Source organism: Leuresthes tenuis, unplaced genomic scaffold (assembly GCF_036924035.1).
Source record: "Leuresthes tenuis unplaced genomic scaffold, fLeuTen1.0.hap1 SCAF_18, whole genome shotgun sequence".
In the NCBI taxonomy this organism is placed as follows: Eukaryota; Metazoa; Chordata; class Actinopteri; order Atheriniformes; family Atherinopsidae; genus Leuresthes; species Leuresthes tenuis.
In genome coordinates this window covers 32,272,212-32,343,224 of record NW_027325372.1, presented here as the reverse complement: position 1 = coordinate 32,343,224, position 71,013 = coordinate 32,272,212, and the positions used below count along the sequence as shown (strand labels likewise).

Here is a 71,013-nt window from a genome sequence, read left to right as displayed (position 1 = left end):
AGGGTGAAGCTCTATACATCAAACACTCCTCGGTTAGCACTGAAAGGTAGCTGTAACAAAGACACCATAGATTGTGCCCCACTCTCAACCTTCCTATCTTTTTCTTTTTATCTTGTTGTACATTTCATATGATGTTGTCTGTGTTGTTACCACTTATACTGTACTTAGGTTAAAACTGAAGCCAAAGAGAAGTCATATTTCCCTCACCAAAGGGTATACTGACCAGGCAGAAAGAACCATTTATAATGCATTGTGACATAAGTAAGAATGGTAGACAATAAATGGAAGGGTTTTCTTTAATATCATAAAAAAAAAAGACAAAAAAAAAAAGACTTGAGTCTTAAGTATTACATCAACGTCAAATTAGTTGGGGTACTTTTTAATAGTTTTCTCATGGGCAGAAGTATTTATCTTACCAGTACCATTGATGTGTGTGAACTAGTACATACATGTTCCTCAGAATTCAGGAATATTAATTTCCTCCAACAGAATAAAGTCAAATGGAGACAAGTAATGGCCATTGTCTTTTAGCGGCTACATTTGTAACAATTTACAATGCGGTAATACCATACAGCTTATAACTTTGTATAGGCTAAGAAAATAAGCCATGTGAAGGATTACTATTTTCATGAAAAAGCAGTGAACATAAGCAAGTCGTTCAACAAATATCTAAATAGGTAAAGGAAGACTGGCCCTCCTAGTGTTTTAAGTGTCCTGTATTGACCTATCAACATGACGGTTCACACTTTTGCCATCCAGAGCAGGGGGGAAGGGAGTCAAGGTTTACTGGGGGAGCGGGATGTGAATACTCCTGATGCTTCCAGCATGGTCTTCCTTCGTGCTGTCTCCTTGGCCACATTGTGGTTGAGTCGCCTCAAACGTTCCTGGGGACAGAACATTTAGTATACGCTGTTGTTTCTTTATTGTTTTAAAGTCTGCATTTTTTGGCAACTTGATCAGATGGTAATTGTGATGATATTACTACAAGCACTAGCAGTAAAGGATGTGAGCATATTGGTAAAAGAGTAGTAATAATTTTTGTAGTAAAAATAATATTGTAATAATAATATTATAGTAGTCATTCAGGGCGGCCGTGGCTCAGTGGTTAGAGTGGGGTCGTCCAATAACCAGAAGGGCGGTTCAATTCCCATCTCACCACTCAAAGATTGGTGAACTGACAGCTGGAGGACTGGCAGTCAACCTGCTTGCCACGGCCGAGGTGCCCTTGAACAAGGCACCGTAACCCCATGCTCCCTGGGTACTGTGAATGGCTGCCCACCGCTGTCTCCATGAGTGTGCGACCCTGTGCATGTGCGTGTTCAACAGGTGCCAACCTGGATGGGTTAAAAGCGGAGGAGTAATTTTGTGTATTTACATGTATCTACATGACAATAAAGTCTAAATCTTAATCTTAAATATATATTACAGTTCTGTACTGCTGCCGGAACCTTAATTTCCCAGAGGGAGCCTCGTCAAGAGATTAATAGTTCTATCTGTCTATCAATAGTGCTGCAGCTGTAGTATAGTTGTAATACATCTAAGACATATTGCATATTGCACTCTAGACTTTTGGACTATATTACATGTTGGTAATGTAGGTGACAACACTGAATGCAGTCATTTGCCATTTGCTGATGAGCAAGCAGCATTTAGCGGGTTTGCTACTGGGGACCAGCTGCTGGGAGTTGCTGGGAGAAAAAACAACAGGGGGACTTATGGGAACTACAGTTTCCTACAGTTTTCAGAACAACTTGGGTATTTTTTACAAATGTTTTGGCTACTGTTCATAAGCAAATGCTAAAAGCAACTTTATAAAAAAACTCCTTCCAGGGTGATGATATTCCCAAATTTTTTTTTGTCTTTTCCATTCAGTGGGCATTAACATTTTGTGACATTTTTCTTGATTTGGCATCAGAAAATGCTATCTTGCCCTCTGATCACAGCAGACATCAGCAATCAGCAGACATCTGTTTCTCATTATGTTAACAGGACTTTATACATGTTTGCATATAGATGCTTGGCCTACTATATTGTGGAACAGAGAGCTATAAGGTTCCATCGTATATGTCTAGATTCTCTTTGATCCTGCTCATAGTAGTCCTCAGTGCTAAAAAAGAAGATAACTGGAATTCTTTCTTTGGTTTTGTAGAGATTTCACCTCTCATTCAAAGGGTGCTTCAGTCCTCACAGACTGAGGGAGTATCAAGCTATAAGCTATTGTTTGGACATGTGAGGGTCATTGACACTATATACTGTATGCGTGACCTGACCCACCAATCCATTTTCTTTTTTAGGTCATTGTCACCTGGAAGATGTTTACCTGTGTGACCAACATATTTCAGTCACAAGATCCAAGGTGCATATGGTTGAGAAACCACTTGGGGAGGGGAGTGAAGGCTGCATTGTTAGTGTTAGGCAGGCAATACCTGAGACCACCTCCTCTGTTGAAAATTGCTTTTTTCCCTGTTTACCTGAAGAAGTCCCTTTCACATATATATTGCATTTCATTAATCTGGTGGTATTTTAATGTGCCAGTGTTGTGATTTACACCCTGATTAACTCCTTTTTTGTAACATTTATTGATCGAAATCTGACTTGGTCGGACCTAGTAACATTTATGATAACTATTGATAGAGCAAAAGTGTGCACTTTTGTATAAACATTATTGGACAGACATGCAGAGCAGCAATAGTTGAACTTTATATAAGATCAGCTGTTTGTAGAAATAAACAAGTCACAATATTAACTAATTACATAACGCTCTTCAAACTTTCCTCTGCCATGACTTTATCTGCAATAATTAGCTATAGCACAGAGCTGTTTGTTTACTCTGTAGGCCTGTCTGAGTCAAATAAATGACATTTTCTGACTGTAGCTGAAGTGCGCTCTATTTGACCATAAAGGCCTATTAATATATTCAGACGTGGTGGCGGTGTCCTCACATGTAAAAAAAAATCATGTTTTCCTGAAGCTGATATCAATTAAGCTAAGCTGGTACTGGAGTGCAATTAAACCATCACATTATAATGTTCAACAAACAGAAAGAAATGTAGATAGAAAAATTGTATTTTCAGCAGAGACAGTGAGACCATAACCAGTGAGTGTTTGGCTTATTCCTGGTCCTCCTAAAATCCACAATCATCCCGTTTTGTGTGTGTTCAAGAAGAGGCGACTGTTCCCACACCATGCCACAAAGTTTTTTTTTTTTATTAAAATGAAAAAGGTCCCACTGAGATTAAAAATCTATTTTTCAAGGGAGTTCCCTATACTCAGCCCCCATCACTAGCACAACAGCTGCAGGGTTGTCTAAGTATTTCTAGAGATGTCAGGACTCTGAGTTATACTGGAAGTTTGAAGTGTAGAGAGTGGAGAGAATCAGTGAGAGTGCAGTCCCCTGTGGTGCTCCTGTGCTGCTGACCACCTTCTCAGACACACAACACTTCAGGGTTCACCATGCTGCCTGCTTTGTCTGCAGATGAGCGTGGGTTTGTTGAAGCAGATAGATGATGGATCTTCAACACGAACCCCAAGATGATAAACTGTAGTATATCCTGAAAGGTGTCCACTTGCCTACCTAGTTGAGATAATAACGATCTCACCAGGACTTTCATAATGTGGGATGTTAGGGCAACTGGTCTGTAGTCATTGACGGCAAATGGATGGGAATTTTTAGGTATTGGAACAAGGCAGTATGTTTTCCACAACACTGGTACTTTATCTTGACTCACTTATCTTGGCCAAGGTTGACGAGATGCTGCAAAATCACACATTAGTGTTCTGCACCGGTCCTCAGGACCCTGCACTGACACCATCTGGACCTGCAGCTTTGTTCTGGTTCAGTCTCTCCAGTTGCTTCTTCACCTTACTGCTGGAGACACATAGAATGGAGGGGAGGCAGATGAGGTCTCATTGTGTCCTGATGTGGGGGCAGATGTTGGTGAGGCTGTGTTTAGATCCATTACTGAGGTGGAGTGTAACAATATGAAGGTGTGACAGAAAGGATGTGGGTACAGGTAGGATGGAAGGTCTGTGTTGCCGGAAGTGGCCGCAGAGGAGAAATGCGGAGGAGAAATGTTGTGTATTTCCCTGTACATGACAATAAGTCTGATCTTAATCATTTTAATCTTAATAATAGGGGAGAAGCATACTGAGTGTTGATCTGAGCTGAACCTATGGTGAATACATGTTCTGGTCATTGGCTCTATCCAGGCTTTTATCAGTTAGACCCTCTTTCAACTTCAAGCCTGTGACCTTTTTCATCCCTGGCCACACATCTCTCACGTTGCTCTGCTGGAGATTGCTTTCCAGCTTTTTTTTGTACCCCCCTTTCTCCCTGGTCTTCCTTTTTTAATCTTTTTTCAACTGTTCTTGAACAGTCCTCAACAACCAAAGGCTTTCTTTGATCCAGAATTTGTTATGTTTAAGGAAGCATCTGACTGACCTTGAGGAAGTAATACTCTCCACAGAGAAATGAATGTAATCTGTCACACACTCAGTCACTGATATCATCTCCATGTTGCTCACAGAGTGCATTTCAATCTGTGAACTCAAAGCATCCCCGCAGTTCATCTTCCATTTTTTCAAAGTTCGTACTGAAGAAAGTTGTGGCTTAACAATGGGTACATAGTTGGAGGTGTTGGTTTTGTGTGCTTTCCCCCCTGTATTTTGAGTTTTCTAGTGTTTTTCATGTTTGAATTATGTATTATTTGGTTCTATGTGCTCAATTGTGTTTCACACTCTCACCCATAGCTTTCCTCAGTTCCCTCCTGTCTAGTTATTAGCATCACTGCTTTCACCTGTGTTCATTATCCTCAGCTGCATCAATTCCCTAATCACTCTGCCCACAGTATATAGTCTCTTGGTAGTCTCAGTGAAACACACAATACTGCATTTGCGATAATCTTTCTGTGTCCTCATGAGCTCTTCAAGCTCCTCCAAATTTTTTTGCTACTGATCTGACATTCTCCACCCCCTATCTCAGTCTTGTTTGGGATTTTTTGGAGGGCTTTAATTGACATTTGGAAAGCTCAATTAGTGCTCTTATTTGTAAACAAGACTTACTACTCAATACAGCTTCCAAAGAGCGCAGACCAATTTTTAACTAGTTTTTGTCTGAGGCTGCATAAACACTGGTTCACCTGCTAATACAAACTGATTAAAACTGAAATGAAGAATCTTCCTCACACGTTGGAGTAAGTCATGGAGTTCCTCAGGGTTCTGTGCTTGGACCAATATTCTTTTAACTTTATACATGCTTCCATTAGGTAACATTATCAGACAGCATGGCATAAATTTCCATTGTTATGCTGATGATACTCAGCTGTACTTATCTATGAAACCAGATGAAACCAATAGGTTGGTCAGACTACAAGTCTGTCTTAAAGACATACAGACCTGGATGACTCAGAACTGTCTGCTTTTAAATTCAGACAAAACTCAAGTTGTTCTCTTTGGACCTGAGCGCTTCAGGGAGAAATTGTCTAGTTATATAGTTACTCTAGATGGTATTTCCTTGGCTTCTAGTTCTACAGTGAGGAACCTTGGAGTTATTTTTGACCAGAATTGATCATTTGATGCACATATAAAACTGGTTTCTAGGACTGCCTTCTTTCACCTTCGTAATATTGCTAAAATCAGGAACATCCTGTCTCAGGGTGATGCAGAGAAACTAGTTCATGCATTTGTTACTTCAAGATTGGACTCCTGTAATTCCTTATTATTGGGCTGTCCCACATATTCTCTGAAAAGCCTCCAGCTGATCCAAAATGCTGCAGCCAGAGTTCTTATGAGAACTAACAGGAGATATCATGTTTCTCCAGTTTTAGCTTCTCTTCATTGGCTCCCTGTTAAATTCAGAATAGAATTTAAGATTCTTCTCCTCACATATAAAGCTCTTAATGACCGAGCTCCATCATATCTTAAAGATCTCATTGTAAGATATTTTCCTAACAGAGCACTTCGCTCCCAAACTGTAGGTTTACTTGTTGTTCCCAGAGTTTCTAAAAGTAGAATGGGAGGCAGAGCCTTCAGTTATCAGGCCCCTCTCTTGTGGAATAAGCTGCCAGTAAATGTCCGGGAAGCAGACACCCTTTCCACTTTTAAGATTAGGCTTAAAACTTTCCTTTTTGATCAAGCTTATAGTTAGGGGTGGCTCAGGTAATCCTGAAACATCCTATAGTTAAGCTGCTATAGGCTTAGACTGCTGGGGGACCTCATCTGTCACACCTTTCCTCACTTTGCTCTCTTTTTCCCCCTGTTTAATTTCACAATTGATTTTATGTACATGTGACATTATTGTGGTTATTAACGTATGTTTCCCTGTTCCAAAAGATATCCTTTGAATGGTGTTATGGTGTCCCCCCCCCTCTTTTCCCTCTTTTCTGTCTTCTCAAACCCCAGCTGGTCGAGGCGGATGGCCACCCTTCCTGAGTCTGGTTCTGCCAGAGGTTTCTTCCTGGTTGTGGTTCTGCCAGAGGTTTCTTCCTGTTAAAAGGGAGTCGTTCCTTTCCACAGTCCCTCAGGCTCAGGACGGGAGATTGGACTGAAGACAAGTTTCGGTGCAATCTGTTGGTTTCCTTAGCTAGGATATTAATTTTTTGAATTGGCTCTATATGAATTAATTGGATTATGATTACAATTAATTGAACTCCAATTGGCTTGAATTGGACTATATTACTTAAGTGCCTTGAGATGACAATTGTTGTAATCTGGCGCTATATAAATAAAATTTAATTAAATTGAATTGAATTGAATTGATAAAATACTTTCCCATTGCCAGTAGTAGTGTGGTTATACTCAGTTAAAAATGGGTCCAACATCACAAGGGACAAGCCTGCAACTACAATAACATGAAAGGATGACATTGCAGGTTGTGATGGAGCAGTTTATAATACATTATAATAGTTTAGTTTTTTCTGACTGAACTATGGCTTCACCCCTGCACAGGAGGACTGAGAGTGAGCTGCCAGCTGTCTTGCAGAAAGGTAAAAAATAAATACCATTTTAAATAATGATAACAAAAAATACATAAATCAGTGTTACATTTACATCACTTAGAGCCAGTATAATGATGTTGAACTTTGTTGACAAAATGTGGAGTTCTGTATGTGATGTGGAGTATTTCCTACACAAGAGATTGGGTTAGTGACTTGATGTCTTTTCCAATGTTGCATGAAATAAAGTAATGCTGTTCACATCCTAGTGAAGAACTTTTTTTATTTGAGGGAGTAGGATATAGGATATAGACGAGAGAGGATGCTGGTGTTTGTTTGTTTGATGCTTCTCCGTCTCAAAACAAAAGCTTTTTTTTTTTTTCCAACAATTTCTAAGCCATACAAGTTTTACTCTTTTTGCAGGGATTATACTGATGGCGGCTGTCAGTCAGAGCTGTCCCAGTGCAATTGACCATTTGGCCAGTCCTCCAGCTCTGTGGATGGATAACAACAAGCATTCTTCACCTGTGCCCGATGCTGAAATATTCCACTTCGCAGCTGCAGAGCTTCTGTAACTCCACCACTCCAGCATGCATCACAACCATCAGACAGCTCGGACTTCAACGCTGACCACGTTATATCCACCAAAGCGCCCAGAAAAAGTTTGTTTACACACAGCATGGATCTGCTACGGTTCCATCCATCTGGTCCCCATCCGACCGCATCGCACCTCTACGACGTCATCAGAACACCTGCACGCTAGGGATTTGTAGACGAAATGGAAAACGTATAGTCCCACCACCAGCTCTGTCTTCTGTTAGTATTTCGAACATTGCCTTTCTATCTAAAGTACTTTGCGTCTCAGCTTCAGGTCAAACTAAACAACTTGTTTGAAAAATTTCAGTCAGGCTTTCTCTCAGCCCATAGCACCAAAACAGCTTTGCTTAGGGTAACAAATGACCTACTGATGGCAGCTGATGCAGGATTACCATCACTTCTTATTCTCCTTGATTTGATAGCCGCATTTGACACTGTGGACCACACCATTTTCTTGGAGCGCCTCTATAACATGATTGGACTGTCAGACAGTGGACAACAGTGGTTCCAGTCTTGCCTCTCAGACAGGACTGAATATATCTCACTGGGAGGATGCAAGTCCAGGTCGCTGCCTGTCACCTGTGGTGTTCCGCAGGGCTCAGTCCTTGGGCCCATCCTTTTCATCATTTACATGCTCCCCATTGGCCGTATCATCAGCAGACATGGGATTTCTTTCCATTTTTATGCTGATGACACATAACTCTACATCAAGACTGCTCTAAACCCCTCTGCAGTCCTGTCATCCCTCACCACCTGTCTCTAGGAGATAAAAACTTGGATGAACAGCAACTTCCTCCAGCTAAATAGCAATAAAACAGAGGCCCTTGTCATTGGTGTCATTGGTATATCAAATTTCCTTTGATGGCCAAATCATCCCTCTCTCCTCCTCAGTCACAAATCTAGGAGTTTGGTTCGATCCCCATCTGACTTTCAATGACCATATCAAGCGCCTATGCAAGACCTCATTCCATCACCTTCACAACAATTCCAGGCTCCGCCCAACTTTAACCTTGCCAGATGCTGAGAATCTTGTCCATTCTTTTATCTCCTCTAGACTAGACTACTGCAACAGACTCTTCACCGGGATTCCTGGCAAGTACATCCAAAAGCTGCAATATATTCAAAACAGCGCAGCCAGGGTCCTGATGAAAGTACAAAAATATAAGCACACAACCCCCATCCTCTACTCACTGCACTGGCTCCCTGTCCCATTCCGGATCAACTATAAAATACTGCTGCTCACCCACAAATGCCTCAATGAACACGCACCTCCTTACTTACAAGAATTCATCACTCCACAATCCTCCACCCGCACCCTCAGATCTGCAGGCAGCCTTCTCCTCCTTCTCCGAGCTCCCAGCACCAAGCTCTCCACCATAGGAGACCGAGGGGCACTTCGCCTATGGAACAGTCTCCCTATCCAACTGAGGGCTGCACAGAGGCCTTTGACTGCTGACATGACTATGATCTGGGTATTTTATTATTTTTTCTTTAGTATGCTTTTAACTTGTTGCTTTTACCTTGTACAGTTGAGGTCAAAATTATTAGCCCCCCCATGAAATTTTAATTTTTTTTTTTCAAAAACTTCTTTAGTGCTGTAAAACAGATCAATGAATTTTTAGCACAGCTTTTCCAAACATCCCAGTTTTGGATGCTTACATTACTTTACTTTGTACACAGAAACTAAATTATTTCACAAAAAACAAAAACTACCAGGGTCAAAATTATTAGCCTCCCTGATGCTAATAGTCAATTGTGTATCCTTTATGCTGGATAACAGCATGCAGTCATTTGTTGTAGTTTGTAACAAGTCTCTGGCACATCTCCTGAGGAATCCCAGCCCATTCTTCTTTGGCAACTTCTTTCAAGCTCCTCCAGATTTGATGGTCTTCTAGCATGGACCCTGGCCTTCAGTGCACCCCACAGATTTTCAATGGGATTCAAGTCAGGACTTTGTGCAGGCTAGTCAATAATGTTCACTTTGGTTTTCTGAAGGTAGCTCTTCACCAGAAGCTATGTATGTTTTGGGTTGTTGTTATGTTGGAAGACAAAGCGACGACCCAGACCCAGCTAGAGATTTTCTTTCAAAATCTTCAGATGTCCTTCTTTCTTCACGATTCCTTCAACCTTGACGAGATTCCCAGGTCCAGACGCACTGAAGCAGCCCCACAGCATGATACTCTCACCACCGTGTTTAACTGTGGGGACGGTGTTTTTTGGGCTGTATGTTTCTCCCTTCTTTCTTCAAACATAAGCAACATCTCTATGGCCAAAGACCTCTAGTTTGGTCTTATCTTACCAAAGAACACACCTCCAGTATGCATAATCTTTATCCAGATTGTCCTTAGCATACTTCAGTCTGGCTTGAAGGCGTCTCTTCTGTAGAAGTGGAGTTTTTCTTGCCCTGCATCCTCGCAGTCCATTTCTGTACAGGGCTCTACTGACTGTCTTGTTTGACACTACAATTCCTAACTTGGATAAGTCGTTGTTCTATGGTGTTTAGACACAACTCTCACTAGATTTCTTTCCGGAGTCTTTCGCTTCCCACCTCTGCCAGACTTGTTCTGTATTGTGTGGATCTCTTTGAATTTCTTGATGATACTTCTCACTCCACTTCTTGACACTTGGAAACGCTGTGATAACTTTGTATATCCTTCTCCTGCTTTGTGAGCACCAATAATTATTTTTCTCAAGTCTGAACTAAATTCTTTTGTTTTTGGCATGATGCTATCTCAAGTGACTGCTCAAACCGTTAATGAGGTTTTTATACTGTGTAAAGTGTAAGACAACCTTCAGTTTTAACTTGATTGATTGATTGATTGATTGGTTACAAGCTGTGAGCATTACAAAGGTAAAGCATATGATTACACTACAGTGGTTTGTGCTTGGCTCACTAAAAAGGTCAGTTCTTAAGGACGCTAATAATTTTGACCCAGGTAGTTTTTGTGAAATAATTTACTTTCTGTGTGCAAAGTAAATAAATGTAAGCATCCAAAATAAAACTAGGATGTTTGGAAAAGCTGCATTAAAAAAAATCATTGAGCTGTTTAACAGCACTTGGAAAACTTTTGAAAACATTTTTAAATTTCATAGGGGGGGCAATAATTTTGACCTCAACTCTGAGATCCCTGATGAAGAGTGCATTATAAATATAATGTAATATTGTCATTATTATTATTACTTTAAATACAATAACTATTTTAACAGACAGCACCCATTGTGGTCATGGAGAAAGTGGAAAGCAGAGCACTAAGCTCCTACAAAGGAACAACTCTATGCCATTGGTGCAGTTATGCAGTAAATTTGAGAAGTAGAGGCCTTCATGGCATAAATCAATGCACTGGAAAATAAAAATTACTATTAGTCTGACTTTTTAAATGCATTATATGGTCAAATAGTCCAAGGCTCTTCACACATGCTCCAAAATTGAATCATTTTATTTTTTTTGTAAAAACAGTAAAGTGTAGCTGTGTATATTAAAATTACACTACTTTTTTTGCTCTTTGGCTCCCCCGACAGTTGCAGGATGGAACATTACTGTCATAAAAACAAATCTCTGTGTGAGCCCAGCACATGGAAAGTCATACACATGAAATTGTTGTTATGTTGAAGAGGCCATAAAGACACCATCAAAAGCCCACAAAAATGTCAAGAGACCATCAAGCAAAACAGTGTGGTACGGAGTTGGAAACCAAACTTATAAACTGCAGTTTCAGGCCTGGGGATGTGCATGACAAAGGTTGGTGATGAATCAGAACCAAGTAAATTCAAGGTTCACAAACTTCTCTAATGCTGCTTTAATACATCTGAATTTCAAATAAAGTTTCACGTTTTACTGTTACTTTTGTTGGACAGCTATCACAGCGTCATTCAACAAAAATCACCATTCACGTGGCTTAAAGAGGCCTGAACAGAGAATTCTGCGATGTTTGCATGTACATCAATTTCCCACAGAGAAAGTTTGAAGCGGCAACGTTTCCTCACACAGTCCACAGCATCATGGGCTTGTACATGCTTCAGTAAATAACCCACTCTTGCAAATATACTGGGACAATGACAATCATCCAGGTAAATGGCCCAGTCAAGCTGTAACCGTAGATCGACTAAACTATGCATGTAACTGCACTCAATGAAGTAGGCAGAGAACCTAAACACACACAGATTTTTGACTTGGACCAACCACTGGATCACAAAATGGCTGTCATCATAATTTTAAACTATTGTTTTAAGAATGTCCCTACTTGGCAGAGGAAAAAGTAACAAAAATACACCAGGGAAGCACTTCAAACCTGTATATACCCAGACTGGGCCTCTTTTAAGTCAACTAAGAAATCTGAAAGAAACTATAGATTTGGAATAAAACCAAGAGGAAAAGAAGAGCAGACACAAAGATAGTGTCATTCTATACATTGGAGGAGTGTCTGAGAAACACTTCTGCCATGTATGGAATGAGAACACAACATCCTGGTGCACTTAAAATAGAGCAACACCCTCAGACAGAAACTGGTTCACCTGAAGGATAAAACAAAAAAACACATGTTGTATATGTAGCTCAGAGCAGCAAGAAGTGCATAAACCTTTACATAGGGGAAGCTTTCTGGTTTGAAAAAATAAAAGAAGCAATCTCTGTTAGCATCTGAGGAAGTGAGTAGCACCTTTCTAACTCCAGGTGGTTTCATAGCTGTTTGCACCTTGAATCCTGTCGCCAAAACATATTGGTCACTTTACAAATAAACAAATAAGTAAATAAATAAATGAATAAATTTACAAGTGACTTAAACAACCCACAGAGCAGGTGGATGGAACAGTGACACTTATGATCCATTAGCTCAACACCAGTCCTGAGTCAGAAGTGAGGAAGCAGTTTAGATGAAAAGTGAAATTACTTTGAGAAGTGAGAAACGATGTTCAATTACATTCTAATGATCATTATTAATCAACTAATTAAAATCAGTATTATTATACTAATCATTTATCTGGGGAAAAGGGTTGGAATAAACTTAGCATAAAACAAATGTATATACCAGTTTTGACCTTGTGCAGAAAATGAGCAAAGTACTGTACGAAAGCATTCTTTAATTATGTGTCCACTACTACTACAACTCCTTTAGTAGTCTGTAGGTAAGGATTAGTGAGTAAGTGTGTGATTTTGGACACAAACTTGTAGGCAAACTGTTTGCCAGCGACTTTAGGAGAAGAGCTGTAATGACACCCCCTACTAATGTGTCCAGGAAAGTTACATGCACACTGTACTATTCAGCAGGTGAGATGAAATAATGCATTAGAGTGAAGCCATTCAAGATCATTACAACAAGAGACACATAATAAGCAAAGTGCACATCACCGGTACCCTGTTTAGTGGGACTGAGTTCCTTTCACTATTAATATGATTTAAAGATCACAGTAAATATTGCTAACTAATGTAAATTTAATGTTTTGGGTAAATAAATAGGTTGATTGATATATTGAATTTTGTATCCTAGCCTATATATAATGTTTGAATACAGGCACCCTCACCCCTTGCACGAAATAGTTTAGTCTGCATTCACCGGGCTTTTTAAACGCGCGCATTTATCTCAGAGCTCATTCTGTTTAAACAGTAGTGCGCAACAAGCAAAATCATGCATGATGCCCAAGAAGCAAAATCAGGTATTCAAAAAAGAAAACAGAGGCAGGAAAGAGAAAAAAAAAGGAAATGACGGAAAGCAACTACTGACCAACTTCTTTCCCAAGAAAAGTGACCCCAAATGTGTAAGCAAATATTTTACATAAATTAACTCCTGTGGTTATAAAATGCTTCAATACCACCACCATATTCAGTGCTAAAAACGGCATAACACAAAATTAGAAAGAACATGATGCCTCATCTGTAATCTGAGATAAAGCTTTTGCATTGCCTACCACATCAATTTTCTAATTGGTATATATTATTTGGCCATAACATAATTATGCTAATAGCCTGACTTAGTAGGCTCAGTGTCACAGGTTCAGAAGGATAGGCTGTCAAACATGGAGCAAAGCTAATTTGTGAAACATCAGTTTGTGTGAAACGTCAGTAATGTGTTTAGCAACACTAACGTCATGCTCTGTGTTTTACTGTAGCCTATGTTTGGCTGTAGCCTAATTAGAATAAGAGACTAAAAGCAATTCCATCCAAAGTTGAGTTCACTTTTTTGACACGTCACAAATGTCTTTTTTTTTTTTTTTTAAAGATGAGTGACATATGGACGAAGACTTTTTTTTATAGACAATGCTCAGTGGATGAGATTCTTTTTCTCTTGAGAATAAGGTTGCTAACAAGGACAGAACTCAGTTTAAAAAAAAAATCTAATGCACATGTGGACTAGGCCTAAGTGTATGTGTTCCACTTCACTGTCAGTGTATAAAATAATAGATTAGCGATTACAGCTTTAGGAACCTTGAAAAGAACCATGAGACTAAATTCCGGCTACTTACCTGGGCATTCTGCAGAATGTTGTTTACTAGCACAACTCTACGCCTTGCATTCAGTAGCTTCTTTACATAAGGGTCCAGGTCTAGCGCCACCTTCTGATGTTCATTTATCCGACATAACTCTATGAAGAATGTAATCACACATGACAGGACAAAGGTCAACAAGCACACTGGTTCTTTTATTTAAAAAGATGACTTTAAAATATTGACAGATTAATAGTAACTGAACAAAATACGTGTTTTAAATGGACAGACACCAATAAATTACCTGTGGCCAGATTGTCTATATGCTCCCTTAATTCCACCTGGCTTTCTCTGCAAAAACATAAAAATGATCACAGATATCTAACAGAGAAGCAGAAAACACTAAAAGAAGAGTGTAGGGTAAATATCAGTAACTGCAGAGTAGTTGTGCAGGTTAATTTAAAAAACAAGGCAGTCTCTAAAAGCCGTAACGTCATGTGACAAGATGATCTGGTTATGTCTTACTTATTTCGCAAGGTGACTGTTAAAAAAAATCTGAAAACAAACCTAAAAATTACCTGACTGAGTGCACATGCAAATCGAGTTGCTGTATTGCTGGTTTGAGAAGGTCAAACAGCCCCTCTGCTACAGCATCTTTGCCCGAGGACGCTTCGACCATAGTCACAGCAGCCATGTTAGTGAACGAACAACAAAACCAGACAGGAAGGTACGTACAAATGACGTAAAACCACAACCATAATGCTGCATTCGACAACAACTTGGAATTGGGTACTTTCAAGTTCTAACGGAGAAAATTCAATAAAAACGTCCCCAGAAGAAGGACCATTGTCGGGAACCCTCGTAAACTCAATTCAATCCCAACTCCCATTTAGTGTGTTATCTCCTATGAAGGCAGCGTACCAAGTAGCCGTAAAATCTTAAATTCGTTATGCTGTCTCAGTACGTTTCCATCAGTTTTAGTTATGTAATTAAGTAATTATTTCTTTTCCAGTGAAAACTTCAACCCAGAGGCAGCAACGTTTATCTTTGTACTTGTACGTCGAATACGGAGGTCAATATAAAGTAATTTAACGTTCGGATTTCCTACTTTTTGAATGCAACATGTGAACCTCTCCATTTTCTTTCCCTGGAATCCGTCTACCCAAGCCGCACCATTTTAGTCATTTAGAAACCGTGTCTCAACGGAGACTGTGTCTTAAAATTTTCAACTACTAGAAGCTATTCAATGTCAATTCCAGACGTCTTCTGTCACATCATTTGAATAGGATTAAGAGTCTCATCTATGAAATAGAAATATTTTCAAGAAGAAGAATATTAAAAGGACACCACAAAGGGACACACCGTGCTGGAGCAAGCTAGCTGCTAGAGCTAACCTTAGCTGACTTTTTCAGCTTCTCTCGGCTAAAGCTACGGCCACTGTAAGTAACTACTGTTCGATATTTGGACTCCTTGTGAACTTTTTGCTAATCAAAACAAACATTCAAACTTTTTTGGACTAATTTCCACGTGAATGTGAGGCATGTTTTTTTTTTTAAACTCTCAGCTAAATTGAATCGCACTCACTTACACCAAATCGTAATTCTATGGTTTTTTCCCCTATAGCAAGAAAATTAATTTCAGTTACATATTTTCGAGTGCAAGTGGTTAGATAGATGCTAAGCGGATCGCCTTACTTACACTAATGTCTTATTGGTTTAAGTTCACATTACAATATCGGCAGTGCTTTCGATCGGTCGTGTTTAAAATGGAAATAAAAATTTGCCTCCACTAAACGTTCAGTAACCACAGAAGCATACACAGTAGTCTACAACTTGATGACATGTGAGGTGTAAATCTCCTATATATTGGATATAAGTTTGTATTAAAGGCCGCTTACTAATGCAATTTTCTGTGTAGTCTATGTTGTGGAGTGCTGACAGACTGTACGTTCTGAGTTAGAATGTGTCATTGGGATTCAAAAGTTCTCTGTACTTTTACCAGGTACCGCACACAGGATGTTAAAGCTTAGAGGGTTTTCCTTCTTAATTCTTCTTTTTTTTGTTTTCTCTCTTGTTTATAGGAGTCTGCAATCAAAGTTTCCCAAAATGAGTGCTGCCTCCTCCCAAAAAGTTGTCCTGAAAAGCACCACCAAAGTGTCCCTAAATGAGCGGTGAGACGCCACGCACCCTGTCAGCAGTTAGTCACCAGAAGCAAAGGCCAACCTTGACTTGTTAAGATTGTAGTACTTTCTGCGGAAGGCCACTTTGGGGGACCTGACCCGACGTGGATGCTGTTCTGACTGTTTTCTGTGTGTGCACCGCTCACTCAACTTTGTTGACCCTGTCAACCTTTGCTGACACACCAGCAGGGTTAGAAGTCATTACAGTATGGGACAGAAGGGCTTTGCTTGGGCCAAATATCTTGTGTAAGCAGTGCACACATGTAGACACAGGGTGATGGCTGTGGTCCTGCTTGGTAAACTTTTTTCAGCCTTCTGGACCAGACTTCTGTCCTAAAAATTCCTAGGCACTCATGCTGCTTGTCAAAAGTATACTTGTGAAGTATACACGTTTTAAAGGGACCAGGAAGAGTTAAACAAAACAGGGAGATGGTATGCCTCCTTATCCTTTCTGCTTCTCTGGTTTTTCTCTCTCAACCCAGTGAAAATGAAGCACATGCTCCTTCATATGCATGTTCTATCACTCTTTCTCTCTGTCAAAATCTATGCAAGACCCAAATTCTCAGCCCTAGCTTGGACGTGACAAGGAATCCACCCCCAAACACCCCCTCTCCCATATTACCTTTCCTGCACCACCACTCAATGGCTTAACTATAAGTCACGGTCCATGCTGTAAGTGGTTGAGGGGCCAAGCGCACCTCATTGTCCAGGGCCTCTGCTGCAGCATGACATCCGAGCCAATCAGCCAGAGGCCTGTAAGTGGCAAAATGTAGCTCTTCTTCTGTAACTTTCTCTCAGCTTTTGTCCTTTAATCTGTTTTTGCACACAATTTTTTTTTCTCTTGATCTTAGTTCACCTTAGTTGTGCTCATTTAAAAAAAAAAAACAACACTGAAGTCAAATATAAGTAATTCTGGATTGTCGTAATATTGAGAGAGAAAATAAGTGCCAACAAGTGGAATGGAAGTCTTGCTTGACTAAACAACCACCACAGTCTTTATAGCCGCACCCATAATATGAGAAATGACTTGATATGGAACCCTGCTTCCTCCTCCTACTCTGTATATCCCATCCCCTTCTTTTACTTCCTCCCTCTTCTTCCCTCCCACTTGTAAAGCTTCACTAACATGCTGAAGAACAAGCAACCCACTGCGGTAAGCATTCGAGCCACGATGCAACAGCAGCATTTGGCTAGTGCCCGTAATCGCCGGCTGGCCCAGCAGATGGAGAACCGGCCTTCAGTACAAGCTGCTCTGAATCACAAGCAGGTGAGGCCAAGATAAGCTAGCTTGTAGTAATTGTCTTATCTTAAACCAGTTATTTGCCATGAAAAAGAAAACCATAAAAAACTTTTGTCACCATGTTTATTTAAAAGAAATGGTTATGGTAAGCCTGCGTAATCCAAAGTGGATGTGATTCATGGAGTGATGTTCATAATTCATAGAACTCCTTTTGTATTGAGCCAGTAAAGGAGATCATGAGGTTGTATTGTCTTTCAGTCCGCTCCTGAAATGCCATTGAACTGTTTTTCATTCAAAATCACCTAATAATTTGATGAGAAATGGGACCTAAAAGAATAGAGTATAACACCCACTACTGACTAAGATGGGACTTGTGAATATTACACATTGGATTTGGTTCTGTTTTAAAACATCCTGATTTTACTACATAGTTTTAATACAAACAAAATTAAAAAGACAAAATGATTCATCACTAGTCAAATGACCTATTCTAGCTTTTAGTAATACTCCCACCTTACTTTGGCATCACTGATTGTAATCCCAATTTGCACACACGGTTCCTTCACTCCTCGACTCAGTCCCTCCTAAAAGCAAGCAGAGGCAAGGGCAGACTCGAGGAGAGATTAGGTGAGGTCAGAGATGTAAACAAAATTAAACCTGCTGGTTTCGGAGTGATATTTCAAATAGATTGTGACTAAATGGGATGTTACATCATCTAATAATTATTTGGCTGTAACTCTTAAATTATTTCTGTAATATGAGCACTAGGGCTGCCACGATTAGTCGACTCGTCACGATTATGTCAACTATTAAAATCGTTGATGACTAATTTAATAGTCGACGCGTTCTTTTTTTGTTCTTTTTCAAACTTTGTTTTTCTCTCAAAGCTGCTGCAGCACCTTCCACTGCTGCATCTGCGTTTCTGTCCTTGACACACATGCGCAGAAGTGGTAACTGGGGGTCAGCCGTGATGTCACAGGAAGTTAAACCAGACGGGCTCTGGTATCATGGCTACCCGGCATCGGAGCTAAAAAGTGTGGGAACATTTTAAGAAAACTAAAGACAAATGTGTGTAATATCTGTAAGGCAGAACTTGGCTTCCACGGCAGCACAACGATGATGAACGAGCACCTGAAAAGGAAGCATGTTGTTGTGCTGATTGTGAAGAGGGACCGTCATCTTGGTAAGCTAACTGGCTAGTTAGCTGCTAAAATTAGCGTAAACAGAGAGTTAACTTGCTACTTACTCATATTGATAGCTGTAAACGTTAACATTAGTGATGACGATTTGATTAATTAGCCTTAGCACACATATTTCATGTGTTTTCTGTAACGTTATAACACTGATGTGTTAGAATAGGAAGGCTAACGTTCCGTTTCAGTGCTAAAAAAGTACGTTCATCTTCAATGGACAGCTTTGTTACAAAGCTAGCTACATGCACACCTCAGCAAGCAAATGTTCTGACTGAGTCCAAACTGAACATGTTGGTGTTATATTTGAGTCAGTGAGACCAAAACTTTTTGTGAATAATTCCTGAGTTTCAGGTGCCTACCTCATTTGATTTAAATGCAGCTATGTTTGATGCCAGAGACAAATGAAGGAAAGAAAAACCTAAAAGAAAGAAAAAACCTTAAGTATTTATTTTTGTGTGTTTGTTACACAGTTAAATAATTGTTTGTTGAAACAAGCTGCAAATTTCATCAAAGGGTTGATGAACTATGATATTAATGGTCTTTTTTGTAGTTAGAATATACCTAAAACACTCCAAGCTGAAAGCTAATGATGGTTATATAAGAGCAGCTGCATCCTGGTGCGATAAGCTGTATGTTTTACATTGAATTTACGTATGATCCGATTAGTCGACTAATCGAAAAAAATAATCGGGGATTAGTCGACTATTAAAATAATTGTTTGTGGCAGCCCTAATGAGCACTGAATTTGTTAGTAACCAAGAAGCAATTTAGTTTTGGTTCATTTTACAGTGTAGGATTAACATGCCGTGCCCACTTCAGACGTTGAGGGTGCCAAAAACTTCTGCTAAGAATACACTGTATCACTTATAGTTCTGTCAACAATTCTTGTCTCCTCAGTTACATTTTACAAGTGGAGACATCTTTTAAATTACTTGCTATGTCTGGCACAATGAGAGAAGAGAGGAGGAGGCTGGAATGAAGAGTGCCTTCCTTGGACAGTTTCTATTAGGAAAAGTTTTTCTAAACTCCTCACCAACTCAATACATATGACATTCTGGCCTAATTGAGTACACTCTCCTTTTTTCTCAAGCTCCTAGCTGATCTGAACACAGTCTTGGGTTATCATTGAACTCCCTTGTGTACCCATTCCAGTTTGACTTTCCTCAGTATTGCCTACAATGTTTAGTTGATTTTAAGTTAGTCATGATTGCATCTGATGAACATCTGTCAGAGCCTGAAGCAGCGCCTGGGGAAAGGCAGCATCCAAGCTAGGTTGGGCCGGCCCATGGGCGCTCTAATGCGTGGAGGAGCTCCAGGAGGCAGAGGAGGAATGCGGGGGATGACCAGGGGAGGCTTCAGAGGAGGAGTCAGAGGAGGATTAATTAGGGGAGCTTTGTCTTCTCTGAGGGGTGTGTATCCACAAACTTGCACATTATCTCAGCTGTGAGTATAACTGATAGTTAGTGTTAGGTTAGTGTTATACTATTGAGGCTTTAAAATGTTTTAATATCATTTCATATTTCTACAAGGCATGCAGTGAACTATGATGTGACATTGTGTTACACAGGGAAGCGAATGTCCACAGGTGGCCCCATGCGAGGGCGAGGCTCTGCTGGTCGAATGGCGATGCGTAGAGGAAGTCGCCAGCGTGGAGGAGGTGCTGGAAGAGGAGGAGCTATGTCCCGAGGAGGAGCTCGAGGTGGAGTAGCCAGAGGTACCATAACTGTCTTAACTTGCTGGTTAGCATGAGATAGATTGAACTTAACATTTGTACCTTTAGAATAAAACGGTGGCCTTGGACACACAGATATTGATATTTGGGACTGGATAGTGTAGTGGTAAGATTGCCACCTTTCATGTGGTGACCTGGGTTCAAATCCCCTGCATGAAAGGTACTACCTCTAGTAGGGGTCCTCAGGCAAGACCCCCTTAGTCTACCTGCCTACCTGTAAGTTGCTTTGGATAAAAGCGTCTCCTAAATGCATAAACATTTGTGGAACAGCAAAAAAAAAATTGGGTTTTAGGGGTTTGACACAAAATCTCGCGAGATTACACACAGTTACAGCATCACCCTTTATTCGTACAGATAGATTTGTACTAATTTGTGCTGTTTCCTTTTAGATGGTTGTACTTTCCAAATAGAGGTTGATCACTGCTCTATTAGTGTGTGCTTATAGTAAGCCAGCTTCTCAGAATAAGATAAGTGACAACAGCACCATTGATCCGGTGTTCAGGCTTTCAAACTGGATGCTGGTGCCCAACAATGCTTCCCTGAGCATTAGGGCTGTGACTCGTGGCACGAGATCTTACGAGATTGCACTCGTCGATATTTCTCGTTGCGTTAAAAATCTGTCTTACAAGATTTGGGAGCTATCCAAACTTCTATTTGTGACCTGTGGGGGCAGTAGTGCGCCTTTGCTACATCTAGCCTGCCAGAACCGAAAGAAGGAGGAGGAAAATAAGAAGAGAAGGAGGGAAAGCAGCAAGCAGCCAGAATGACGTCGGGGAAAATACCGGTATTACCACTGAAGATGCCCCCACCACTTTCAAATCGTTTGTTTGGCAGCATTTTGGGTACCTGGCGGAAATGATAAATGGCAGCAGAGCGACTGATAAAGACACGGACAATATGCAAGCATTGTATGAAGAGGATGCCGTACACCGCCGCAGTTTAGTTTCAATTTGTGGAAGAAGAAGTTTATTAAAAGCATGCTTACATCATGCATGTAAAGAGGTATAATAAAACATTTGAAAATGCATGTGCAACTCGGTTAAATAAGTCTGTTGGTCCAGTCATATAATTTGTCATGGTAGCTTTCTTAAAATCTCGTCTCGTTCTCGTGAGCTGAGTGTATCGTCACACCCCCTGGCGTGTTGACTGCAACTTGAACATTTCCGTGTGGACTGGAAAACTCTTTTGATTTGTTATGTCAGGTAAAGCGCCTCTATTTCCTTGGTGAAATGTCACAAATATATGACGGTTTCCCCTTTGTTTACATGGCAGCAGCAGACTTAGGAATTTTAGCATCAGTGCCAGCTTGGCTAACTAGACTCTTTACATTTTTGCAAAGGAATTTGTAGTGTCAAGCAGATTATATTGAGAAACTGAAATGTCTGAACGGGTCATAGCGTACACTGCTACATAAAACAACATCTCGACTCAGAATCTGATGCCATTGTCGCCAGTTTTGTACCCAGCTGGATGTGGAGTTGGTGGGCCATTTTTCAGAATGAGGTGGTTTTTTACTGAATAACAAGGGATTTTTAGTTGTCCGTGACATCGGTGTGCATTTGAGCTTTTAAAAATTCCCGTGATCGTATGTACTTCAAGCCATTAAGCTGAACTGCCGATTACTGTTCATTAGCATTTCGTCACAATTGCTTTGTGTTGTGTTGAACAGGTCGTGGAGGACTACGTGGAAGGGGTGGTTTCAATGGGCGCGGTGGTCGTGGCCGTGGGCGGGGCAGAGGAGTTGGTCGGCCAGCTGTTACCCGTGAGCAGCTGGACAACCAGTTGGATGCCTATATGTCAAAGACAAAGGGACACTTGGATGCAGAACTGGATGCTTACATGGCCCAAGCAGACCCTGACGGCATGGAGTGATGGACCGATGTACATGTATTCACTGCAGAACTGTATAGCTAAAGTCACACGTACAGTATAGTGTAGCATTGATGTAATGGTCCAGATGAAAGTGGTGACTAAGGAGCAGTGACGCCCAACTACTGTTCATTTCTACATCAACCTGCTTTTGAAGGAACATTTTTTTAAATTGTGGAATGAGTGTGTGAAGAGATATTTGTAAGCATCATCAATCCCAGATGTGTACAGACTTTCATGTCTTTTCTTTTATTCTCTTCTTTTTTTCTTTCTTTTTTTAAAGAGACAAATCTGTGATAAGACTGCTAACCTGTAAGAAAAAACAACAACAACCCTTTATTACATCTAAATTACATTTTACTATTTGTTTGCTAGAGCCTTTTAAGTTATTTAACTGGCTTAGTTTAAAGACTTGCAACACAAACCTTTTTAAAAACATTGAACTTAAAGAGAATACTAAGAGTTTTAAGCCAAGTACATTTTGCATTTAAAAGCTATCATATTTGGGAGACTATAAAGCATCTGTAATCCCCAAGGCATGAACATTTCAATTGAGAAATTTCAAAATTTTTCTTCTTAGTTGTTCATTTTGAGTTTTAAATATGCTGAGTTAGATTTAGCTGATGCTTAGCTTAGCCACTTAGCCAGACTGATGGTTGGCAAAGCCAGCTTGACAGCCTTTCAAGGCAATTTGTGATAAAGTATTTGATTCATCATATGATACCAAAAAGATTATGTCATTATTTATGGTTTCAGGAATATGTTTAATGACACTGCAATAAAAGTGCATACCATTCCAGCTCCTTTAGCTTAACTTGATTAATTTTTCCATGTTTTTCAAGACAATGCAAGATTGACACCATTATATTGTGTTGCTATTTGCCCTGAGGCGTGCTTTTGCATGCACCGGTGTTGGCAGGTGGGAAATGTAGTATTATCGTACCAGAGACATAAAATTATCTTGTTTTGAGGGAAATTATCGTACACCCATCATAACCAAAATAACAAGTTTATTGATGTGCTATAGTCACTCTAGTGTTGAATAGCGTCTAACAGGCACTCAAAGCTTTGCGTCAGTACAGAATGGATTCATCAGCAGCCCCACAGTCGCATTGGGCTAAATGTCCCAGTAAATAATGACTAGTGGGAACTAATGAGCCAAATCATGAGGCCTGAAAGCCACCTACTGTTAGGAACTTCTGAGGCAAACGCACGCACGTCACTCGTAGCTCACATAGAAAAACACGATTGGCTTGAAACTTGTCACATGGAAATGCTTTCAGGGTTCACAAAAAAATCTGACAGTTGCGACAAGCTGATTACAACCACACATTCACAGAATGGTCAAATTATCGTATATTTGGCCTTTTTTGGGATCATTGATCTACATCGTACACAGGGCAAAATTATCGTACAAATACGATAATTATCGTACACTGGCAACATGCACAGATCCTGAATCCTAACCTTAGGATGGTGTGTCTATGCTCAAACTGTAGGATAACCCTCAAAATCATATCTCCATGGGTATCTACTCCTCATAACTAAATGCTAAAGATATCTGTCCACTGCTAATCAAAAAAAGTTTAGGTGACTTATAAAACCCACTGCATTTGACAATAAAATCAACACACTGCGTCTAATTAGTTTACTTCATGAGATTTCAGCACGTTACCATGTAGTGAAGCTGAATTTTCTCCTTATAAGATTGAGCTCCTGTCCCACCATGCAGCATAGTGGGATGTGCCCTAAATTCTTTAAAGACAATACAGAGTTAAAGTCGTGCATGGGTTTGTTAGAATGCCAAATCTTAGTGTTGCATGATCTGAGGCTATCTTCTGTATGTACAGACCCAGAATTCTAACTTCAGGATAGTGTTTCTACACTCAAACTGTGGGATCAAAAATCAGATCTTAGTCCATTTCTAATCTTTACAACCAAATGTTTGACATTGTATGTCTGCTTCAAATAAAAAAAAAAAAAAAAATCACATTTTAATGAGACTTAATGTTTAAACATCTTTGTCAAGATACAGATTTAATGGATTTTGGCACTAAACTGGCTATGTTTAGCTGACATAGCACTCCTGGGGCCTCATGTACAAAGGGTGTGTACGCACAAAAAAGTGGCCTACACACTGTTTCACGTCAACGATCAGATGTATCAAGAGCAAAATGACCGTGGAAATGTTCTGTTCCTCACGCCAACTTCAGAGCTGTTGAACGCACTTTTCTTCAGCTGTTGATTCTTTGGCGACGCTTATAGGTGGTGTTGGGAAACTGTTATAATAAATAAATGTGAACACAATTTGTCCTCAGACTGACTGATGTGCACATCTGAGACACATGAAAAATGAACACTGATAAACAGCACATGTCTGCAATTACACAAGTGGATATAAAAGCATAGTTGTTGGTTAAAGTTAGTAACTTGCTGTTTTTTGCTGGTTAAATAACAGCTTGTCTCTGTGTACAAACGTTAATAACCCCGTGCGTAAAGTGTGAAATGTCATAATTAGCTTCACCTTTTCCTCGGCGCACTTCTGCACTGATTACTGTATGAACACATTTGTTGTGAGTTACACAAATACAGGTATTTACCTTTAATCAGAGTCACCCACACTCCCACACCCACCACCCCTGAGAGAGCAGTGTCACCCATAAACAGGCAAGGGGGACTCTCACCCCTCCGCCTGTTTTGGCCACACTTCGGCGGTGGGCAGCCAGTCTCCGCTCCACATCCACCTTAATAACAGACCACTTCTTCTTCACCTCTGCTTGTGTTCGCTTCTCTGACCCCACAGCATCAAAGGCCTCACTCACGCTCTCCCACCCACTCCTCTTACATTTGCTGCTTGTATTGTAGGACAGCGTGCCAAAGAGTACATTTTTGCGGGCTTCCACTTCAGAAAGTAGCACCTCCAGCTCACTTTCCATTGAGTTATTCTTTTTTCCGTCTTACTCATTCTTTTTTCTTTATTTTCTGATCGTGCAGAGAAAGGAATCGCAGGTGAATGGCTCATTTAAATATGATTAGCATATTTAAGTAGGGGCGTGGACAGGGAGGAGTCGGGTACTCCGACATGTGCGCTCAATTCCACGTTGATTGGGACGTACAAAGGAAATGTGCTTGGATTCATGCGTGTGCACACATTGATACATCTGGGTATTTTTGTACGTTGGAGGGCATTTTGGTTTGAGTGTACACCATGTTTCAGTAGGAAATACACGCAAGTCTTTGTACATGAGGCCCCTGGTAAGGTCCATCTTCTGTATCCTTTTTTCTTTCTCCATCTCTTCACCACTAGAGTGGACTGTTTTTAGCCAACAAAATCTAACCAAACAATAATGAGGTCAACAATGAGGTCACTTCAAAGATACAGTTCAATTCAAGCCGATTAAAATTCAATTCAATTCAATTCAATTCAATTCAATTCAATTCAATTCAATTCAATTCAATTCAATTCAATTTTATTTATATAGCGCCAAATTACATCAATTGTCATCTCAAGGCACTTAAATAATATAGTCCAATTCAAGCCAATTGGAATTCAATTCATTGTAATCATAATCCAATTAATTCATATAGAGCCAATTAAAAAAATAATATCCTAGCTAAGGAAACCAACAGATTGCACTGAAACCTGTCTTCAGTCCAATCTCCCGTCCTGAGCCTGAGGGACTGTGGAAAGGAACGACTCCCTTTTAACAGGAAGAAACCTCTGGCAGAACCAGAACCAGGAAGAAACCTCTGATAGAACCAGACTCAGGAAGGGTGGCCATCCGCCTCGACCAGCTGGGGTTTGAGAAGACAGAAAAGAGGGGGGGAAAACACCATAACACCATTCAAAGGATACCTGTTGGAACAGGGAAACACAAGTTAATAACCACAATAATGTCACATGTACATAAAATCAATTGAGAAATTAAACAGGGGGAAAAAGAGAGCAAAGTGAGGAAAGGTGTGACATATGAGGTCCCCCAGCAGTCTAAGCCTATAGCAGCTTAACTATGGGATGTTTCAGGAGTACCTGAGCCATCCCTAACTATAAGCTTTATCAAAAAGGAAAGTTTTAAGCCTAATCTTAAAAGTGGAAAGGGTGTCTGCTTCCTGGATATTTACTGGCAGCTTATTCCACAAGAGAGGGGCCTGATAACTGAAGGCTCTGCCTCCCATTCTACTTTTAGAAACTCTGGGAACAACAAGTAAACCTGCAGTTTGGGAGCAAAGTGCTCTGTTAGGAAAATATCTTACAATGAGATCTTTAAGATATGATGGAGCTCGGTCATTAAGAGCTTTACATGTGAGGAGAAGAATCTTAAATTCTATTCTGAATTTAACAGGGAGCCAATGAAGAGAAGCTAAAACTGGAGAAACATGATCTATCCTGTTAGTTCTCATCAGAACTCTGGCTGCAGCATTTTGGATCAGCTGGAGGCTTTTCAGAGAATATGTGGGACAGCCCAATAATAAGGAATTACAGTAGTCCAATCTTGAAGTAACAAATGCATGAACTAGTTTCACTGCATCACCCTGAGACAGGATGTTCCTGATTTTAGCAATATTACGAAGGTGAAAGAAGGCAGTCCTAGAAACCAGTTTTATATGTGCGTCAAATGATAAATTGCGTATCAAATGCAGCACTGAGATCCAACAGGACAAGCACAGAAACAAGTCCGCTATCAGAAGCTAACAGGAGATCATTGGTAACTTTCACCAGTGCTGTTTCTGTGCTATGATGCACTCTGAATCCTGACTGAAACTCTTCAAACAGATTATTTCTATGTAAATGATCACAAAGTTGAGCTGCAACTATTTTTTCAAGAACTTTAGACAAAAAAGGGAGATTGGATATAGGTCGATAATTAGCCAACACTTCTGAATCAAGAGTAGGTTTTTTAAGTAAAGGTTTAATTTCAGCAACCTTAAAAGTCTGAGGTACATATCCTGTCAACAAAGACCGATTGATCAAATCCAATATGGAAGTGTCAATTAAGGGGAAAACCTCCTTGAACAGTCTGGTTGGGATTGGGTCTAAAATACAAGTTGATGGTTTAGAAGAGACTATTGCTGTTGTTAGCTCAGAGATCAACTGGGCTGAAGCCATCTAAATACAAATCAGGTTCTAAAGATACTTCTAAAGCTGCTCTACTTGATGATACATCAGTGATGATAATGGGAAGGATTCCATTAATCTTCTCTCTGATAGAAACAATTTTATTGATGAAGAATCTCATGAAATCATCACTGCTGAGAGTTAAAGGAATACATGGCTCAACAGAGCTCGGACTCTTTGTCAGCCTGGCAACAGTGCTGAAAAGAAACCTGGATTGTTCTTATTCTCTTCTATCAATAATGAATAATAAGCAGTTCTAGCTTTACGAAGTGCTTTCTTATACGTTATTAAACTATCTTTCCAGACTAATTGAGACTCTTCTAAATTAGAGGAACGCCACTGTCTCTCCAGCTTTCTTGCAGTCTGCTTTAAAGCAGCTGTGAATTATACCAAGGAGCCAACCTCTTCTGACTGATTGCCTTCCTTTTCAGAGGGGCAACATTGTCCAGTGTTGTACGCATTGAAGCTATAGTGCTGTCAACAAGAGTCAAGTTCTACTGGAGTAAAATTTAGGTAGCCGTCCTCTGTCATATCAGCACATGGCAGTGAAGAAAAGGATGATGAAATCAACTCTTTAAATCTGGTTACAGCATTTTCTGATAGACACCTTCTATATGTAAAATTCTTCTCAGAAGCCGTATAGTCAAGTAATGTAAATTCAAAAGTTATCAAAAAATGGTCAGACAAGACGGGGTTATGAGGGAATACTGTTAACTGTTCACTCTCAATGCCATAAGTCAGCACAAGGTCAAGGGTATGATTAAGGCAGTGAGTAGGTCTGTGAACACTTTGAGAAAATCCAAGAGTCTAATATAGAATTAAAGTTAATATTTAGGCTGTCATTTTCAACATCTACATGAATATTAAAGTCACCCACTACAATGACTTTATCTGTACTCAGCACTAACTGGGATAAAAACTCTGAGAATTCAGACAGAAAGTCAGAATAAGGGCCAGGTGGACGATACACAACAACAAACACAAGAGGTTTTTGTGATTTCCACTTTGGGTGGGAAAAACTGAGAATCAGAGATTCAAAAGAGCTAAAACTAATCTTGGGTCTAGGACTGTGTTCCATAAGCTGATTAGTACTTTTCCAAAATAATAATATCTTCCGTATCGTTCCATGTACGATTCAATTCAATTCAATTTATATAGCGCCAATTCAAAAAATTAATATCCTAGCTAAGGAAACCAACAGATTGCACCGAAACTTGTCTTCAGTCCAATCTCCCGTCCTGAGCCTGTGGCGACTGTGGAAAGGAACGACTCCCTTTTAACAGGAAGAAACCTCTGGCAGAACCAGAACCAGGAAGAAACCTCTGGCAGAACCAGACTCAGGAAGGGTGGCCATCCGCCTCGACCAGCTGGGGTTTGAGAAGACAGAAAAGAGGGAAAAGAGGGGGGAAAAACACCATAATGCCATTCAAAGGATATCTGTTGGAACAGGGAAACATAGGTTAATAACCACAATAATGTCACATGTACATAAAATCAATTGTGAAATTAAACAGGGGGAAAAAGAGAGCAAAGTGAGGAAAGGTGTGACAGATGAGGTCCCCCAGCAGTCTAAGCCTATAGCAGCTTAACTATGGGATGTTTCAGGATTACCTGAGCCATCCCTAACTATAAGCTTTATCAAAAAGGAAAGTTTTAAGCCTAATCTTAAAAGTGGAAAGGGTGTCTGCTTCCCGGACATTTACTGGCAGCTTATTACACAAGAGAGGGGCTTGATAACTGAAGGCTCTGCCTCCCATTCTACTTTTATAAACTCTGGGAACAACAAGTAAACCTGCAGTTTGGGAGCGAAGTGCTCTGTTAGGAAAATATCCTACAATGAGATCTTTAAGATATGATGGAGCTCGGTCATAAAGAACTTTATATGTGAGAAGAAGAATCTTAAATTCTATTCTGAATTTAACAGGGAGCCAATGAAGAGAAGCTAAAACTGGAGAAACATGATCTCGAAACACGATCATGAAAAAGGTATTAAAATGCAGCTTGTGATATCACTGAGAACATGAAAGAACTTGTACAACGATATATGCTGCGACTGTGTCAGAAAAAGTCTCTCAAAATTAGGCTCAGAGTCGCTGGATACGATTAACACAAAACATTTATTTCTTGCAAGAAAGAGACAAGTCCACACAACCTGTCAGGAAGACCGCTCAGAGTTGTCTGCCTAACAAAATGGTGCTCTTGCTATTTATATTGTTTATGCTTGCCGACCACACAATGTTATGGGAAAAGGCAGTTCTCGCCACTCATTATTATGGGAAGAGACATTCAATGTTATGAAAAAGGCGCATTTCTCACCATTTAATATTATGGGAAGAGACGTTCAATGTTATGGGAAAAGGCGCCCCTCGCCACTTAACACTATGGGAAAGACTGCTGCATGCAGCCAAAACACTTTGCTTGGTAAATAGTATTATGAGAAGAGAAAAGATGGGGGGAGGAAACCTCCCTCCACCACAGAACACTTATTCTTGCAGCCTTTCTCATAGTATAACTATAATTTTTCCAACAGACTGATTAGTAACCCTGATCTGAAGATAGCTGCCACTCCTCCTCCTCTGCCTGTGGTTGGAGGAACGTGAACATTTAAATAGTCAGAGTGCAGCATCAGGTGGGAAGCCACAGAGAAGTGTGTAAGACTACAACTCTGCATCCTGGTCTCAACCCTGGGTCGTCATGTTTTTGGATGACTAATAAATTCGTCCATGTTTCTAGAAATGAGAGCCGCTCCTTCCAAAGTGGGATGGATGCCGTCTCTCCTCATCAGACCAGGTTTTCTCCAGAAAGATTGCCAATTATCTATGTAGCCCACGTTGTTTGCTGGACACCATCTAGACAACCAGCGATTGAATGAGGACATGCGGCTAAACATGTCATCACTGGTCAGATTTGGCAGGGGTCCAGAGAAAACTACGGAGTCCGACATTGTTTTGGCAAAATTACACACGATGCAACATTAATTTTAGTGACTTCCGACTGGCGTAACCGGGTGTCATTACCGCCGACGTGAATAACTATTTTACCGTATTTACGCTTATCCTTAGCCAGCAGTTTTAAATAGGATTCTATGTCGCCCGCTCTGGCCCCTGGAATGCATTTGACTATGGTCGCTGGTGTCTCTAATGCCACGTTTCTGACTATAGAGCTGCCAATTACCAGGGTTTTGTCCTCAGAGTCGCTGAGTGGGGAAAATCTATTTGAAACGTGGACAGGTTGATGGTGAACCACAGGCTTGACTATGACTCCTCTTCCTGACAGTCACCCAGCCACTCTTAAGTCCCGGCTGCTCGGGATCTGCTCGGGGACGACTAACAGAGTTAGCTACGCTAGGTGGCTCCGCACTGACTAAAGGGGCCTGGCTCACTATCGGGTGGTTTTAAACAGTGCAGAGCCGAGCTTCCAATTCAGATAACCTCGCCTCCAAAACTACAAAAAGATTACATTTGTTACATGTACCATTACCACTAAAGGAGGCAGAGGAGTAACTAAACATCTGACACACGGAGCAGGTGAAAGCAGGAGATGGAGGAAGAGAACTGGTAGCCATGCTAAGCTAGAGAGCACGACACACCAATAAATGTGAAAATAAACACCAAATATCTGTAGGAGTGAGTGTTAGAATAGAACAAGTATACAACAGAGGTAACTATGCATAAATGTGTAACTTATAAGAAGAAATTGAGTGATTTTTAGTAGTCCAAGAGGAGCAAGAAATTCCACAGAACACAATCAAGGTAACAGGAAGTGAAGCAAGACGTCTAACTGCAAAGCGTCAGCTATATCATCCCCTGTGACACACGGCCATCTATGGCAGTATCATCAGAGAACTTCTGAAAGTGACAGCTGTTGGTGTTGTGTCTGAAGTCTGATGTGTATTATGTGAATAGGAAAGGAACTCAAATAACATATTACTTTAAGAAGCAGGAGCGAGAATTTAGACATAGTAGAGTGTTATGGATCTAGTTTTAAAAGAGGCTTACATGGAAGACACATACTGACAGTATAGTTGGGAAGTGTAACCAGTTTTAAAGATTTGATTTCATCATCCTTTTCTTCACTGCCATGTGCAGCTATGACAGAGGACGGCTACCTAAATTTTACTCCAGTAGAACTTGACTCTCTTGTTGACAGCACTACAGTTTCAATGCGTACAACACTGGACAATGTTGCCCCTCTGAAAAGGAAGGTAATCAGTCAAAAGAGGTTGGCTCCTTGGTATAATTCACAGCTGCTTTAAAGCAGACTGCAAGAAAGATGGAGAGACAGTGGCGTTCCTCTAATTTAGAAGAGTCTCAATTAGTCTGGAAAGATAGTTTAATAACGTATAAGAAAGCACTTCGTAAAGCTAGAACTGCTTATTATTCATTATTGATAGAAGAGAATAAGAATAATCCCAGGTTTCTTTTCAGCACTGTTGCCAGGCTGACAAAGAATCCGAGCTCTGTTGAGCCATGTATTCCTTTAACTCTCAGCAGTGATGATTTCATGAGATTCTTCATCAATAAAATTGTTTCTATCAGAGAGAAGATTAATGGAATCCTTCCCACTATTATCACTGATGTATCATCAAGTAGAGCAGCTTTAGAAGTATCTTTAGAACCTGATTTGTATTTAGACGGCTTCTGCCCAGTTGATCTCTCTGAGCTAACAACAGCAATAGTCTCTTCTAAACCATCAACTTGTAGACCCAATCCCAACCAGACTGTTCAAGGAGGTTTTCCCCTTAATTGACACTTCCATATTGGATTTGATCAATCGGTCTTTGTTGACAGGATATGTACCTCAGACTTTTAAGGTTGCTGTAATTAAACCTTTACTTAAAAAAACCTACTCTTGATTCAGAAGTGTTGGCTAATTATCGACCTATATCCAATCTCCCTTTTTTGTCTAAAGTTCTTGAAAAAATAGTTGCAGCTCAACTTTGTGATAATTTATATAGAAAAAATCTGTTTGAAGAGTTTCAGTCAGGATTCAGAGTGCATCATAGTACAGAAACAGTACTGTTGAAAGTTACCAATGATCTCCTGTTAGCCTCTGATAGCGGACTTGTTTCTGTGCTTGTCCTGTTGGATCTCAGTGCTGCATTTGATACGCAATTTATCATTTGACGCACATATAAAACTGGTTTCTAGGACTGCCTTCTTTCACCTTCGTAATATTGCTATCTGTTGGATCTCAGTGCTTCATTTGATACGATCGATCACAGCATTCTGTTACAGAGACTTGAACATGTTATTGGGATTAAAGGAACTGCATTAGATTGGTTTAAGTCATATTTATCTGATAGATTCCAGTTTGTTCTTGTAAATGAAGAATCTTCCTCACACATTGGAGTAAGTCATGGAGTTCCTCAGGGTTCTGTGCTTGGACCAATTCTTTTTACTTTGTACATGCTTCCATTAGGTAACATTATCAGACAGCATGGCATTCATTTCCATTGCTATGCTGATGATACTCAGCTGTACCTATCTATGAAACCAGATGAAACCAATAGGTTGGTCAGACTACAAGCCTGTCTTAAAGACATAAAGACCTGGATGAGTCAGAACTGTCTGCTTCTAAATTCAGACAAAACTGAAGTTGTTCTCTTTGGACCTGAGCGCTTCAGGGAGAAATTGTCTAGTTATATAGTTACTCTAGATGGTATTTCCTTGGCTTCTAGTTCTACAGTGAGGAACCTTGGAGTTATTTTTGACCAGAATTGATCATTTGATGCACATATAAAACTGGTTTCTAGGACTGCCTTCTTTCACCTTTGTAATATTGCTAAAATCAGGAACATCCTGTCTCAGGGTGATGCAGAGAAACTAGTCAATTTATTTGTTACTTCAAGATTGGACTACTGTAATTCTTTATTATTGGGCTGTCCCACATATTCTCTGAAAAGCCTCCTTTTAAGATTAGGCTTAAAACTTTCCTTTTTGATAAAGCTTATAGTTAGGGATGGCTCAGGTAATCCTGAAACATCCCATAGTTAAGCTGCTATAGGCTTAGACTGCTGGGGGACCTCATCTGTCACACCTTTCCTCACTTTGCTCTCTTTTTCCCCCTGTTTAATTTCTCAAATGATATTATGTACATGTGACATTATTGTGGTTATTAACTTGTGTTTCCCTGTTCCAACAGGTATCCTTTGAATGGTGTTATGGTGTTTCCCCCCCCTTATTTCCCTCTTTTCTGTCTTCTCAAACCCCAGCTGGTCGAGGCGGATGGCCACCCTTCCTGAGTCTGGTTCTGCCAGAGGTTTCTTCTTGGTTCTGGTTCTGCCAGAGGTTTCTTCCTGTTAAAAGGGAGTCGTTCCTTTCCACAGTCGCCACAGCCACGCTCAGGACAGGAGATTGGACTGAAGACAAGTTTCGGTGCAATCTGTTGGTTTCCTTAGCTAGGATATTATTTTTTGAATTGTCTCTATATTAATGAATTGGATTATTTTTAATGAAATAATTAGTTAATTGGATTTCATTGGATTATGATTACAATGAATTGAATTCCAATTGGCTTGAATTGGACACTATTAGTTAAGTGCCTTGAGATGACAATTGTTTTAATTTGGCGGTATATAAATAAAACTGAATTGAATTGAATTGAACTGTAAAAAGATTCTCAGAAGTTTGGGAGCAGAGATTTGGAACTAATATTTTTAATGTTTAATATAGAACACAAACACACACACACACATATATATATATCGATAGAAATGACAGAATGAGAAGGACAGCAGAGATGAAAGCAGATATTAATTCAAACAAGTGGTTTAAAAGTTATCAAGTTCAAGCCAGATGGAAGAAGTCAGTGTTAGAGAAATTAGATGTAGTGATACTATGTAAAATAGTTTGCTAAAAAATTATGAATAAACATGCTACAGATGGGTGCAAATGTTGAACATGAGAACATCAAAGTTCACATATTCTCGCAATTTCCCAGATATCAGCAAGAAAGGCAGTCTAGACTCTGATTGAAACAGCAAAGAACAGTAAGCATGACAAAAATACTGCAAAGAAGTTCAGACAATGTAGGTTATAGTTTTTTTTTTCAGATTTTTCAAGAGAAGAATTTAGTGCAGTTTGACAGAAGCTATTCAGACACACTCCAATCTAGAAGGTGGCGGTAATGCTCTGACCGCCATTAAATGGAGGAGGAAGATGAAGAAGTAGAAGAAGAGAAGGGGGCGGGAGAAAGAAGAAGAAGAAGAAAACTACAACGACAGGCAGCACTCGCTGTCTTAAATACAGCGAGGTTTATGGATTAAGGCTTTGCACCAAATACAATTTAAATATCCTAAAAAAGGAAAAGAAAGAAATCTAGCCGCTGTTTATAAAGATAGAAAACTATTTAACTATCGCGGAGGTGTTGCAGGCCAAGAGCTACGAGCCAGAATGGACTCCTGGGTTCGATTTAGCGCCCAGAGTCAAGCCAAGGACAAAGTTTTGAGGTAATATTTCTGATTTTATGAACAATAAAGACGGCGGTTAAAGCCCCACAGTCTATTCTGAAGTTGGATTCACTCTGTCGGTGGGCGCCGTCTTTGCTTGGCTCATAATTCCACTCAGAACAAATTGGTGAACAACTAATCGAACATCGATTTGTTTTGAACTGTCGTCAATTGTCACAAAACTGACGTTGGATTATCTACGGCCATGGTCAGACGTTACTTCCAAACTGTGACTATCTCCTACACTATGCCATATTTCATACTTCTGGACAGAAAACATCCAAAGTACAGAATTAGTTATTTGTAGTACAACAAATGTCTAATTTTCCTGATCAGAATAAAATGGACATAAAGAAATTGATGGATATCATTAAGGGCTTTTTAAAGAAAAAATACAATTTTAATTAAAATAGTTGAAAGTTGAAGTTTGAAAAACTATTTGACTTGAATATGTCAACAACACGTACCAACTTTGGGCTTGGCTCCATCTTATGTTCAGATTCCTGTTGTGAAAATAAATTCTAATTCAAGCATATTTTAATTGTTACTTATTAGTATTTTTAAACATTAGATTTAAATTATATTCTCAATATATTTACATAAAGACCCCAGTCACATCACTGATTAGCTCTGAATTGACTATGTTAACTACTTTAATTTTTGTATTATTTTGGGTGGATTCAAGCCATGTTTTCAACAAATCAAATCCTGTTTCCAGAGGCTCTTTCACGAAATGTCTTTGCTCAGCTGTCAACTGTGCATTCACAGGGCTGCGCAGTATGCCTGCATGGTGTTGGGCTACACTCTGAACAGGAGCAAAATAGCAACTGAACTCCAGAGAACAGTCTGTGACCTGGAAACTCACATGAGCCTGACAAGGAAATGTAAGTGAAACAACCATTTAAGCTTTTTTTTCCCTGTGAAATTATGCACAAGAAAATATTGGACAAATCTGTAAAAAATTGGACTAGGAATTGATCAAAGACTTAATGTGTAGAGAAGAAGAAATAAATGTGGTAAATTATAAAATGAGTATAGTTTAATTAATGTTCTCATTTGATTTTGCTTTTCTCATCTTGAGAAACAGTATCTGCTTCCATTGTGTGTGAAGCTGGCTTTCCATGTACATATAATACAGCTTGCTGAGTCTCCCATCCCCAGATATTCCCCAAAACTGCTAATTACATTAATGTTTGGGACAAAGTCCCATCTTTCCCACCCTCAGTGTAAAGTTCTAAATTAAACGGTTCAGACGTAATGAAAGTTCACATTCCAGACTTTGATTTAAAGTCATTTTCATACATTTCGGTTCCACCATGTAGAAATGACACCTTTTATATACAGTCCCCCTCATTCAACAGCTCCATAATGTTTAGGACTTTGTTACATATCCTTTACTCACAATGACTGCTTGAAGTGGGTGACTGATGACATCACCAAGTGCTGAGTATCTTCTTAGGTGATGCTCTCAAAGCCTCTACTGCAGCCACTTCCAGCTTCTGGGCGTTTTTCCCTTTCAGTTTCTTCTTCAGCATTTAGAAGGCCATGCTCAACTGGATTTAAATCAGTTGACTGGCCTGGCCATGTTTCAGCTCTGAGAAACTCTGGTGCTGCCTCATCAGGATGTTTGTAGGGCTCTATAAAATCGGTTTTATTTTTTCCCAAATTCGGTTGTTTTGTTTTTTTTATACAGTTTACTCTTATTTTACTACCAAAAACAGTGTGTTTTTTATGTAAATGACTAAAATGTACACAAATAAAATAGAAATTAACTTAAATTTATTGAGGTGAAGAAAAAAAAATCCTCAATACATCAAAAGTGCATTAAAAACAAGCAGCAAGTAATGAAACTTTAGTTGACTTGTCAGGAAACAACAACCAAACATTTTAAACTTCAAAACTTCAAATTTAACTTAAAGGGGAACTTCGGTATTTTTAAACCTAGACCTTATTTCTGGCATTAAATACGTTCATCTACTCATCGAGAACAGTTTGGTGAAAGTCGGTGTCCTTCGGAAGAGATTTAGATAACTCGCTATAGATGTATATATAACGGAGTGAACAGGGCAGGGACGATGCAGCCTCTAAATAAGGCATCATCTGTCTTTATTTCACAAATACTTTAAGAAGAATGAATGAATGAACGTGTACTATAGCTCTGTTAGCTCATAGCTGCTGTTATGTGGCTACATGCGGCTATAGGAGAGCTAACGGAGGGATTTCTAGACAGGCACTCTACTGGGACCCCTTCATCCACACGCCCCCCTGCAGCACAGTTTATTTACAAAGATAGAAAACTATTGAACTATCGCGGAGGAGTTGCAGGCCAAGAGCTACGAGTCAAACTGTTCTCGGTGAGTAGATAAACGTATGTCATGCCAGAAATAAGGTCTAGGTTTGTGTTGAGTCTTCATGTTCTTCCTGTGTATGGCAGCCAGGGTTCTCTCCGGTTTCTCCAGCTTCCTCCCACCGTCTAAAAACATGCATGTTAGGTTAATTGGTGTCTCTAAAATTGTCCTGAGGAGTGAGTGTGTGTGTGGTTGTTTGTCTCGTTTGTCTCTGTGTGGCCCTGTGGCGACCTGTCCAGGGTGTACCTCGCCTCTCGCCCGATGACCGCTGGGATAGGCAACCCGACCGACGGATTAAGTAGGTATAGAAAATGGATGGATGGACGGAAGTTACTTAAGCTGTAGGACTAGTTAGTCCTTGTGAGTTAGTACCTTGTCAATAGAGTGCTGGCAAAAGTTGCAGAACAACAGTTCACCTGTCACATGAAAGCTCTGTATTGGAGGGTTGGTGCTGTTTTTTCAACGACAGAGACGTGGGTAGCCGCTTCGCCATGCTTACATTGTTTTGAAGGGGGAGGGGCTCAGTCTGTGGAGGGGGCTTGTTGTACCACCCAGAATTGCTTCCCTCCGTGCAGTTTTCTCTAAACATACGTTCCTTTTCCACATAAAAACCGCATTTCAGTCAAATTATGTCAAATTCTGTGTAAAAAAAAAAAAAAAATAGATTCTGTTTTAATCGACCAATTCCGTGGAAATTACCCAGCCCTATGTTTGGATCATAATCTTGTTGCAGGATGAAGCTCCGTCCAATGAGTTTGGAGGTATTTACTGGAACTGGAGCAGATCAGATGTTTCAGCTCAGAGTTGATTGTGCAGCTGCCATCAGCAGCTCCATCATCAGTGAAGATAAGTGAGCAGAACCTGTGGCAGCAGAACCTGTGGCAGCCAGAACCTATGGCAGCCAGAACCTGTGGCAGCCAGAACCTATGGCAGCCAGAACCTGTGGCAGCAGAACCTGTGGCAGCCAGAACCTGTGGCAGCCAGAACCTGTGGCAGCCAGGACCTGTGGCAGCCAGAACCTGTGGCAGCAGAACCTGTGGCAGCCAGGACCTGTGGCAGCCAGGACCTGTGGCTGCCAGAACCTGTGGCAGCCAGAACCTGTGGCAGCCAGAACCTGTGGCAGCCAGGACCTGTGGCAGCCAGGACCTGTGGCAGCCAGGACCTGTGGCAGCCAGAACCTGTGGCAGCCAGAACCTGTGGCAGCCAGAACCTGTGGCAGCCAGGACCTGTGGCAGCCAGGACCTGTGGCAGCCAGGACCTGTGGCAGCCAGGACCTGTGGCAGCCAGGACCTGTGGCAGCCAGGACCTGTGGCAGCCAGACATGCCCACGCCATCATTCCCCCACCACCGTGTTCAGCAGAGCAGCTGCTATTCTGTGGATCTTGGTTCCTGTTGGTCTCCACACATTCTTCCTGCCATCACTCTGATGCAGGTTCATCTGGGTCCGGTCTGTCTAGAACACCTTTTTCCAGAACTCTGCAGCTCCTTTAAGGACTTTTTGGCAAACTGTGACGTGTCCATCCTGTTTCTGTGGCTAACTAGCGGTTAGCATGTAGCAGTGTAGCCTCTGTGTTTCTGTGCATGAAGTCTTCTGTGGACAGTCGTCTCTGACAGAGACACATCTGCCTCCTGAAGACTGGTTCAGATCTGCTGGACGGGCCTTTGAGGATTTTTCTTTACCACAGTGAGGATTCTTCTGTCTTCCTTGGCCTACCAGTCCCTTTGTGATCACAGAGCTCACCTGTGCATTCTTTCTTCTTAATGATATTCCAGACAGCTGATGTTGATAATCCTAAAGTTTGACCCATGTCTCTGATGGTTTATTCTAGTTTTTCAGCCTCATGACAGCTTCCTTCCTGGGTAACCACACCTGTCCCAAACATTATGGTCCATAAAATGAGGGGGGCTGTGTATAAAAAGTGCTGTAATTTCTACAAGGTGAAACTGAAACGAATGAAAATGACTGTAAATTGAATTCTGAAATGTGACATTAATCCCGTCTGAGTTGTTTGCCCCTCAGAGTAAAATTCTAAATCAGAGGAGGGGCTCAGAAAGATGGGGCTCTGTCCCAAACATCAAGGAGGGTACTGTACAGAAACTCCCAAGCATCGGTATTCCTCCACCACTTTACCGAGAATGGAGGCAGTGTTTGGACTCTGAGTTGTGCTTAAAGTCTGAGGTGTGCAGAGTTTAGAGAAACAGCTAGAGTACAGTTCCCTTTGGTGCTCTTGTGCTGTTGACTACCTTCTAAGACACAAACCCTTCAGTCTCAACAACTGTGGTCTGTTTGTCAGGTAGTCATTAATCCAGGTGGTTGTGGAGGCACCCACCTGTATTTCCCGCAGCTTCTTATTTAACAGTACAGGCTGAATTGTATTTAAAGTACTGGATAAATCAAATTACATGATCCTAAACATATGATTCCAGATGAGCGTAGGCTTGCTGAAGCAGGTAGATGATGGATCTTAAACACTAACCCCAGGATGATAAGCAAACCGTAGCAGTCTCTGCTGTACTTTTATGATTAGGGCAACTGGTCTGTGGTCACTGAGGGCAGATAAATGAGATTGTTTAGGTACAGGAACAAATAAATGGTAAATGGACTGTACTTGTATAGCCCTTTTCAAGTTTAGCTGAACATTCAAAGCGCTTTCACACAACATGCCACATTCATTCACACTCGTACAGCACATCTTAGTCCATATTGGCTACACACTTTCTTCTACTTATTTACCTACATCCATAAACTGATGAGGACACTGGTCGGCAGCGTGGGGTTCAGTGTCTTGCCCAAGGACACTTCCACATGTGGACCGCAGAAGCCAGGAGTCAAACCACTGACATTCCGATTGGCGGGCAACTTCTTTTTATCCTGATCTTCAGGCGCCCAACAAGGCAGGATATCTTCCACAACAGTAGAACTTTCTTCTGACTCAGGCTAAGGTTGAAAAGGGGCTAGAGAATCCCAATTAGCTGTTGTGCACACGTCCTCGGGATCATGGGGCTGACACCATCTGGAGCTGGGGTCTTGTGGTTCAGTCTCTCCAGCTGCTTCTTTACTTGACTGCTGGGGACAGACAGGCTGGAGGGGGTGGCAAAGGAGGTTAGTGTTAAGATCCATGAGTCAGGGAAATGGGGGATGGGGTCTGTGTAGCTGGAGGCAGACGAGGAGCACCTTGAGTGACTTCAGCAGTCTACATTCAAAAACACCTGCAGGGCAAACAAAAGCAACAACAATGTGGTAAAGGAAAAATACAATGAAATAAATTCAAATGTATATATATATAAAAATGTGGCAGAACCTTTCTGCCTTTATTTTTTAAAGTATTGAAATTGTTTTTTTTTTTTTTTTTTCATTTTCAGAATTTCAGAATGTTTTACAAATATATTCCCTTTTGTGTGGCACTCCTGTCATTCCATACTTCCACACTAGCTCCAGAGCTTTGGTGTCGCTGACATGTGTCATCCACAGTGCTACGTCTGGGAAACTCTGTGGAGGCTCTGGAGGCTGCCAAGAGGGCTATCCACCTCTCTGATAGTGTGCTGAGGCTCTGTCTGACCATCAGTCATCTAAACAGAGCCATGTACTTTGCCTGTGACAATGTGGTATGGGCAGGGAAAGCAGGGCTCCTCTTCAAACTGGATCAACAAAAATGGAGTCAGAGATCTTTCAAGTGAGTGAATCAGTGCTGTGTGTACGTGTGTTTTAGTGACAGATTCTTTACAATAGTGCTACAGGTGCATCTTACTCTAATTGTGGGATCAAAATTAAATTGAAGGTGTTTGAAATGTATCTCAGCAATAACATTAGCTATGTTTACTTGCACAGTAATTTTCTGACTATTGATCTGATTCTAAATAAGCCAGCATAGTTTTTATTTTAAACTACTGCATTCCCAGCAACTGTCTACAAAGGAGAGACGGATTCAAATGGAAAATCAACATCATTGTCTATGCTATTCCTACACTCTCCCTACAGCCCCAACATTTCTAGACATTCATCAGAGTTGGAGTTGCACTGCAGACAAAAACTGTAGGCGCCTGGACTAACTGGTGAAATATATATATAGAGGTGACAGAGTAGAGATAGGGTGCAGGCATAGAAGGAAGAGCAGAAAGATAAAGTGCAGAGATAGAGGGGGGAGGGAAGTACAAGGTAAGTGCTGGGATAGGAGATGCTCTCTGAAGAGCTGGTTTTCAGTTTCTTGAAGATAGACAGGGACGCCCCTGTTCTGGTAGCGCTCGGTAGCTCATTCCACCATCGTGGGACGGCACATGAACAGAGTTTGGATTGTCTTAGGCGTGGTGTAGGAGCTGCTAGACGACAATCCTGGGACCAACGGAGGGACCCAGTTGGGACAGAAGCCTTTGCAGGAGCATTCAAGTAGATGGAGCCGTTCCATTAAGCACTTTGTAGGCTAACAAAAGTGACTTGAATTTGATGCGGGTGGCTAAGGGCAGCCAGAGGAGCTCAATGAACAGAGGGGGGGGCGTGTTCTTTTAGGCCAGTGTTTCTCAATTCCGGTCCTCATGACCCACTGCCCTGCATGTTTTCGATGGTTCCCTCCACCACCACACCTGATTCAAATGATCAGCTCGTCATCAAGCGCTGCAGTGGCCTGATAAGGAGGCATTCATTTGAATCAGGTGTGGTGGTGGAGGGAAATATCGAAAACATGCAGGGCAGTGGGTCATGAGGACCGGAATTGAGAAACACTGTTTTAGGCTGATGGAAGACCAGACGCGCTGCCGCGTTCTGGGCCATCTGCAGAGGTTTCATAGTACAGGCTGGGAGACCAGTTAGGAGAGCGTTGCAGTAGTCAAGGCGGGAGATGACCATGGCCTGCACCAGGAGCTGGGGGGCATGTTGGGTTAGGTGTGGTCTGATCTTTCTTATGTTTAGCAATGCAAAGCGACATGAACGAGCAACAGAGGTAACGTGATGTTTGAAGGTTAGTTGGTCATCAATCATGACACCCAAGTTTCTAGCAACCTTTGATGGAGAAAGAGATAGGGATTCAGTTTGATATGTCAGAGAGACAGTCTCAGATTCGTGCGGAGACCGTGTGGTCGTCAGGTTGGAATGACAGATGGAGCTGGGTATCATCCGCATAACATTGGTATGAGAAGCCATGTGATCTGTAGTAGGCAGAAGGATAGACCCTCTCAGTGCTGTGGTGGAGCAACGGATGAGGAGGAAATTATATTCTGTTTTGGAAAATAATAGACATCCTCTCCACAGCATCCTGGCAGGACAGAGGAGCAGCTGCAGTGAGAGGCTGCAGGACTGAGAGGTTCAGGAGGGCCTCTGTCCCCACAGCCATAAGGCTTTTTAACAGGGATTGCTGACATGTTTTTCTCTAATTGATTTATTTATGTATTCATTTTTTATTGTCATTAATGTTGTTATTGTTATAATATACAATCATTGTAAATATATAAAAAAAATAAAAATTGTTGAGCGACCTGACTAATTTTGAATTTCCCCCACTGGGGGATGAATAAAGTATTTTTCTAAGCTATTCTAGAGGGACAGCATGTTAGACAAGATTTTACATCTGATGGGCTGCACTTTGTACAGACTCAAAAGCTTGCTAGTTAGAAGTCAGGAAAATGTTTCCAAACGTCTCTACATAGAGCTAATCATTCTCAGGAGAATTCAGAGGGCAAAGCTTGAATAGTAATGACAGTTGTTACTCCAGGTTTGCTTGCTTATGTGACGCTCTACACTAGTTCAGCAATATTGGGGTCAACACACTGTTAGATATTAACACAAAAACATTCTTCTTTACAGATGAGTAGGGAGCTTCAACTCCTGTGTTCCTGAAACGAAACAATGTACATCCAGCTAACTTTTCATACCACGTCCTACATCCTCTGCACATTATCCAGGTGCCACACCAGAGTTTCTCCACCTGTGAGAATACATCTCATGTGGAGGATCACTTGTTGTAGGGGTATATGTTGATGAGGCTATGTTAAGATCTGTGGGTGTAGGGTGGATGTGAGCATACGGAGGGTTGTTCGGAACCAAACTATTGAAACATGCTCAGCTCATTGGCTCTGTCCATGCTTCCATCAGTCAGAGGATGCAAAAGATCTCTTGTGCATGTGTAAGGGAGCAGCTGTGGACATTATCAGGATCTAATTCTCCTGGCATTCTTCAGTTAATGTATGAAAACGGCTTCATTATACTGCTGAGCTGTTTTTGAGACGGAAAGCTCCTGCTGTTCATGTTCCAGTTGTGAACTGCTTTCAAAGTCTATTCTTTTTTTCCTCTTGCTGTCTTACAAAATCAGATTCAGCTTCAGTTTTTAATGTCTTGTTGCATATGCAGGTCTTTGTCTTAAATTTGTCCTCTGTATACATCTAATCATTCTAAGCTGGTTCTTGTGGTTTAATAGATTCTCACAGGGTTGAAGAAGTGCTTGAAGTCACCCACAGACGTCCTCCACAAGTCATGACTTAAGTGCTATATTTGCACTTTAGATACTGATTTGTCGTTGTGTAATGATGTAGTAAACTTAACTATTACTGTATCTGTGGTTCATACTGACTATGACCCAGTTAAAACCTCTTAATCAGGATTTTTCAACATTTCTTTTAGCTTAGTTTTAAACTATGGAGCCAAAAGTCAGTTAACGCACTGTCGTTTAACTCTACAGGTACTATCTCTTTGCTCTCATCCTCAATCTGACTCGAGATGTATACGAGCTCTGCCTCCAAATGGACTGTGAGGCACGTTACAGAAGAACCAAATCCCCAATCTCACCTTGTCCCAGCACCATCCTCCCAGCTGATCATCTTTCCTCCACCGCTTCACCTGGCACCCAAACTGTAGCATTTCCTATTATGTCATCGTGGGTGTGTAGACTCCTCCGTCAGATGGTAACTGTCCTGTACGGCAATCCACCACTCCTGTTGGACCTGCTAAAGAATAGCTGCGATATTTTCATCCCACTGGACAGGCTGGGGATTTACCCGACGGGGCCAGGCTTTGTTGGAACCTGTGGCCTCATCTCTTCTGTCCTCTCCATCCTCACTATTGTCCACCCTTGGCTCAAACTCAAACCATGAGCCCATTTACACTGAGCTGGGATCCACCTATGATTGCTTTGCCCACAGTGAAGGTTTTGTGATAGCAGAAGGTGCTGCACTGTAATCATACCATCTATTGTGGTACCATCCCACAACATGCAACTTAACTGGACACTTATTTTTAGTCAAACTGTTTTTTTTTCATCCCACTCAGTATTGTACTTTACACTCAGTTTGTATTTTCAAATGTGTTTCTGAATTACATTTATAATGAAGAGACAGTAAATTGATTTAGGAAAAAAGAAAAAGCCATTTCAAGCTGTTGCTTCCATCTTCCTGGGTTTTATGATTATTAAACTGTTTTTTTTTTTAGTTTTTAAAAAAATATATATTTTCATTGAGCCACAACATTGTGGACATCATGACAGAATTTATACCTTGACATATTTGTCTTTTGTGGGTAATATTAATTAATGTACTGAAGATTTTGTCTTTTTTTTTGTGATATTTATCTTGTGGCTTTATGATTGAGGACACCCTCATTTCTCTTTCATTTATGCATACTTTGTGGAATTCATTATCTCTGGTCTGTGTTGTGTAACTCCTGCTGTCTCTTGTCTTGGCAAAGAGACTTTCGATCACAATGATACTTGTTCCTGTTGAAATGATTATAACGATGATTATAAATTTACAGTTGGTGTTGATGCCTGTATCGGTCAATACCATGCAGTTATAATTAGAAGTCCGCAGTTAATTGGCACAATACGCACTGGAGTTCTGACATGCTAGAGATGTTTCGGAGCTGTGACGTAAGCACGCAACTGTCGGCAACATTGACTCCGGACACCACCCTCTTATTTTCTCAGAAATGTACAGGGAAACCTTAAAAGGGATAAACATACTTAGTTACTTTGTAAGTCTGAACAATAATCAACCAAATGTATCTTGAAAGATTGGTGTAATGCGTGTGCAAAAATGGCATTTCAATGGCATTAGTTTATTTATACACATTTATACAAGGCACTTAAATAATATAATCAAATTCATTATAATCCTAATCCAATCACTTAAATTCAAAATGAATCAAATTAATTTATATATAGCCAATTCAAAAACAATATCCAAGCTAAGGAAACCAACAGATTGCACCGAAACTTGTCTTCAGTCCAATCTCCCGTCCTGAGCCTGAGGGACTGTGGAAAGGAACGACTCCCTTTAACAGGAAGAAACCTCTGGCAGAACCAGGACCAGGAAGAAACCTCTGGCAGAACCAGACTCAGAGGAAGAAACCTCTGGCAGAACCAGAACCAGGAAGAGTGGCCATCCGCCTCGACCAGCTGGGGTTTGAGACAGAAAAGAGGGAAAAGAGGGGGGAAAAACACCATAACACCATTCAAAGGATATCTGTTGGAACAGGGAAACATACGTTAATAACCACAATAATGTCACATGGACATAAAATCAATTGAGAAATTAAACAGGGGGAAAAAGAGAGCAAAGTGAGGAAAGGTGTGACAGATGAGGTCCCCCAGCAGTCTAAGCCTATAGCAGCTTAACTATGGGATGTTTCAGGATTACCTGAGCCATCCCTAACTATAAGCTTTATCAAAAAGGAAAGTTTTAAGCCTAATCTCTTGATCTCGTTTAGCCTCTTGGAAAGTGGTGGGACTGAAGCCTTTTTTGCATTCTCCCATTCTTTCCATCTTCTTTTCCACTGTCCCTCGAAGTTGCTCAAGGGCCAGAGTCAGGTCAGTATTCACCGTTTGCCACAGCTCTTTGTCTGTAGCACCCAGCCACCTCCCCTGTGGTTTGTGCCTGGGAAGTCTCCTTTTGACTGCAGGTCTGGGAGATTGGGTGGTTTCCACAAATGATGTCTTTTCTCCTGTTGTTGTTTATGTGCTTGAGCTTACCTTCTCAGTTACAGAGGTGCTGATGTGCTGCAAGCTATGGTTTGTGTCCAGTTGCTGTGCTTAACCCAACTGATTTGATCTCTTTTGCAAAAGGTATTCAATGCGAGGCCTCTATCTCTCCTCACTTTTTCTTTCCCTGGTGAATCATCAGCCCACACTAACCATGTTACTCTCTTCCAACCATAAGCAGTTACCTGCAGTTTTGGCTTGTTTTTACAGTGGTAGCTGTGAAAAATGCTCGATGTTCAGTTATAACGATGAACCTTTCATTTTTGGAAACAAACTTGAATTTTGCTTAAACATTGAATATGGAACAAGCTAGGCTTAATACTATAAACACGTGAAATCAAAGGTCAAATAAAAGACACATCTATGTCATTAATTTCTTAAATAAAATTTTATTTTGAGAGGTTAGAGGGACGTGCTCTCTGAGTTTTGGCAGGGGGGGGTGTTGCTTCTCCCCGCTGCTCACGGCTTCACCCACCTGTGGGCACGTCTTGACTCCCCGGGCATTTGGCCAGGGGCTCTGTACACTTATACACATAACTAAGCAGGGTTATCATGTAGGACCTGTGCCATGTGTGTTGCCTGCTCGCACACACACACACATTCATGAGCCCAGTAGCATACCCTCTAAGCAGTTGATGTGTTATCCTGTGGTTTCAGGTCAGCTATCCACAGTTGTGTTGTATATGATTGCTGCTACTTGTGTTTGTTTTTTCTCTGCTTGTCTGCTTTCAGGTGCTCCTGGTGGCGCTAAGGCTGGATTCCCCTCAGAGGCAATGGATTGTTGTCTGTTTTGTTTTTACAGGTGTAGCAGCTGGTTGTCTGGTTTTTGTTTCTATTTCTGTTCCATTCCTTCTTCTTTGCTCTTCCTCTTTCCCTGTCCGGTTCGGCTCTATTACATCTTATATATTGTAACAAAAATAAATAAATAAGCAGTTGATGGGCATCAAGGGGAGCTTTACATTTATAAAGCTTCCCTTGGCAAAGCAAATCTGTTTGGCATCAAAGGTATTCAGATTACAATTCTGCTGCCATAATGCTGGACAGGACAAAGGAAAGAAAAATTATAAAAAAAATTTAAAAAAGAGAACATCATTCTGTGTGCATGTATGTCCATGTGGGACTTTTGGTTTGGGGAATTGGATCCTTAAAGTGGTGGGGTTTTTTTTTATTCATATTTTATTGGCTGTGTAAAACACTTTGTGTTGCTTTGCATTTTTTGTGTGAAAAGTGCTTTAGAAATACAGATCGACTGATTGATTGAGAAAAACAGTATCTTCGCTCACATCTCATGGAATCAGACACAGAGCACCTGTCCCCTTTTTTCTGGTTTTGCACTGGATCTGATGCGTTGCTTGGAAAAAGCACCACTGTTAGTTTCAGACAAATGCAAGGGTTTCAGAGACACTCAGCTGGCCACACATGTGGGTGCCACTTGGAATTGAAAACGACCCAGACTTCTGACACTTCCTTCATTGTCTTTTGTTCTCTAATGAGACAAGGTAGGCGGTCTGCGTAAGTCTCTGCAGAATGTGACAGCGTCCAAACCATTTTCATTCAGTATTGTGCCCAAACCTTTGCATCACTGCAAGATGGGTATTCTCAATACTGAGATCTAGTCTGATTTTTTTGGAGCAAACCATTGTGTTCCATCGCACCATCGATAAAATAACATCATTTATACATATACCATAAGGGTTCAACTTGTTATTCCCATCAATATGCCACGACTGACATACATACGTCGTCTTAGACAGTTTTGCGCTCCCATATCCACTCCATCAGTCACATCAGCTGAAGCAGTTTCTTTGTCTGCGATTATCCCAGCCATCCAACATTTCTGGTGCATCCACCTGCAGCCAGGCTGTTTGGAGCAGTGAAAGATGCCACTGTGGCGTCATCCGTTTTATTTTGTCTCCGCCAAAGCTGGTTCTTTTGGAGCATTCTCTCCAGGGTCCGAAGGCTTAATCTGATATGGTGTAATTCCTCTGAAACCAGTAAAATTTGTATTTTCACATCTAAAGTAGTCTTTAATGATGATACCACATTTGTATCTGCTAAGCCAACTTTTGTCTCATCTGCTTGGTTTTAATGAGGAAAAGCTATGGAATGAATATCATAATTATGACTTGAAATCTCATTATTTTTGATATCACAGTTATGACTTTTATAACAGTGCTTCCATAAAAATTGTCTTAGATGCAAGGAAATTACTGCTATAATAAAAACAAATGTACAAAACAATCCATATTTTAAAGTAAAATACAGACATGACCTAAAACTATAAGTAGTTGCATGTGAAGTTGAGTGGAGATATGGTAGAGTCCAACTTGGCCATTTGATTACAAGAAATAGAGGGGAATAAAAAAATTATAGATCACGACATGCAACAACAGACAGGTGTGCCTTGAGTGCAAAATGTCTACTTTCATCTTTTACTCAACTACCTTTATTTTAATTTCCACATAGAACACACAAGCTCAACTGAAAAAAAGCTCCTTGCTGTTACCAAGAGGAAGTAGAAAATAAAGAGACAGTAAAAGCCTCACAATAAAGTAAGAAAAACAGAGTAAATTAGATCAGTCCTTTTCAGTGAACATCAGGCTGTCATGTGAGTGCTTCTCCTATGGGTGGCTCATCTGACTACACATCATGACCCAAAGGAATGACGTCATAAGCTTACCAAAATTCACTGCAAACAGGAAGCAGAACAGGCGCTGTGTTAATAACGAAGATGAGAATGCACACTTACTGTGGTGATAGGATCTCAGCAGCACAACAGGCTTTTGCCTTACACAACATTTTGCAAAAAAACTCCTTAAAAGAAATCTGCTGTGTACTCAACTACCTCATTTAACACGAGGTAGTTAAATTAGGTACAGGACTCGCCTCCCCTTTGCTCCCATTTGTGAGGAATAAATGTCAAGAGAGCAAAAAAAAAAAAAACGAAAACAAAACAAAGACTTTACAGTCTTTCAACTCTTTATAAGAAATAAAAAAAAAAAAAAAGATTTTATAGTTATGGAGTTTACAAAGCTGATAAAATGACACCCCCCCCCCCACCACTCTTCTTCACTCTTGAGTCTCCATGCTCTCATCTTCTCCATCTCCTCCCTCCTCTAAAGCCTCATCTTCCTCATCCTTCCTCTCTGGAGGTTTTTCATAGGCCTTCTCTGATGGAGTGACAATCACACCTTCCCATGTTGACATCTCTGTTGCCAGATCTGCAAAAACAGATTACTTGTTCAATTTATTGCTTCACGGTAAAAGATCAAAATGACTCTTGGGTAAAGAAAAATAAATGAGGAAAAGCAACGACTGAATGTTGGTTCCATTTCTGTACATTTTATCTGAACCTTGATTTAAAAGGAACATCAATCAACATACAAAAATAAATGCATTAATGTAAGCAACACTAAACGTTCTGATTCTATTGTAAACGATCATATTGAAAAGGATCACCGCAAGTATGGAGTCACAGAAGGACAAGGCCAGTGTTGACTGTAATAACTGCTGCGGCTAATGTTACAACATTCTATTCCAGAGGCTTTAACCTGTTATTGGGCTAGTTTCCACTTTGTTCATGTAAGTTATAGGCATTCCTCACAAACAAGTTAGCCCAAGCAGAGAACCCTGCAGAACCCCATGACTCATACTTTTCATGTTCCCTTTTCTGCGTTTACTGATCAGATCGGTTACCTAAATCGCCTGTTATTGTGCAAAGTAAACAGCCAGAGAAAAATATGGTGTAGAAGGTAAACTGTGTCTGGAAATAATTTATAGACATTACAAAATGATTAATTTAATTTAAATGCAATAACATACACTATCAGAGTGAATTACAGCATGGCATGGTGATGTATGCTAATCGGACAAATTGCTGGCTATAACTAACTTATGAAAATAAAATAGCCTCCCCTCTATCTAATCTCACCTGAACTGTAATCATAATGCCAGACGATTAAAGTCATAAAGGTTACATATTTAATGTGTGAAAAGGCCAAAGGTTTAATGGATCCGTCTTACCCCTAAGTGGTTGTGCATTTGCATCACATCTGTCACATGTAATGATTCACATCAGACAATGACTGGACATACATGCAAAGGCAAATGGCGCCCTGCTAACTTTTTATGAGAAATTAAAGGCTTTTCACTGCTACAAGTGTCCCATACACTTCAACCTCTGGAGTATTTTCTGGTTTGTAGTACTTGGATTTACTTCTAAATATGAAGCATTGTGTTAGTGTCTGCTGTAAATGAGAAACCCAAGTACACCGCTGATGGAGAGAACGAGATTATCTTACAGCTGGCATCTCCCTCAAGGCCAAGAATCTTCCTGTAACCTCCATGAGAAAGCACCCTAACCAGTGTCTGAGCTGTGAAACACACCATGTCCTGTACAAACATAAGACACAAGCTGAATGTTATCACACGGTCATCAGTTTAAGAGCTTTGTTCAGGTGAACTATTGCATCCTAGACAACTGGAAACAGAACATATACTTTTCACAATGCAGCACACATTAAAAGTAAAAGTTCAAGTACAAATACTGAGCCAAACCTACCTGCTGTTCCAGAGTCATGACCGTGTGCACTCTAAAGTTTCCACTTTCACAGGGGTCAGTGATACCCACAGAGCCAGGCAGAAAAAGGCCAGCAGCCAGCATCTGAAGGCAACGCCTTTGGAAAGTCAAGAAAAAAGGTTGACAGAAAATGTCAAATTTTAATTGATTGCACAGAAATGTAACCTGGGGAGAGGGACCACACACACCTGTAGGCCACATTCAGGGACAGGGGCTGCCTGGAGGGGTTGTTCATCACAGCAGAGTGGCCCTAAAACACAATGGACAGAAACGCACCATAAACATTTCACAAAAGCCACTTTCATCCATGAAATGTAGAGATTTAGGTCCAGACTTTTTCCAATTTATTCATCATCCTGAACCTGTCTGCTGCTGTGGTCTGCTGAATATTAGATCTCTCCTTAGTCTAGAGCACATGCTGCACACAGCATACCCCTATGAAACATTTCAGGACTGTGGTGCCTGGATGAAAACAGTTTAAGGTCTGCACAGCTTCATAGAATTCATATGTATTCAGTGTGTGTAGAAAATTATTTTTTGTGGTCAAATGTCAGGACACTGAGACTTACCAGCAGATCAAGGATCCAGGGAGTCAGGGGTTCAAAACCAGGGAAGCGCAGCCTAAGGTCTTTCAAAAGGCGAATCAGAACTTTGACCCTGAAGATTAATAAAGTTTATGTGAAATGATTGAATGCTCATGCATGGCTCTGTAAGGTGACAGAAAACACGCAGTCTAAAGTGTATTAATGGCAACTCCTCACGTTGACTGAGAGGCATTCTCCTCAAACCAGCGAGCATGGCGGATGGCAGCAAGGGCACTCTGGAGCACCTTGATATCCACTGGAAAGAAACAAAGCAAAAAAGATGCAGCTGGGGAGGAAGGTTGATACCTGTCAATTATTGGCCTCTACTTGAGAGACAGGGTAAAGTTTGGGTGTTTCCTTCCAGTCGACAAGTTGTCTTTTGTTATTCATTCTATTGACTTATGGGTGCCCACTGATAACGCTTCTGGTTCTGGGAATATAAACTCTGTAGTGTGCCCCACATGTATATTGTGTACTCATACAGTGCAATTCCGGGTCCAACTTGCGCAGGTTGGGTGGGACGGTGGTGATGAGAATCTTCACAGTAGCATCGGCTGAACTGATCTCAAACCCCGTCTCATTGGTCAGCATAGAAAGCACTGAAAACAGTGACAAAGTTTGTTAGCAGGGAGAGAGAGAAAGAGAGAGAGAGAAAGAGAGAGAGAGAGAAGCAGAGAGAGAGAGAGAAGCAGAGAGAAGCAGGGAGAGAGAGAGAGAGAGAGAGAGAAGCAGGGAGAGAGAGAGAGAGAGAGAGAAGCAGGGAGAGAGAAAGAGAGAGAGAGAAAGAGAGAAAGAGAGAGAGAGAAAGAGAGAGAGAGAAGCAGGGAGAGAGAGAGAGAGAAAGAGAGAGAGAGAAAGAGAGAGAGAGAAGCAGGGAGAGAGAGAAAGAGAGAGAGAGAAAGAGAGAGAGAGAAGCAGAGAGAGAGAGAGAAAGAGAGAGAGAGAGAGAGAAAGAGAGAGAGAGAGAGAGAAAGAGAGAGAGAGAGAGAGAAAGAGAGAGAGAGAGAAAGAGAGAGAGAGAGAAAGAGAGAGAAAGAGAGAGAGAGAGAAAGAGAGAGAGAGAAAGAGAGAGAGAGAGAGAAAAAGAGAGAGAGAGAAAGAGAGAGAGAAAGAGAGAGAGAAAGAGAGAGAAAGAGAGAGAGAGAAGCAGGGAGAGAGAAAGAGAGAGAGAGAAGCAGGGAGAGAGAAAGAGAGAGAGAGAAGCAGGGAGAGAGAAAGAGAGAGAGAGAAGCAGGGAGAGAGAAAGAGAGAGAGAGAAGCAGGGAGAGAGAGAAAGAGAGAGAGAGAAGCAGGGAGAGAAAGAAAGAGAGAGAGAGAAGCAGGGAGAGAAAGAGAGAGAGAGAGAGAAGCAGGGAGAGAGAGAGAGAGAGAAGCAGGGAGAGAAAGAGAGAGAGAGAGAGAAGCAGGGAGAGAGAGAGAGAGAGAGAAGCAGGGAGAGAGAGAGAGAGAAGCAGGGAGAGAGAAAGAGAGAGAGAGAAGCAGGGAGAGAGAAAGAGAGAGAGAGAAGCAGGGAGAGAGAGAGAAAGAGAGAGAGAGAAGCAGGGAGAGAGAAAGAGAGAGAGAGAAGCAGGGAGAGAGAGAGAGAGAGAGAAGCAGGGAGAGAATGGCGTTTGCTGCAACCTCCACCACATCACAACTCGTAGATAAACCAAGTGCGTGAAATGCTATATGGAATTACTTGGGCTTTAAGTAAGGCAGTAAGGCAAGTGAGCACGATGAAGTCATTAACACCGAAGCACCAGTGTGCAAACGGTGTTACAAAACATGTCTGTTCAAGGGTGGAAACACTTCCAACCTGGAAAAACACTTGAAGAACAAGCACCCAGGCCTGCATGAGTTCAGAGAACGACAGCTAATAACTTATATAGCCATGAAAAAAAGCCCCATTCAGTGCTAAAAGCCAGCAACGCCAGCCCCCTTCACTCTGCACAAAAATTAAAGCTGTACTGCAATTAGCTACCACTTTCTCTGGTTTAAATAGGCTATTTTTATCATTTTATTTTATATTGACATTTTTTGTGTTCTTTTTATTTGGAAATGTATCGAAATACATGTTGGTACAACACTTTTTCAAAGCCACTAAAAGCTTGCAAAACATTTAATTTTGTGTTTTTAAACGACTAGTCTGAGCAGAAATAGAGCACTTCAAAACTAAACAAAGAACTCAATCAAAATACATGAAAACATTAGTGTTTCAATCCTGGATTACATGCAATGCTGTAACATTGAAATCAGCTGCACCAATCAAATTCTAATTTGTTTTGCCTGTTATCGGCTAAACCTCAAAGAATATCTACTTGACAGAATAGGTTTTGAAGGTAACCATCCAAGTCCCCGTTAAATGCAAAGCAGCACAATTTGAGCGTGTAGAACAGCGCTGCTTTCTTTGCCCGTCCCTACCTTCTGTGGGGTCTTGTGCACGAAGGGTTTCTACCACTTTGTTGCCAAGAGCAGCTACTGCCTCCACTGTGAAGATATAAAAGGATAGAATTTGGATAATGATAATGAAAAACTAGTACTGCGTGTGTACTAAAATTGAAAAGGTTTATTTAACCATGTTATGTGACTGGAAATATAATAGATCCCCAAAATAAAAGATAAAGTACACGGTCTTTAACATTCAATGACCGAATGGGCACGAGGCATCAAATCATTTAGCTGATATAAAGTGATGCATCTACATCATGTAGAAGCACAGGGTCTTCTGAATTGGACATTTTCCATATGAGCAGGCTGCACAGTGAGGTTGTGAGTGATCCCATCACCGCATTCACACTGCTATACTGGTTCAAAACATCACAATGTCATATCATCTGTGACTAAACAGCGATCTAAAAGCCTTTAGAATCAGATAAATCTACCTCAGCAGCAACTTCACTTCATAGACAGTCTGTAAAACCACAAAACCTACCATCATAATGATTCAAACACTGGCAAAAAAAAGTCAGAGGATGTTTATTAAGCCGTTTTATTTTGGAGGGGAAAAAGAAAAATCTGACATAAAACAGACCATCGTGACTTTGTAAAATATACTAAAAAAATAAGAAATGAAAGTCTTTTTTTCAGATCAGGATATTTTAGTTTGACTTTTCTGTAAATTGACAGTACTAAAATATCACTTCACACACACCCATATAAACATGTTAATATTAATTTTATATACGTATAAAAAAAATGTCATTTATTTTTTAAACAAGGCTAGCTTCTAACAGATGACACAATTCCCCACTAATCACTTACATGTCGGGAGGATCTTGAGGATTACCACGAGGTCAGCTACATTGTGGCCTGTTGTCATAGTGCCTTTTTTGTACGAACCCACCTGACGGACTTCTTCAATTTGCTAGCAGGAGACAGAAATACAATATCATCAACAAAGACGGTACTCTAATGAAGTACTTAAAGAAAAAATGTTTTGCCCTCCATACATGTAAAAAAGTAACATTCTGTGAGCTGTTCAGAACTGTAGGGTAAACTTACATGTTGCTTTAAAAATTATAGCAATGTAAGAATACAGTGTTAGATTTGTACAACTTACCACTTCAAAGTTACCAGGTGCAACAATCAGGTTGTCGATTACATTATTGATCTTCGTGACTAAAGACAAGATGGAGGACTACATGCAAAAAGAGACCAATTAAACTTTATATCAATAACAACAAACTACATGATAAAAACAAGTGGTGACATAGCACAGGAATGTGGACTGACCTGTTCTGAGGGAGTTGGGCTCAAGTCCTGGTTTCTCTTCAGAAGACATTCACTGAAAGCCGTCTCATCGGGTACAGGCTTCACTCTGGGAAATGCCATCTCACACTTGTGACAAAGAACAGTTTGCTTCAGTACTCACACTGCTGCTTAGTTCTGCATGTACATACATGCAATACTACTCCCATCTATATGTCAAAGTGACGTTAGCCCTCACATTTTAAGTTTGCTACTCTTAAAAGCATTCATGGACATGGTCAATATTCAAAGGTTGTAGCTTCTTTATTTTTCTTACTCACCACATAAAAATCGAATGGGATGTGTGGGACAAAAGGACGATACCTAAACAGTAATGAAGAAATCATCAAACTTCTGTATGAAAATCCAACACAGGGCATCAAACATGGCTAAACAGAAGGCATTACTGCACAGACTTATACTATTACCACTAATACTGCTGCAGCAGGTTCTGATTCAGTTGATGCACCAATCTTTGAATTAAAAATTAATTGATGCAGAGACTTAACATTGTTACCATATGAAAAAAAAAACACCCGCAACAACAAGAAATAAACATAAATAACGGTAGTTTTTTAAGTATAGCTGCTTGGAAATCCAGATCTTTGTGAAGTCTGGAATTTCACCACAAATGCATTTCAGCAGACACATTCTCACAAGGTTAAGTGAGATGGTTGAGAACACTAAAGGCAGAAAATGACTTAATTTTCTTTACAGCTTTCAGATTCTTTTTGTTGTCATTCAACATAACATCAGAGATGCACTGCAGAAAGAAATGACGAAGCATTTTGGCCACGACACAGTTGGATAAATATCCTGCATGCATGGAACAGTAGATGAGGCTCAGTGGTTGCAGGTTTTGAACTCTTTGTTGCACAGAACAGGTGAAAGTGGAGCAAATGTTGCTGAAATGTGTCACCCTCTCTGGGACATGTCTAAAATGTTAAATCTGCAGGGCAGTGCTCATATGTTTGAACATGGTATGTGGGCAATTTACAGATTCATAGTATCTTATATAGAAGTGCCCTTCTAACATCGTCTGGCAAATGTTAATGTTCAAGCTGTTTGTCCATTTCCCAAAAGACATTAGAAAAGGAAATCATCTTAGATTTGATAAACAATTCTCACAAATACAACATGCCAACATACCGACTTGGAAAAAAATACTCAAAGTCCTTGTCCTGTAGTTATAGCCCTCTAAAAACTCATCTGTGCACTTCCAAACTGTAAATTTGAAATATTTAAGCACGAAAGAAGAAATTTTCATACCCTCAAGATTGATTTTTGATATTCTCTGGATATTTGCATTCAGTGAAAGCAGTGCATTAATGTCAAATGTGACATTTAAAAGTAGTCAGTAGAACACAGAAATCAGTAAGGCGAGTTGATTGGCCGACACTTGAAAAACACACTTTGCTTCCCTACGCAAACAAAGCAAAGTGACCCCGAATTCAATTTGGCAACACAGAGGTCACTCCATTCAATGGAAATGGAAAGTAAGACCATTGATGCCAAAAACAAACTTTTTAATCCAGCTACACAGATTGATGAAGCCAGTATCATCATATTGAAGGGTCTTAAAGTTGCATGAAATAGCTTCACACATGTTCCAAAAATCACCAACATGTGCAGTTTAAGGAACTTAGAATGGAAGTGAGACTCACCATACACCGATGCAACAGAACTGATTTTGATCATGTTAAATCATGAGTAGAAGAGAATAGCAGCTAGTAGGCTGAACTCACCCCTGGACCAGTCCTCCACGGGATCCAAAGCGGCCTCCTCGGCCCCTGCCGCGGTCGCCCCTGCACAAAAACACAAAGTCACGGTGGCTAAATCTTACATTCAGACTAAAAGTGCATGTTCATCATTCTTATTCAACATAACTTGTTAGCAAACTAAATGAGTTGTCCAAAGCTCCAGGCAGCAAATAACTGCTAATTCCGTGCAGTACTGTGCTATCATATGATGTTAGCAATCTTTAGCCAACAAACATATTTCCACACTACAAAACAACAACTCATGAATATGCTGCACACTGAAACCAAAGTTGGATGATTAAAAAACGAAATTGCTACTTTGATACGCTTCTAGCAAGTGTGTTAAACGAGGAACGCCGATAGCTTCAAGTCACGTTAACCTGTGAAGTAGGTTAAGTGGAAACAGGCTCTGGACACAGGAGCTAACGACTATAGTAAACGAATGCCATTAGAAATGCAGCAATGTAAAACAACTTTACCTCATTGCGTACGACGTTTTGATGATTAAACACGAAAAAATAGAGAGAACTGATCAGTGGCGTTAAACGTGCGTATTAAAATGCTTGTGTTAACGACAAAAGAGTCCGATCAACTAGCCTTTGTCATAGAAAGGTTCCTAACTGATTGAAATGACCCGGAAGTATCTAAGCGGCAGTCATAATGTAAACGGTTTGAATTCGCTAAATATTTCGGAAATGAGCTTTCTTGCTTAAATATTGCGGCAATCGAATAGTACACAAAAATATGTGATTAATATGTATCTGGACGAATCACACTTAGAACGATTTGATAAAAAAGATAATCGAGTGTCGCCATAAAAGATCCAGCAGGGCCCAGCTCAAATTGAGGCAGGAGCACGTTACAATGGCCATTCCGGTGTTAGCCTGAGCTGCCACAGCTTTGCAGAAGCACCTGGTTGGTTTTTCTTCAATAAAAAGTCTTAGACCAAAAGGCTCGGTCACCCCAGTGCTTGTATTTTGACCTGGGCACTTCCAGCAATAGTTGATTTGTTGACCTCAGAGCTCTGCCAGGATTACGGACACTTAAAAGCTCAGATAAATACGATGGGGTGAGGCCGTTAAGAGCTTTAAAAACAAACATTAAAAGTTTAAAATCAATTCTATAAAGGACAGGAATGAAGGATATATATACATACATATTTGAAGAGAAAGAGACGACGTTTTGTCTCTATAATTTATTCTTCTCCTTCACTTAAAAGAAAACTATTAAAACTGACAATAACTGACATCAACTGACAGAACATACATTTTGTTTTCATGATAACAACCGTTGTCATGGAGACCAGAAATAAAACATGATTTGTGTTCTAATTCATCAGTGTCGCCACAATATACAATTATTGTAGCTTCTGGCAGGACGTGCTGAAAAGGTGACGAATAACTATTCCACAAACAGTCGATTTATTATAGAGCACGATTGGTTACTGTTGACCATAACCACGCTAAAAACAACACTAAAATGCTAACTTTCCTGACCTCTCATCTACACTCTCTCACATCTCCACACACTCACAGGCTTCCGTCCCTCACACTTGACAAACTTTCTCATCCAATCACATAGCTGTCATAACTCAATACAAAGCATCACAGACAGTTAATACTCAGAAAATAATAATAAATTGATTAAAAAGACGCTGGTACCCTGTGGCAGCCTCTGTTACCCTGGCTTCAGGATTATCTCCGTTTTCTCCAGTGTATCATATGCTAAAGGAGATAATTAAGGAAGCATTTGAGTGCCTTTCTTTCGCTTTTTGAGAATTCAAACGGCTCTAACCTTGGCTGCTACTTCAATATTTCTAGGTCATTTCACTCAGTTACAATGGTTCCTAAGCAAATTTTAGCACTGGAAACACTGGACCATCTTTAATTTGAGAAAGGAGATAATCCTGTCTCACAAATCCTTGCAACCACAACTTTGTACCTTTATTTTTCTAGCTGTGGAACTTTAGGTCCAGTGGAACACTGGGTTGAATACTTTTTTCTTTACTTACTTTTTCTATTCATCAAGACCACATGACGTCACAGTATTTTCGTGCCGCCATATTTGTGTCTGCCCACAGCACTCAGGTCACAGGTTACACCGTTGTCACGTTACCAGAACAAGTTGAGTAGGAGGAAAATCAGAGAGAGACCGAAAATTGACGTTATTTGAAAGATGCCAGGAATATGTTGTGCAGTGATAGCAGTCGATGCTTATTCTCGGATTCCTGAAGGTTTAGTGTTGTTCTTTCCTATACTGCAAAGTACAACATTCTTTCTTTGTTGAAACCTATTTAGACATGGATATATGTGATGGACAAAGCAGTTTTAACTTGGTTTGAGTGAAGGAATTCATTTTATAGCAAAATCCGAAATTGTGTAGAACTCATGAAAAGAAGTTTATTCTCGGATTCCTAAAGGTTTAGTGTTGCTCTTTCCTATACTGCAAAGTACAACGTTCTTTTTTGTTGAAAGCTATTTAGACATGGAAAAATATGAAAGATAAAACAGTTTTAACTTGGATTGAGTGAAGGAATCAATTTTATAGCAAAATCTGAAATCGTGCTTAACTCCTGAAAAGGAGCGTATTGCTCAATCACAAGTGTGCTTCTTTCTCATAGAGTGTAATATGAAGAATTTTATGCTTGAAACCTATTTAGACATGGATGAATATGAAGGAGAAAGCCGTTTTAATTTGGTTTGAGTGAAGGAATTCATTTTATATCAAAATCCGAAATTGTGTAGAACTCGTGAAAGCTTATTCTCGGATTCCTGAAGGTTTAGTGTTGTTCTTTCCTATACTACAAAGTACAACGTTCTTTTTTTGTTGAAACCTATTTAGGCAGTTTTATTCCACTCCAAAGTACATAGACCGGCGGAATAAATGGTTGGTTGAAATAAGAAGAGAACACTGGCTATAGACATTATAAAGAGTAGACACCGCATCGACCACTGGGGTGCGGGTCATCCTACTCCTAGACAGCAGAGTATTCAAGATGCCAGAGCACTGTATTCCTGTGCAAATTGGTGGACGATTATGAACAGGGGTCAGGGGATTACTTTTCACAAATAAAATTCAACATTATTGGTTGTATTTTGTGAATAGAATATTATTGTACTGTATTTATGTCCACTACCGAAATCGTAGCCAGCAAATGTTAATCTAGGCTATGTTTATAGCCGATGTTCACCTGGCTTGGTCAACTGAGACTTTATAAATAATATATTCCATAACACAGGCTTAGATTACAACTGACACAAGAATGCTATTGTAGAAATAATGCAAATATTGATGATATAACATTGACCAGAACATTTTACACAGGTGACACAGGCTGCATCATTCACATGTAATTCTTTCATCCTAACAAAAGTAAGATAACGCTGATGTCTCATACCCACCCCACTTACTTAAAAATACAAACAACAGGGGTTGGTCAGTGGCTTAGTGGGTTAAGCAGGCACCCTATATACAGAGGCCATAGCCCTCACTGCAGTCAGTCCCAATTCAAGTCCCAAACCAGATGGTCTCTACTGCATGTTATTCCCCTTCTCTCTGCCCTGTTTCCTGTCTCTCTCCTGTCTGTTATCAATACAGTCATTAAAAAAAAAAAAAAAACATCTGACTGTAGAATAGTTTGCAAACAAGCTTACTTACAATCTCAGCAGCTTTGGTTTATTATCAAGAGATATACATAAAAATGGGAGTTTTGTTGACCCCTCTTAAGAAAATTGGAAGAAGAAGAAAGAAAATAAGCTTGACCTATTTTTTTAAATGTTTTTGTCTTGACTTTCTTGAATCTCCCGTTTTTATTTTGAAGGTTTCCCAAAGACAAAGATATGAGGAAGAAGTGGGAAGTTGCTTTGAGGATGGAAGTATTCACTGCAAGCTGTCAGGGTCTGTGTTTTGTCAGTTTCCTGTTTTATTTTGATAGTCTCGTCTCTGTGTTCACTCCCTGTTCCCCGGTGATTACCCGTCCTCACCTGTCTTGTTATCCCTTTCCTCCTGTGTGTACCTGTGCTCCCCTGTGTGTCAGTGCCAGATTGTCTTGTCTCCTTGAGCAGCTTTCCAGCGTTATAGTTAAAGAGTATTCCCCGTGTCTGATTGTTTTCGTTCCTCGTTTTCTGAGTCTAGCCCGTCGATTTTGTACCTCTGCCTGTTCTGATAGACTTCCTGGATTTTGACCCTTGGACCGAATAAATAATCCTGAGAACTGAATACCGTTTGTCTGCCTGCATTTGTGTCCGCCAGTTCCTAGTTCTTGATAGAACAATCTGGCCAAGATGGACACAGCAGAGCAGGGCTTTTTGCTCACAGCTCTTGAAGGGCAGGAGTGTCGGCTCCGGCAACAGGAGAAGGAGGTGGAACTAATTCATCGTACTGTGGCAGAAGCTTCCCAACGCAGCGACATGGCGTGTGAAACACTCACCACTCAGCTTCACTATGTCATCAGACAGCTTCAAGCCATGGGCTCAGCCATTCATCCTGTTCAGTCAACTGATCTTCCTGCACTGGTCTCATCATCTGCTCCCACTCCAGACCCAACTCCGGCTCCTGCTCTGCCCTCATTGATCAGGTCCGTCCGGCTCTCCAGGTAGTCTGGTGACTGTCGCCCCTTCCTCACTCAGTGCGAGCTCCATTTAGAGTTTCAGGTCAATGACTTTCCTTCAGATCGGGCCAAAATAGCCTTCAATATTTCACATTTGTCAGGGAGAGCCAGGGCGTGGGCCAGCGCAGAATGGGACAGGCGTTCTGCCGTATGAAACTCTCTTCCACTCTTCATGGATACTTTCAAACAGATTTTCCACTCTACTCTTTCCGCTAGAGAAGCTGCGAGAGCTCTTCACTCCCTGAGTCAGGGAAGACGATCAGTGATGGATTACGCAATAGAGTTCCGCATTCTAGACACCGACAGCAGATGGAATCAACCTGCCATAGTGGATGCCTTTTTCTCTCAGAGACCCTTAAGGATCACCTCACTCCTCTGGACCTGCCTGTGGAGCTGAATGCTCTCGTCGCTTTAGCCTCCCGCGTCGACAAAAGGCTGTCATCGAGGCAGAGTAGTGGCGTCATCAGGGAACCAGACCATCTCGGCACTCCTCCCCCAGCTTCAGCCTTCAGGAGCGGCTCATCTGCCAACACAGATCCGGTGCATATGAAGGTTGGGCGCACCCGCCTCACCCCAGCTGAACGTCACCATCGCATGATGGAGGGTCCCTGTATCTACTGTGCCCAGCTGGGTAATTTCCTCGCCTCATGCCCTCTGTGTGGTTCCCTACCTGCTCCACCCTCAAGACCCCTGATGATTGTTACCATTCTCAAAATAAAAGCCCAGAGACAATTAAGAAAGTTAAACTAACCTCTGCCTCTTCTACTCTGCAAGTATCAGCATTAACTGACTCTGGTGCCGATTCCAACCTTATCGACTCCAGTCTAGCCCAGAGTCTAGGGGATTCAAGTGAATCGCTGCCCACACAGGCTAATTGCCACTGTTACTCACCAGACCTCCTCCATCCAGATGCGCCTCCCTGACGGACATGTGGAAAATCTCCGCTTTCACCTGTTTAACTCTGGTATATATCCCCTGATTCTAGGGTACCCCTGACTGATTCAACACAACCCACACCTCAACTGGGCTACTAGTCAGGTAATTGGTTGGAAAAAAGACTCCTACCAAAACCGTTTTCACGCCAAAGACTCCAACCTCGTGAATAAGAAACAGTTTAAGGACTCCCCTGACTGGTGTCCCAGCCTGTTACCATGAGTTACGAGAAGTTTTCAGTAAGAGCAGAGCTGCTTCCTTTCCTCTCCATCGTGACTATGATTCCTAACGGTCGGTTGTACTTTCTGTCCGCAGCTGAGAGGAAAACTATGGAAGACTACATTGAGGACTCTCTCTCAGCAAGACTTATTTGGCTATCCTCCTCTCCAGCGGCAGCAGGATTTTTTTTTTCGTGGGGGAATAGGATAAGAGCTTAAGGCCATGCATAGATTGCTCTCCCCTCAATAACATAACTGTCGAGAACCGTCACCCCCTCCCGCTGATATCCTCTGTTTTTGACTTCCTTAAAGGTGCCAAAGTGATCACCAAGTTGGATTTGCGGAATGCTTATCATTTAATACACATCTGGGAGGGGGATGAATGGAAAACGGCTTTCAATATGCCCCTCGGCCACTATGAGTACCTGGTCGTGCCCTTTGGACTGTCTAACGCCCCCGCAGTATTTCAAGCCCTAGTAAATGATGTCCTGAGGGACCTCCTGTATCAAAATGTTTTTGTTTATCTTGATGACATTCCTATTTTTTCCCCAGATGAAGAGTCTCATGTCCAGCTGGTATGGAAAGTTTTGAAAAGATTATTAAGTAATGAACTGTTTGTCAAAGCAGAGAAATGTGAATTCCACAAGAAACAAGTGTCCTTTCTGGGTTATGTAATCTCCCATGATCAAATAGAAAAGGACCCAGAAAAGATCCTGGCTGTGGCAGAGTGGCCGACTCCCACCTCTGGAAAAGAAGAGGACTCATAAGAAACTTTAGTTCGGTGGCCGCCCCTTTAAGTGTCTTAACCTCTCACAAGGTGTCGTTTCAGTGGTGCCAATCCTCCGAGAATAGAAGCTCTTCACCACAGCTCTCACCCTGCCTTTGGCCGATCAACAGTTCACCGTGGAAGTGGACGCCTCCAGTTCTGGAGTGGGGGCTATCCTGTCCCAGAGATCAGGTACAGATGATAAGATCCACCCTTGTGCCTTTATCTCCCGAAGATAAACTCCAGTCGAGAGAAATGACATGGTGGGGGACCGGGAGCTGTTGGCCGTAAAAGTGACGCTGGAAGAATGGAGGCACTGGCGAGAGGGGGCAGCCCAACTATTCCTCGTGTGGACAGACCACTAGAAGTTGGAATACCTAGAGAGTGCAAAGAGACTCAATACTCGCCAAGCCAGGTGGGGACTTTTCTTTTCCCGCATTAATTTCTCCTTGTCATATCATCCAGGAAGTAAGAATACAAAGCCTGACGCCTTATCACACATTTATGCATCTGAAACGGACTCCTCAGATCAAGAACCCATCCTCCCTGAAACTTGCATCGTGGGAGTCTTCACCTGGAGTGTGGAAGGCAAGGTAATAGAGGCTCTCAGGGCGATTCCAGCCCCCCTCAAACCACATGAACAGGTTATTTGTTCCCCCTTCTCTTCGGGGGGAGGTTCATGAAAGCAAGATCTCTTGTCACCCTGGCACCGTCATACCCTCTTCAGAGTGTTAGAGGGGTTCTGGTGGGCTAACGCCAAGAATGACGTGTCTGTATATGTTGCAGCCTGTCCTGTCTGTTCCCAACAGAAAAATTCCAATGCCCCATCAGCTGGTCTCCTTCACCCTCTGCCTGTGCCACAGCGCCCCTGGTCAGAAATCTCAGTGGACTTCGTCATCGGACTTCCGCCATCCAAAGGTAACATGGTCATCTTCACTGTTGTGGACAGATTTTCCAAATTGGTTAAATCCATTCCCTCACCCAAACTACCATCTGCCAAACAAACCGCTGAACTTTTACTCCAGAACAATGTCAGAACCTTTGAATTCTCCAGGAACAATTTATCTGGCCGCAGTTTGTGGCTCAGTTCTGGGAGGCTTTCTGCCAGCTGGTGGGGGCCTCTAGGAGCCTCTCCTTTGGGTACCACCCTCAGACCAATGGCCAGACGGAAAAGCTGAACCAGAATTTGGAGACCGGTCTTCGCTGCCTCTCCTCAGGTAACCTCTCATCATGGTCCAGGATGCTGCTGTGGGTGGAGTATGCCCACAACACCCTTCCCTCTGCCTCGACTGGTTTGACCCCCTTCCAGGTGGTATTCGGCTATCAGCCCCCCCTCTTCGCCGCCCTGGAAAAAGAGGTCAAAGTCCCCACATCATGTATATAGTGCTATTGACCTGTTGGCTAATACCCCCTTTCCCAAGGGTCGGCTTTACTTCCTCTTGGCCTCTGAGATGCATGCCATGAAGGAGTATGTGGACACCGCTGTGGCAGCAGGCCTAATTCGTGCCAGCCAGAGCTGTTTTTCTTTCTGGTTTTTTTTTGTGGAGAAAAAAGGACAAGACTCTCTGTCTCTGCATCTACAACAAAGGTCTGAACGAAATCACGACCAAGAACAGGTACCCACTTCCTCTTATTTCCACTGCATTTGAGATGTTACAAGGAGCTGAGATTTTTGCAAAGCTTGATCTGAGAAATGCATATCATCTGGTTAGAATAAGAAAGGGTGATGAGAGAGAAAAACTCCATTTAAAACCCCTAGTGGCCATTAGGAATACCTCTTAATGCCTTTTGGACTAACCAATGGTCCAGCTGTGTTTCAGACTATAGTAAACTATAGTAAATGTACTAATCTTTTCCCCAGACAAGGAGTGCCATATCCATCAGGTTCTTCAATACCTCCTTGATCACAAACTATACTTACTCAATTACCTACTTACTACTTAATTGTCTCTGAAGGGTGAATTCAGATGGATCCAGCTAAGGTCAGTGTTTTTTCTGAGTGGCCAGTTCCAGAGAATTACAACCAAGTTCAGCAATTCTAGGGGTTTGCTAAACAATCAATGGTTCATTAGAAACTTCAGCACAGGGAATCACGTGATGCAGGCAGAGTGAGAGGTCCTGTTCCTACCATCCCATAATACAATTTAAAATTTTTTTTGACCAATTAAACCACTGCTTCCTCAGTGCCTTTTGGTGATAAACATATCCGAAGCTGGAATCAACAATATGTTAAGAGTTATATTGAGGAGATCATGTTCAGAGGTGAAAATGTTGCATGCCTCCTGTTTGAAACCTAGCATGGAAGATGGCGACATATCCCTCAAAGGACATGTCACCAAATAGCTAATGCTATTCCACAGAATGTTACAGAGCAGATTAGTGCCCTTATGAAGATGACATTAGCTGAGCTGCAATCGAACCTTGACAGACTGAGTAAGCATATCAAGGAAAACCCTAAAAGGAGAAACTGAGAGCTGCATTTCTGAAGATGAAGACCGCACAACCACTTTGGAGGGCAGAGCAACTGTACTTGAGCAAAGAGTTAAAACTTTATGATTGCACTGATGTCAACAAAGATAGGAGCCGCATAGCCAACATACAAACAGATCTATCCATCCATCCATTTTCTTAACCGCTTAATCCGCCATGGGGTCGCAGAGGCAATATGGAGAGCAGAGAGGCCCAGACATCCCCGAATCCCGCTACTTCCTCCAGCTCATCCCGGGTGACCCTGAGCTGTTCCCAGGCCAATCAAGAGAAATAAATGTCCAGCGAGTACTGGGTCGACCTCGGGGCCTTGTCTCAGTTTGTCGCGCCCAGTACACCTCCAAAGGAATGCGACCAGGAGGCATCCTGATCAGGTGCCTGAACCACCTGAACTGGCTCATCTCAGTGCAGAGGAGTAGAGGCTTTACTTTCAGTCTCTCCTGGATGGCTTAGCTGCTCACCCTATCATGAAGCGTGAGACTCGCGACCATGCGAAGAAAACTCATTTCAGCCGCTTGTACTCGTGACCTCATTCTTTCGGTTAAGATTCAAAGTTAATGACCATAGGTGAGGGTAGGAATGTAAACTGCCCAGAAGCTCAGCTCCCTCTTCACCACAACAATCCGGTACAGCGACCGGCGATACCTAAACCACAAAAACCTCAAAATGTTGCGATCTTCTTCTCTAAAAAGGAAGCAGTGATATATCTGCTGGATGTCTGCTGTTATAGCTACAGCTTCCTTGTGGAATTTGATGAGCACCCCAAGGAGGGTGTTGTAGAGGTCGGATCCAGTTAACAATATGTCATTCAAAGATACTCCACTGTGCTGGGCACTGGAGTCGAACACTACACAGATGTTCCCTGGTTTTCTAGGATGATATACGCTGAAGAATATACCACTTCAGCGTGATTGTTCTGGAACACTTTCTTCATAAAGGTGAAAAAGTGCTCCTTTGTCACTGGCTTCCTCTCTAGACAATGTCTCAGAGATGACAGTCCATTCAAAGCCTGGACTTTGTCGTCCAAAAATTCAAGGCTTCGTCTCCCAATTTGACAGGTGACCTTTGACCTCATATGATCGATCAAACTAATTTGACAGGTGACCTTTGACCTCATATGATCGATCAAACTATTTTTGACATGTGACCTTTGATCTACATCCGGTTGTTGACATCTGGTCATGTGACCTTTGACATAGATCTGGTTGGTCACATCTGGTCATGTGGCCTTTGACATCTAAGGAAGGGGGAGTTTATGGGTAGGGTTAAGATTGATTACAGCTAAGGTCAGGAGGTTATGAGAAATATATTTGTTGAATGTTTAAATAAGAGAAAGGGTTAGGGTTAATAGGAAAGGTTAAGTTGTAGAAGCTGTCAACATTTTAAGTCTCATATGAGTATGGCTCAGGGTGCCGGAAAGTCCTCCTTTTTTTGACAGCTTCAAAGACCGGTCCCTGTAAGGTAAAGATGAGAAAATAATTAGATGTGAGGGGGGTATTGTTCGACCCCAGGAGTTGCCAGCACTGTAAGGATTTGGGTGGGGTGGGGGTAACAGATAGTTAATAATGATCCTAGTGTCTGCACAAGCATGCTTTGTTACTGTTTCAGTAAGAGACAGGGCATTCTGTTAGAGTTTACATCTGGCTCTCTCTGACTGGCCAACTTATACTGTGAAGGTAAACGGCCAGGGGCCGCATGAATGCGGCAAACTGTGAGGGATTGGGGAGAGCAGACAGTTAATAATGAATATAAGAGCGTCAACAATCCTGCTTTGTTACTGGTTCAGTAACAGAACAGACACCTAGTTTAGGTTTACATTTGGTTATGTCAGACTGACCGACTCATACCGTGAGGCTGAACTGCCAGGGGTCACAAGAATGCACCATACTGTGACATTGAACGGAGGATGGGGTATTTATAGCAAATAGGGGTTTAAAAAGGCACAAAAAGGTTTCCCTCTTAGTTTGGCTGATCTACAGAGAATTCATTGTTACCTGCTCACTAATAGACGAGGCTGCCCATAAAGTTTACATCTGGCTATATCAGACTGAATGAGGAGTGAATGAGAAGCCTGAGGCCCTATGAATGCATATCGAGAGCAATGGCGGGGGTGAAACAGATAAGTAAGAGACAGGGCATGCTGTGATGAGAAGTCTTGGGCCCTGTGAATGCAGTATAGTGTCAGAAACAGATTAATATAGGGTGATACTGTCTAGGCAATTATGAATTGTTACCTGTTCACAGACAGACCAGGCTGCCCATATGGTTTTCATATGGTTCTATCAGACTGCCTCAAGGGTCACAGGAATACACCATACAATGTCTCTTTTCATGCTCAGGAGAAGGTGTGTATGGTGATTATTGATCTGATCCAATAATCTGTAACTAATTGTAGGATGCAGCTAAGGTAAGTGCGGAGAACAAATTAATTGAAATTACCACTTCAAGAAATTTTTAAAACACTCCCTTATTTCTATGGAGGGGGATGTAAGACTATAAAAAATGGTTCAGGCATTTACTTCGAGGACTCAACCTCAACAGGGCTGGAATCATGGACTCTGGTACGCAAAAGTCTCCTTCAAATCTTTAAATCTTTAAATCTCTTAGGTCAGTACTTGTAATAGTAAAAACAACTTTTTTAGGACGGAAAAAAAGAGACATCCATACACAACCACCTGGCGGTTCATCGGGTCTCTTTGGACTATTCAACAGTGAGTAAAAAGATCTGATGATAAACATATGAATGCATGTATACTTATACTTATATCACACATAATGACAGAGTGTTATTTTCCGGAGCCGGATGCCGACGACCTGGACGATTTCAAATTGACACAAGCCGATTATGGTACTGTTTCTTCAAACTCCAATAACCTACAAGTGAAATGTTTCAATAAAATAACATCAGATGTAACTGTTTGCAGATTTATTAAACAGCGCGGAGCAAGGGTTTCCCCGAAAGAAGAACCCAGCTGTGTTTGAGGGAGACTTGACTTCCATCGTGTCAAGCAGGGAAAACGGACTTTCCCTGAATAAATCTCGGCTACGACGAAGATTGCTCCCTGTTCGGAACAATCAGTTTTCAGCGGGGTCTCCGGGTGCCACTACCCCGCGTGAGGTTTCCACGACAGAGGACGGGCAGTTGGACTCCTCGGTGTTACACACAGCACCGAGCATACGTTTCTCCCCTCGAATACCGCGGCCCGAGTCACCGGCGACCATCTTCGACCCTGAGGCGGCGGCGGCTGAAGGGACACAGGTCGTCGGTGTACTAGGCTGCATATCAGCAGAACTATTCGGGGCGCCGGGCCCAGTTCGTGGAGAAGGGATAAAGTATTTGAAATAAACTTGGACAGCCCCGAACCCCTCGATAAACAGCCTGATCTGCGGGGTAAGTTAAAAAACTCATCATTCTTTGTTGTTGTTTTCTCACGTCTCTTTTCTCACTGCATAAGCCAGCAACCGCGGTGAAAAACATTTGAATGTAAAAAACGTGTGGACTTCCAATGTGTGCGTAATCGGATACGGATGCGATGGTGAGGGTGGGAGGGGTAGTGGTTAAAACAGCGCTGCGTTTTCAGTAGAACTCATGTGAAGTGCAATGTGTAACCCTCTGTAAAATAAGCCAGTTGATATATTATTACTGCTCTGTTCACTTTTCCGTGCTATGCATATTTCACATAGTGTATACTTAAGCATATGTTTTTTATTTATTTATCTATTTTCATGCTATTAAATTGTGTTTCAATTTTACAGAATCTGATGTTGTAGTTCCTGTGCAGCTCAAGGCCGTCACTCGTCCGAGGATTAATCAGAGGTGCAATTTTTTTCTCTACTTTTTAAAAATGTTATTTTTTTTTTTTAACATTCACAATCATGGAACCAGGTATATTTAAAATACTATTATGGTTATTTCTCCTTCATCCACAGAGGCTGACCTGTTAATAGAACGGATAAGTCCTACAATCCGGCCAGATCCTCGCCTATGGAGGAAAAGAAATGCCACCATCCAACGTGATAAATCAAGAGCTCGGGCATTCATGAGAATTAGTGAGATTCTTATACAGGAAATTAACCGTGACTTGAAGGTGATTTCAAAGTAAAGTAAATGTGTGTGTGTATATATATATATATATATATATATATATATATATATATATATATATATATATATATAAGTCAATATCTTGTCCCCTCTTAACCATTCTCAATTCTGTGTAAAGATGGATAATCAAGCAGGCAGAGTTGTCCCGGGCGAATTATCTGAGGCCGTGGAAAACTTGCAACACATACCCATACTGGTTCATGTGTGGAATTACTTTACACCGCTGGAGTATGCGCTCCTTAATGTAGATTATCAATCATCTCCTACGGATGTTGAAGAAGATGAAAATGATGAAACCGGCGTGTTACATGAATTGGAACCACCAATCCAGAATTTAAATGGGCCTCTGTCACCCGCCCCGAGTTTGCAAAATGAGTCACCGAATATTGTCTCACCAAATCCAGCTCCTCGTGCCATATCATTTGATACAGCCTCAGCAAATAGTGCTTCTCAAGCTTTAGCATCAGATACTGTCTCACCAAATCCAGCTCCTCGTGTCATATCACTTGATACAGCCTCACCAAATAGTGCTTCTCAAGCTTTAGCATCAGATACTGTCTCACGAAATCTTATTTCTATACCTTCTCCAGCTGCAGCAGAACAAACTCGGCAGCATGGTAGGGGCTTGAATCAGGAGAATGTAGCCGTCCCTGAACAGAATCAGTGACATACACCTCCACCGATTGAGCGTGAACGTTTCAACTGTCTTTAAATAAGACGTCCCGTCACAACACCGCGTCTCCGACCCTAAATTTACCGATAGTCAGGCCTTGTTACAGGGGAGAGAGTGGCAGCGTCTGGCAGGTCTGACTCATCAGACGCCTGTATCGCCTGAAAATTTGAAAAAATCCTAAACAAAAATATTGTGGTGTTTCACAGAACCAAGGATGACCGAGATCTGTGTAAATTTGAGACTGATTTCAGAGATCGATCAAGCCCTCTCTTTCTGTTATTACTCCAAAACCATTACTATGGAATAAAAAACCTCAAAGGATTTATAGGGTCGAGATACATTTGTGAACACTGCTACACCAGTTACAATGAGCCCCACTCACACTACTGTCCTGGTTACTGCTCTGTGTGTTACAACCCTTCTTGTACCACTCAGAACTTCAGCCCTGTGTTCTGTGGTGATTGCAACAGGAGCTGTCGTAACTCGTTGTGCTTCAACAGACACAAAGAACCTCGTGAGAGACCCCGAGCCAGAATGCAAGTG

General features: G+C 41.3%; 4 protein-coding genes across 6 annotated transcripts; 2 read left to right on the top strand and 2 right to left on the bottom strand.

Annotated features, from left to right (window-relative positions):
* Positions 1 to 363: 363 nt before the first annotated feature.
* On the bottom strand, positions 364 to 14,670 carry snapin (SNAP associated protein). The gene is made up of 4 exons (XM_072370853.1): positions 14,525 to 14,670; positions 14,251 to 14,297; positions 13,986 to 14,104; positions 364 to 884 (listed from the first exon to the last, which is right to left on the bottom strand). Exons 1-4 carry the CDS (start codon positions 14,638 to 14,640, stop codon positions 777 to 779), a joined length of 390 nt encoding a protein of 129 aa, XP_072226954.1. The 5' UTR covers positions 14,641 to 14,670; the 3' UTR covers positions 364 to 776.
* Positions 14,671 to 15,083: 413 nt separating this feature from the next.
* On the top strand, positions 15,084 to 22,973 carry chtopa (chromatin target of PRMT1a). 2 transcript variants are annotated; one of them, XR_011908400.1, is made up of 6 exons: positions 15,084 to 15,385; positions 16,027 to 16,116; positions 17,242 to 17,392; positions 19,790 to 20,001; positions 20,126 to 20,272; positions 21,960 to 22,049. XR_011908400.1 is itself a non-coding variant. In XM_072370847.1 (6 exons), exons 2-6 carry the CDS (start codon positions 16,052 to 16,054, stop codon positions 22,160 to 22,162), a joined length of 744 nt encoding a protein of 247 aa, XP_072226948.1. In that variant the 5' UTR covers positions 15,086 to 15,385; positions 16,027 to 16,051; the 3' UTR covers positions 22,163 to 22,973. The 2 variants fall into 2 exon arrangements, 1 of the variants encoding a protein (XP_072226948.1); XM_072370847.1 differs by having other exon boundaries at positions 15,086 to 15,385; positions 19,790 to 19,967; positions 21,960 to 22,973.
* An 11,500-nt stretch (positions 22,974 to 34,473) lies between these two features.
* pex11b (peroxisomal biogenesis factor 11 beta) lies at positions 34,474 to 44,485 on the top strand. Its single transcript, XM_072370544.1, has 4 exons — positions 34,474 to 34,725; positions 35,494 to 35,609; positions 40,546 to 40,747; positions 43,739 to 44,485. Exons 1-4 carry the CDS (start codon positions 34,670 to 34,672, stop codon positions 44,148 to 44,150), a joined length of 786 nt encoding a protein of 261 aa, XP_072226645.1. The 5' UTR covers positions 34,474 to 34,669; the 3' UTR covers positions 44,151 to 44,485.
* Positions 44,486 to 48,428: 3,943 nt separating this feature from the next.
* Positions 48,429 to 57,392, bottom strand: ilf2 (interleukin enhancer binding factor 2). 2 transcript variants are annotated; one of them, XM_072370449.1, is made up of 14 exons: positions 57,159 to 57,392; positions 56,665 to 56,724; positions 55,201 to 55,243; positions 54,905 to 55,009; positions 54,732 to 54,809; positions 54,434 to 54,536; positions 53,594 to 53,659; positions 51,676 to 51,792; positions 51,371 to 51,449; positions 51,179 to 51,266; positions 50,798 to 50,859; positions 50,592 to 50,706; positions 50,332 to 50,422; positions 48,429 to 49,251 (listed from the first exon to the last, which is right to left on the bottom strand). In XM_072370449.1, exons 1-14 carry the CDS (start codon positions 57,161 to 57,163, stop codon positions 49,100 to 49,102), a joined length of 1,164 nt encoding a protein of 387 aa, XP_072226550.1. In that variant the 5' UTR covers positions 57,164 to 57,392; the 3' UTR covers positions 48,429 to 49,099. The 2 variants fall into 2 exon arrangements, with proteins under 2 accessions (XP_072226550.1, XP_072226551.1); XM_072370450.1 differs by lacking the exon at positions 50,332 to 50,422 and having other exon boundaries at positions 49,099 to 49,251.
* Positions 57,393 to 71,013: the final 13,621 nt, after the last annotated feature.

Coding starts and splice junctions, on each gene's coding strand:
- pex11b (XM_072370544.1), top strand. CDS start 34,670: ATGGACTCCTGGGTTCGATTTAGCGCCCAGAGTCAAGCCAAGGACAAA. Junction 34,726..35,493: donor GCCAAGGACAAAGTTTTGAG/GTAATATTTCTG, acceptor GTGCATTCACAG/GGCTGCGCAGTATGCCTGCA. Junction 40,748..43,738: donor TGGAGTCAGAGATCTTTCAA/GTGAGTGAATCA, acceptor TTAACTCTACAG/GTACTATCTCTTTGCTCTCA.
- snapin (XM_072370853.1), bottom strand. CDS start 14,640: ATGGCTGCTGTGACTATGGTCGAAGCGTCCTCGGGCAAAGATGCTGTA. Junction 14,298..14,524: donor TTGCATGTGCACTCAGTCAG/GTAATTTTTAGG, acceptor ATGTTTTTGCAG/AGAAAGCCAGGTGGAATTAA. Junction 14,105..14,250: donor TATAGACAATCTGGCCACAG/GTAATTTATTGG, acceptor CATTCTTCATAG/AGTTATGTCGGATAAATGAA.
- chtopa (XM_072370847.1), top strand. CDS start 16,052: ATGAGTGCTGCCTCCTCCCAAAAAGTTGTCCTGAAAAGCACCACCAAA. Junction 17,393..19,789: donor CTGCTCTGAATCACAAGCAG/GTGAGGCCAAGA, acceptor AACATCTGTCAG/AGCCTGAAGCAGCGCCTGGG. Junction 20,273..21,959: donor TCGAGGTGGAGTAGCCAGAG/GTACCATAACTG, acceptor TGTGTTGAACAG/GTCGTGGAGGACTACGTGGA.
- ilf2 (XM_072370449.1), bottom strand. Junction 51,793..53,593: donor TGCACAAGACCCCACAGAAG/GTAGGGACGGGC, acceptor CACTGTTTTCAG/TGCTTTCTATGCTGACCAAT. Junction 50,423..50,591: donor TCATGACTCTGGAACAGCAG/GTAGGTTTGGCT, acceptor ATGTTTGTACAG/GACATGGTGTGTTTCACAGC.